The sequence below is a fragment of the Ziziphus jujuba genome, chromosome 1 (assembly GCF_031755915.1).
Source record: "Ziziphus jujuba cultivar Dongzao chromosome 1, ASM3175591v1".
NCBI lineage: Eukaryota > Viridiplantae > Streptophyta > Magnoliopsida > Rosales > Rhamnaceae > Ziziphus > Ziziphus jujuba.
Genome location: NC_083379.1, coordinates 36,248,991 through 36,321,079, shown reverse-complemented (window position 1 = coordinate 36,321,079; position 72,089 = coordinate 36,248,991). Strand labels below are relative to the sequence as shown.

The following is a 72,089-nucleotide window of genomic DNA, read 5'->3' as shown; positions in this document are numbered from 1 at the left end:
TAATTTTTTTATAGTCAATGTTATAACTAAAAAATGGGAATTTCATTTAGATGAGGATTAAACTTTTAATCTAAAACAGTATTATGATAGTTTTTATTATTGAATCAAATCTACAAATATGATATAATTTAATTTTTTTTTTTATGAAACCATGTTTTTAATTAATGATATAATTTTATTTTTTTAATCTCTTATGTAAAAGGAATGTTATGTGTACCAAATTAGTAAATGACTAAATATCCATTGCCCCATAAATTATTAATTAAATTTGTGATGGTAAATTTAATTTATTTATTATAGATATCTGCTGGTAGGAGCACAACACCAGAATTATACCTCCATCGCAAGCATGACACCACTAATAAGGTGGAGGCACAGGCGAACATATTTGGGTTGACCGTTAAGTGGACCAGGCTGGCACAACATGGCCCACTTTTACACTTCTCGAGGCAAAGTTATAAACAGATTGGGACAGAAACGATGAAATAAATTAATACAATGGATTAAAATTCTTCATCGTATCCCAGAATACGTTTATTTAATCACTTATTTATTATTTTGCTTATAAAAACTTTAAAAAAGTTATACGTATAATGTAATTTATAACAATTAACGATACCGATAGATACATATATGTTTATTCAAGTATTAATTTGTTAAAATAATTATAATATTTTGTTATTTAGGTTAAACAAGACAATCCATTTAACATGAACATTAAACAAAGGCATAACAGGGTCGATAGATCGCGTTGACAGTTAACGGGTTGACATGGATACAAATTATTAATATGAATTGTATCCTATTGAAATGTTTAAGCATCATTTTTAAAATAATAATAATTATACAATGACAAATAAAAAAACACAAAACTAATCCTAAAAGAATTCCTACGTAGACTGACGCATACCCACTTACGGGGCGGTGGCCTCTTCAAAAATCATTTTCTTTTTTTCCTCGCATATATACTTTTTTAATGCTTTGTATATATGGGCAAATTTCATCTCGATGCTCTTTAAGTACATTTGGAATCCATATTTTCAAAAATTATTATTAATTTTTTTTTATTTTTTAGATCTATCAATATATATATATATATTAATCAATTAATTCATATTAATTTTATAGTTAAAGATTAAATAAATAGTAAAAATTAATATTTTATAATTATATAATACTAAAAATATATATAAATATATTTTTAATATTATATAAATATATATAAATTGAAAGGATATAAATAAAATGAATGATACTATATACACCATAAAACATGCTAGTTACACTGCTATCTATCTACCTCTACTTTAAAATTTATTTTTGCTAGCTAATTGTACATATTTTATTTTTAATAACTTAAAATTAAATGTACATACACTACAGCTGATAATATTTCTTAGTACCCTTAATGAAATAAAACAATAAAATAAATAAAAAACAATTTTTCTCTTCTTGCTTTTATGAATCTACAGATGAAAACCACGCCTTTTTTTTCTTCTTTTTCCTTCCTCTTATGAAACTAGAGATGAAAACACGTCTTTTTATTATTATTATTTTTTTCTTCCTTCCTCTTCTGAAACTATGTATGATCTATGATTTCTAGAAAACTTTAGAGCAGACAAAAAAGAGATCGAATAAAATTTGAAAAAAAAAAAAAAAAAATTTCCCCCATCCAATCCCAAACTGCAAACCTTAACCATATTAGTTTCAGTGGCTGCTCTTTTTAACTCGACCACTTATAGCGCCCTCCATTACATAAAAGTTTTGCTAGCTAAGCTCTTAAGAGCTTAGAAGAACATTGTTATGTACAAGGCGTAGCCCTTGAAGCATATCGCAACAGGTTGTATAATATTACTGTAATAAAAAGAATTGAAAGAGGGAGTTGATGTTGATAATTGATTGGCTCAAGCTTCTAGATTTCAATAATGAGCCAGAAATTTCCTATACAAATATACCAATTTGTCAAACTTTATATGTTGATGTTCAATTAAAGCAGCGGGTCACGACTTTCGTTTCGTATAAGAATTTCTGGTTAAGGACTCAATAGATGGGGGAAAACGGAAAAAGGATATACTGATAGAAAATTTTGTTTGGACTCATTTGCCATAAGTTTCGTTGTCTTCTTACTTAGAGCTGGTCAGTCTTCTTCCAATCGATTTTCTTGAACTTAACCAGCCTACAGAAAGGGGTTTAATAATTGATAATACACTGGCTAAATTGGTTGGGACCCGAAAAGATTTGTTATTTTAGTTTCTTTCAAGCAAGGGACCCAGTAGACAACAAAGAATATTAGACGTGTCAATTACTTGCAATTAAATATTCTACATATTGTTGAGATTTATATATATATATATACACACACACATAGTTGATAAGGTAAGGAATTTATGAAGCAAATGCGATACAGAAGTAGTTCTAAGCAGCACCTAAGAAGTAGGAGAGAGCATCAACAATTATGATTTTTATGATCATCTGATCTGAATAGCTGTCTCTCACTTACTCTGTCAATCCTTTACCGTATATATATATATATATATATATATTTATGGTAAACATTGTGTATACATATATTTTTTATTATTTTATTAATTTTTCAATTAATCATTAAACATATATTTATGATTTAGATGTTTTTGTTTGTTTGTTGTCATATTTGTGTTTATTTTTAAAAAGTTTAGGTTTTTTCACCAATATTCTCTTTATCTCTCTTGTAATTTTAACATTTCTATACTTTACTATTAATTTGCAACTATATTCTCTGAAATTTATAAATGTTGGAACACAAATCCAAGAATTTGATATTGTGACTTTTTAACTGTAAAAATGTGTATGCACATGTACGTGAAAGAGATTCTTCTCTTTTCTGAATAGATGTATAATTAAAGTGAAAATTTTGTTTGGATTATTACAATATAGCAGTTGAAAAGTTACAGTGAAGGTTTCAGATTGATGCCATATACTATTTAAAAACTTTGCATACGTAGGTGATAATACAAAACTGTAAGGGGTAAAATGCAAAAATATTAAAATTTAAGAGAGAATTGGTGCCAAAAATCCGAAACTTCTTCGTTTCTAAATTATGTAATTTAATTAAATTTTTTATAGTCAACATTATAACTAGAAAATGGGGATTAAATTTAAAATGTAAGAGAGGATTCATGCCAAAAATCCAAAACTTTTTTGTTTCTAAATTATGTACTTTAATTATTTTTTTTTTATAGTCAACGTTATAACTGGAAAATGGAGATTTCATTTAGAGGAAAGATAAAATCTTGATCATAAAGCAGTATTATGATGATATTTACTATTGAATCAAATTTATAAATATTATATAAAAGAATTAATTGTATTACCGTTTGAATTTTATACAATCTCATTATTGATTTACATTTTTATTCTCATTTAGAATTACTATTAAAAATATTTATTAACTAAATTTACTTAAATAATTTCTTTATACAATCTTATTCTTCTTCTTAAATAATATGTTACATATATCCATCTAACTTATACTTTATTAAAAATTAGAATTGCAGATATAATAATTATTAACAAATTATGAAAGTCCAAAAATATGAAACAGTAAAATATATTTAGCTTTTTTTTCTTCTTCTTTTTTTCATCTTGTGATGATATATTTAGCTTTTTCTTCTTCTTCTTTTTTTCATCTTATGATGATTACTTTATTTTGGATTATTTTTTCTATCATGTACCAATAGCAAGGTCAGCTTATATTTGATTCTGGTATGTCAAAATTCATCTTTTATTTGAAAGTTTAAAACTGAATATTTTTTTAATTGTTCAGAAGCATCCATCCAAACTTTATCAAGATGCTCAGCTTTTATTTGTCAAGCATTATATATATATATATATATATATATACACATAGATATTAAATACCTTACGTTATGAAACATGCCAAGTTTTTTTTTTTCATCATTGATAGTTTATATCTAATTGAATATAAAAAAATGTGCAGGATGAAAAAGATATAGATAATGGAAGTGTTGGATTATATTAATATTTACATTGACAATATTTTTGTTACCTTTATTGTTGCTATAGTTGTTCATGGTACCATAATGTCCAATGCTACTAGTTGTTGATAAATAGTTTAAACATCGTCAAATGCGCACCTAAGGATGGGAACTACCATATGCTTTCCAAATAAAAGCTTTTAAGGACTTAATTTCAGATTATGTAGCCACTCATAAAACAATAGATTTAGACAGTCTATAGTCTTGAATAAATTAATTTGCAATTATGATAAGAAACAAAATCTCAAAATGATTTTTTGTACTTTTATTTTTGGTGATTGATATAAAGCTGGTCCCTTATAGTTTTGCATTTTTATTTCTAAATAAAATTAGGATATTTAATATCTTTAAATTTCATTTGAACATTTACAATTGAGCAGTTTTAACATGTTCAAAAGTATATAAACAAATTTTTTAATAATGTACGAAAGTTTATGATTTGAAAATCGAAAAATATACCCATGTAAAATTGCATGTTCAGAAGTGTACGGCTAAACAAAAGGATAATGTTCAAAAGTTCACAACCAAACATCTGAAATGCGTACAGAAGTTTATGATCAAACGGTCCAATATAATAAGTTATAATTTTGAAGATGTTCAAATGTATGTATACAAACGAATATTTTAATGCAGTACAAAAGTTTATGACCGAACATCTAAAAATGTATCCATATGGAATTGCATGCTCAAAAGTATACAACTAAACAAAATGATAACGTTCAAAAGTTCACAATCGAACATCTACAAATTTATTACTAAACGCTTCAAAATAACAAATTATAATTTTAAAAATATTCAAAAATGAAAATAAACCCTAATTCAAACCAGAAAGAAGAAAAAAAATTATTTTATTGAAATTAATTTTAAAGGGATTGTATATATATTTATTTTAGAATTGTAAAAATAATTTTTATTTAAAAAAAAATATATAATTTTGAAATTGTATGAATTAGAAATATTTTATAAATAAATAATATTGTATTAAATAATTTTATAATTTTTTATACATTTAAGTACTAGTATATAAAGAATATAAAAAATAAAAGTGTAAGAAATCATTTTGAAATTGTAAAAAGAATATTCCTTATATAATTTAATAATATTTTTTATGAAACTATGTGCTTGATTAAAAATGGTACAATTTTTTTTTTGTTTTTGGGTCTTTTTATGTAAATGTAATGCACTATATTAGTAAATAATTAAATACCCACTGCCTCTAAATTTGTGATAGTGAATTTAATTTATTTGTTAATTAAACATGCCATCACAGGCCTGACACCATTAATAACGGACAGGTGGAGCCACAGGCGAACATAAATGGGTTGACCATTAAATGGACCAGGCTGGCGCAACATGACCCACTTTTACTTCCCTAAGTAAAGTTATAAACGGATTGGCAAAGAAACGATGGAATAAATTAATACAATAATTAAAATTTTTCATCGAATCCTAAAACTTGCATATTTAATCAATTATTTATTATTTTGCTTATAAAATTCTTAACAAAGTTATCCGTATAATGTACTTAATAAAAATTAGACTAGTATAAAAATTAAAGATAATGATAGATACATACGTTTTTTCAAGTATTAAATTGTTAACATAATTATAATATTGTATCATTTAGGTTAAACAAGAATATCCATGAACATTAAACAAATGGCATACTAGATTCGATGGTAACGGGTGGACATGAATACAATTTATTAACATGAATTGCATCCTAACAAAATGTTTAAGCATCGTTTTTAAAATAATAATAATAAAAAAAAACAATAATATAACGATGAAATAAAAAAACACAAAACAAATCCTACGTACAGTTCACCAAAAAAAAAAAAAAAAACAAATCTTACGTAGACTGACGCAGACCCAAGTAAGGGGCGGCGGCCTGCTCCAAAAGCTTCGTTTTTGTTACATATTTATTTGTTTAACGCTTAGTATATATGGGCAAACTTCATCTACATTCTTTAACTTTATTATAAATGCGTTTAGAATATATATTTTTTAAAAATTATTATTAATTTTTAATATCTATCAAAATATATTTATTTTTCAATTAGCTTATATTAATTTTGTAGTTAAAAATCAAAAGAATATTACAATTTAAAATTTTATAATTGGAAAATATTATAAAAATATAAATATAGCCTTTAACGATTAAAATTAATTAATACAACTGATAAATAGAATTTTTTAAAAACAATGATTTTCAAAAATAGTAATTATTATAAAACTGAAAAAATTTAAATAAAATGAATGACTCTATACATATTACATAATATGCTAATAGCATTTCAATTTATACATATCCATTTTAAAATTTATTTTTGTTAAATACATTAATAATTTGTATCTATCTTATTTTTAGTGACTTAAAATTAAATATTAAACGCACATATACTACAACTCATTTATTTCTTAATGCCTTAATGAAATAAGACAATAAAATAAAAATAAAAAAGAAATTTTTTTCTTCTCACTCTTATGAAACTGCATATGGAAACCATGCCCTTTTTTTTTTTTTTTTTCTCTCCTTTTCTGAAGCTATATTTGATCTATAGTTTCCAAAAAAATTTAAAAGGGATAAATAAATATTGAATAAAATAAAAAAAGAGGTTTTGTTTTCCTTTTTTTTTTTTTTTTGGTCCCATCCCAAATTGCCAACCTAGACATGGTCTATGTCAGTTTCACTCTTTTAACTTCACCACTTGTGGAGGCCCTTCATTCCATAAAATTTTGCAAAATAAGAAACCACTTTCTCTCTTTGATGAAAGTAAGAACCTCCCTTCTCTTTGTCCTTTTCTCCATCCATCTCTTTTCTTTAATTTATTTTTCCTTATTATTTTCTTCTTTCATTCTACATATCCTCTACATGTTGCTTTTTTTTTTTCAACGAATTAGAACCCTATCCACATTAGCTTTTTCTGTATATAGGAGTTTGTAAAGTGGAAGTAAAGAAGGTTAAAAAGGAGAACCCATTGAAAAAATAAATAAGCAAATAAAATTTACCTAAAAAATTATACATAATCATCAGTTAATTCTATTGTGAACAAAATTTATTGGAAAGCAATTTTTAATAGATATTATTTATTAAGTAGATAGTTTCATATCCCATACTACAAAGACTGCATTTCAATTTTGATAGAATTATTGGAAATCTTCTTGTCATAATCACTTAATTTATATTTTTTTAAATCATTATTATAATTAAGATTTATTTTTTCTTATATTTTATAAAAGACAATATAGATCTAATTGTAACCAGTATGTTGTTGTAGTATATCTAATAAATTTTTTTTTTGAATATTTAAAACTATTTAAAACATTTTCTTCATAAACATTGTTGAAACACTAATAAAATTATTAAAATTGTAGTACAACTATCATAAATAGAACTGCCCAAGTGAAATTCTCCCCCTTTATATATTAACAGTTTTGCCATTGAAATGAAAGATGTTCAATCTCATCTTTTATAGGGAAATTTGGCTGCTTCAATTATCATTACTTTGCCCCACAATAGAAAAACATCACTTTTCCCAAATAATTGAAACTATGTCCATATGAAAACTTGAAGTACCCTTTGCCTTCTTTAAAACCTGTTCAGATTCAAACTCCCTCTTTTAAACCTGTACAGAGTGAGAATCTCTCTTTTCCTTCTCCCACTCTCTCCAAATCAATCTCTATCAATTTCTCCTCTTTTCTTTTTTTTGGGTAATATATTAATTTCTCCTCCTGAGAGAAGAAAAACTGTCTGAAAAATGGTTCTACCAGATTAGTTGGTATGTGATATGTTAAAAAATTATCACATCAGCTCACTTTTCGAATCCCTTTTCATTTATTTTTTCTCTTGAAAACATGAACTTTTTGCACACCATTTTTTCTTCCACCTTTTTGACTTTTATTCCCTTCCATGGCGTAAATTACCAACCGCTTTGACCCCCGCAGCTATAGATCAGTAAAGTTCCAGCCTTTTCAAATTGAACCATCTATGGACTTGCCGTCCTTCAATTTTGGATATATCATTTCCATTCTTCTAGGTTTTAGATAGGTGCACAGAGGATGTATATGCGTCCACTACCATCATATCTTTATATCTCCATTCTTCCATGTTTAAAATATTCCATGGTGGTTTTAACCCATAAAAAATGTTGGAGCTCTCTTTCTAAGAGGCTCATTTTCTCTCTCTAATACCTTTTTCAATGGAGTTTGGTAATATTTTTACAATTTTATATAGAGCATGATCTTATTTATTCATTTTAATCATTACGGTTTTATTCTCAAGCCCTTTTCATAAAGAAGATGGAAAGGAAAGGGGAGGAATTGTAACCCATGCAGAAGGCTCCTTGGAAAAGGTTTTACACTTTCAAAAAATATTAATAATAAAATAAAATGGTGAAATCAAGAGGTAATTCAAAACCCCCACCCCCCTCTTTTTCCACTAAATATATATATATTTTAAAGTAAAACACTTAAAATATTTACTTATAATTATAATTCTAGTAACTTCTAATCAAATAAATAAAATGAACTTAATTCCTTCTGATAATATATTTTTCTTATAATCGTGCCATTGATCATATATTTTTCAATTTGATATTTGATTAAATTTTTTAGATAGTTGGTACTAGTGATTAGTGAAAAAACTATAATTAACTTATATAAATAATTTTTTGCAACTATAATATTAACATTTATTAAATACTGGAATTGTGAAAGTAGGGAATACTAGTTTAAATAATATGTTGCAAATTAGTTTAAATAATATGTTCTATGTATTTTTTTTTCATCTATTTTTTTATATAGTATTTTTACTCCACATTTATATTTTTTTCTTTTTTATATCATAATAAAATATGATATATATGTTATAATTATTCATATTAAATACCATATGTGAACAATAAAATGTCTATATTATAAAAATATATATATTTTCTCCTACTTTTTAGGCCCCCTATTGGTTGAAATCCCAAATAACAATGGTGAAACCTTGATGAGCCCTATTGGTGGAATCCACAAACACTTTTTGTGGGATGGGGCTACGTGATGAAAGGGGGACTGTCTGTCGTGGGAGTCCAGTGGGCACGTTGGGAGCTAAAATTGCACGGTCCTGGTTTTGTGCCTACACACTCAACTTTCACATCACGTAGGTCCTGTATAAGTTTTATGTCTAGGAAATTGATAAGTTTTGGTTGATAGGATTTTTTAAGCCACGTTGGATTAATCATTTTCATTAAATGTCTATTTAGTATAACTTATAAAATTAAATTTTTTTTACATAAATTTTTTTTAATAAAAATTTAATTAAAAAATTAATATATATTTAAAGTAAATAAAAACTGTATTAAATATTTATTGGAATTTTTTTATATAAACTAAAAAAAAAAATTTTTTTAGAGAAGTTTAAATAGAACCAGAATCAACCACAATTGTAGGTTGAAATTCTTTTTTAGGTTAAAAAATTTTGAAAAATCTTAAAAAAGCCAAAATTTTAGTTAAACTTTTTTTAGGTTGGAGCGTCCTCTTTAGGTTGTGTTTGGCATGCAATGTATAGAACCAGAGGGGATAAAATCATCTTTCTCCTTTGTTTGGTGCTACCTATCCGTCCTCTTAAAATATTCGGACCCACCAACGTCTCCCTTCCAGAATCAGATTTCAAATCCTCAACAAGAGCATGGGTTGGTTAATATTATCTTGGAAGGAGATGATAAAGGTTCGTTCATCTACAAAGGTCAGTTCCATACCAAGATCATTTTTTACCATCATACCAACGCGTACTGCTTATTAAGAGCCGCAGTCTACATGCACACCATTTTGCCCTCACTTTTGTTGCCGCCAAGTTTGTACAACAATTGCAACAAAGCAAATAATTTCATTTATTTCTTGGATTTGGATTCTTAAACTTATAAAATATATTTTCACTTTTTACCCATTTTGGTTGATGGTCTTTTTACCCATTTTGGTTGATGATCGTGAATGGGACGCAAAAAGGTAAAGATATTTTTTTATATGCTTGTTGAATTTGAAATATGGGTGTTGAAAAAGCAACATTTTATAGAAGGTCAAATGTGGGTGTTGTCATGGTAATGATTGAAGAAGAAACCCAATAATTTTTCTTATTTCGTTTTCTTTGATTTATTTTTATCGATTATTTTAAGTTTTTTATATGGTCAATTCAGTCTCTTTCAACAATTAATTTTTAAAGAATATTATTCTATTCAATACCTTCTAGTTTTGAAATGTGCCAAACATGTGATAGTATGTATTAATTTTATTCAATTCAATTTAATATTCTGTGTGCTTTTGAAATTTACACTATTTGTAAAATTTTAATCTCACACTTAAAGTATGGGTAAGCATTCCTTTGATTCGATCTGTTTTTGATCACTTCTTTACAACCAAACCAAACTTTAACCATTTCGAAAAGCTAAATCAAAACAAATTGACAAATTTGATTTGGTTTAAGTTTTAGCCCATTATAGGCTCATTTTCGGTCCAAAACTTTTTTTTTTAAATAAAAATATAAAAGCGTCTTTAAGAATTTCTATTTAAAATGATATATAATTTAAATTAAAAAAGTACAAATTTTGTCAAATATAATACAAATATTTAAAAATTATATATAAGTGTAGGTTCAATTTTGTTTAGATAAAGATCAACCAACCTAAACTAAATTAATTATAGGACAAAAGTCAAATCAATCCAAATTGAACTAGTTGCGTTTGATTGTTTCAATTAATTGCCAAATAAGGTGGATTTAGTTGACAAGCTATTCATTTCTACACATGAAAATTCATGAATTTGAAATATGAGAATGTAGGAATTATTATAAATGTAAGATATATATATATATATATATATATTATAAATGACTAAAAAAAAAATTGATTTGGTTTGATTTATCCCAAGCCCTGCTTTAAAATTTACTTTCAAAAAGTGTAAAGGTGGAGGAGACGGAGAAAGGGCATGAGTATTGTGCAAATATAGGTGTTGATGTTCCATTTTTTTCTTTTTTCCTCTCTTCAACTAGTTCCCACTTTCTTCCATACGATTTTGTTTCTCTTGCCTGTATCCCTAAAATTAAGCATAATATTTAATATGGGCTCCCCTAAAATTTATCACTTCTTTTTAAACTTACCACTTTAAATCTAATTATTAATTACCAATCATTTTCTTTTGACTTATTGCAGTTTATAGAGTTTTTGCCTTGATAGAATTTATAAATTCTTGAATATATAAGTTATTATTAAAGCTAATTAGTTATTAACTTATCAAATCAATTTTTTTGGGCTTTGATCAAGTTTATGAATCAATTTTATTTTATTTTTCCTTGATTAAGTTTATAAATTCTTAGATGTCTTATATGAGTTATTATTAGTTATTTTTATTTGGGAATTTCTAGTTGCATTACCATTTGGACTCTATACAGTTCTATTATTAATTTATATTTTTATCTCCATTTAAAATTACTATTAAAGATATTTGTTAACTAGATCTATTTAAATATTTTTTTTGTACAATCTTATTCTTCCTCTCAAATAATACATTACGTGTATCCATCTAACTTATATTCCATTAAAAATTAGAATTGTAAATACAATAGTTATTCACAAATTATGGAAGCTCAAAAATATGAAACAGTAAGATATATTTAGTTTTTTTTTTGTTTTTTTTTTTAATTTTGTGATGATTACTTTAGTTTGGATTTTTTTTTTCTATTGTTTATCAATGACTAGGTCGGAACAACACTCTTATATTTGATCTGGTATATTAAAATTCGTTTTTTATTTGGAAGTTTGAAACTGAACATTTTTTAATTGTTTAGAAGCATTCATCCAAACATTATTAAGATGTTGAGCTTTTATCTCTCAAACATTGTATGTATATATAGATATTAAATACCGTACATTATATAAAGATATTTAATATTTTCAAAAGCTTACAACCAAATATTTTCAGTTGTACAAAAGTTTACAACCAAATAACTTGAAAAGCTTACAATTGAACAACATCAAAGTTTAACAAAAATTTATAGTTGAACCATCTAAAAAATATACTTTACAAAATTGCTGGGTTGAACAAATTCAAATAATTCTAAATATGTTCATAAATTCATAATCGAACATATTGAATATGTGCATAAATTTAGGATGGAACATTCCAAAATAATAAATTACAACTATCAAGATATCCAGAAATATAACTCAACAATTTTAAAGAAGTTCAAAAGTACAAAATTGAGAATCTTAAAGATGTTTAAAAGTTTATGACCAAATATTATACAAAAAAAAAAAAAAGTATAGACAATAGTTAGAATTGAATGACTTTAAAATGTTCAGTAATATACGACTAAACATTTTTAAAATTATTTAGAAGTATATTACCAAGCACCCAATCACCATTACCCTCTATTATTCGTTGGTTTTCTCTTTTCAAATAAATAACATTTTATGTCATTAAAAAAGTAAGGAAAAAAAAAAAAAAAGAGATCAACCCTAATTCATAACGAGAAAGAAAAAAAAGAATAGTATTTTAGTGAGAGACTATATATAGTTATTTTAGAATTGTAAAAAGAATTTTTATTTATAAGAGATATGTAATTTTGGGATGGTATGAATTATGGATATTTCATGAATAAATAATATTATATTAAATAATTTTATATTTTTTTATATATTTATATAGTAGTGTATAAATAATAGAACTGTAAAAAATTATTTTAGAATTGTAAAAATAACCACTCTTTTTATTTATGAGTTTTGCCTTATCAATAATAAATTTCTATATATCACATATTTTCTCTTCAACTAACATAATCAATTTAAAGTTTTTATAATGCTGGAAGAAAAATTGAATGCTTTTCTCCCTCCATAATACTATTTTACAATGTGCGAGAACAATAAACAAAAACAAATTATAGTCCATTTTACAATGAAATTTCTCTTTTCAATTGTTTATAAATAAAGAGACTTAGTATTTTTTTGCTTATTATTTATAATTCATTAACTTAATTATGATATATTTTGTTTACTTTATTACAGTTCGTATAATATAATGCTTAAATCAATTTAATTACTTATATATGACAAATAGAAAAAAAAAAGTTAAAATTAATTCAATTATATAGATATTTAACCTATTAAAATAATAGAAAGCTAGAGATATAAAACGTTAGAGAATGTAAAATTTGGCCCCACCACCTATGTAATCCTGGTTACGTCCTTGATCCCATGTGTGTCGTCTGATATTCGTCTTGCTGTTTCCTTGCTTTGATCTTCTTTCTTTATCTTAACTACTATCATCTCTGTTTTCAAGGGTTTCAATTTCTGGTTCAGAGTGGTAGTAGTTAGAACCTAACCGTGGTCCACTTGCCACTGGTTTAAACGGGTAGTTAGGACCTAGCCATTGATGTAAGCTGGCTGTTACGTGGAGGACTCCTCTTGAGCTTGCCATGCGATTTATTTGCTTTCTTTGACAGATGACAATTATATGGACAACTTACGTATTCAACCCTAACAATAGGAAGCGTGTTGGGTGGGGAAGCCGAAAAGGATCAGGGAGAGAGACTGTTGAAAGTTTTTATAGAAAACAATATATAAAATGATATTATTATAAAATCCCTACAAAGTTTTATTGATTGAAAAAAAATAATAATTAAAGGTAATATAGACATTTTAAATAAAAGCAATTATTTTCATTTATAACAATTTCCCTCGTTTTAATACCTGAATTTAGAAATGTAAATGGCTTATGAAGTAATTATTTGATAGAAATGGTATGTTTCAATCGTTTCGGTTAATGATGGTGGACCAAATTTTGCTTTTCTATATTCTCAGCCCATTCTCAATTTATTTATTTATTTTTTTTTTTTTTTTTCCAATCTACGTCTTCTAAGTTTTTCTTTGGTTTTCTTTTCGTATTTGTTTTTGGTAATGCTTCTTGTCCAAATTCCAATCCAGGTTCTTAATTGTTTTAAAAAATAAATTCAATGGCCCACTGTAGCAAAAATAATAGTTATTAGAATTGCCTTTAGTACATGTTTTTGTTTTATTTTACAATGTTTCATTATTTTAGTACAATTTTATTTTTTTAATTTTTAATTTGACAAAAAAAAATATAGCTAACAAATCCTAATTAATTAAACTTTAAATTATAAATTTATTTTTATTGCATAATAATAAATCCATTTATTCTTCCTTTTTTATTTTTTATTTTTAACAATCATTTGCTAATTCTCTTTTTCCAATTTTAATTCCATGAGCTAAATTTATTTCTAACAAAATTAGAAAGTTTCATTTCTGTTGCCCTGCGATATATGATCATTTTCATATAAATTTTTAGTGAATTTATTAAAAATTAAAAATTAATAATGTTAAAAATTTTAATTTCTGTTAATAAGTATACAAATTAAATAATAAAATAAATTAAAGGAAAATCTTATTATATATTATTTTGGTTATCTTTTAGGATTTTTTAAATTAATTAATTAACAATTATAATTTCGTTTGTCATATTTGATTTCTTTATTTTATTTTATTTTTAATTATTAGGTGAATCAAATTCAATATCTCACACATGCGAAGAGTGTTTGATATTGTTATTAGGCTGTTCCTCATACTTGATTTTTTTTTTCCAAATATTTTAAGCTATAAATTAAAATTAATATTAATTGTTACAGTGATAAAGTTGTTTCCAATTTAGTGATGACACAAACCAAATCCTTGCATCAAATTTTTTTGATATGACACAATTTTATTAACGTAATTTGAAATCCTTCATTTCTTGAAAATGAGAGGATCCTTTGCCATAACACCTACCCCCGCACCCCCAAAAAAAAAAAAATTAATTAGTCGTATAGATACCATTATTAAAAAGAATCAATTAGTAATGTGACAAAAACAAATCAATTAGTAATTTGGTTAAAATAACTTGTAAGTTTGTGTATGCGAGTGTGCCAATGGGATAATAATCTAAATAATAGTAATTAAACCAAATAATTATTGTTAGAGTATCTTCAATAATGAATGTGGATTACCCTTTATATGATATATAAATTAACATTATCAAATTTATGTGGCATAAATGTATAGTCAATTTTAAAATTATTTTTCAAAATAATGCGCATAAATGCATATATAACTATTAATTAATTAAATGTTTTCATTTTTAATTTTTTTTATAAAAAAATTGACTTAAAAAATTTCAGAATGTTTGATAAACTTTATAAAAGTAACATTATTATTATTTTTTTTCACTATATCAGTTTGATATGGTATTTAAACATAACTATTGGTGATTTTTTTTTTTAATAACTATCTATTTTATTAATGTTGCAAAACAAATTTAACAATAGATAAATCCATTGAAAATACTCTTAAAAACATAAAACATTAATAATTCTAGAAGATTGTTTTTATCGCCTAAAAAAAAAGAATTTGATAACTTAGAATAAAATGTAGCGATGAAAAAAGACTAAATTAAATAGTACAGAAATAAAAAATTAACAGAATAATTGAAGCAAAGCTGAAAAAAAAAAAAAAAAAAACAAAGACAATGAAATTCCCCCCCCCCCCCCCCCAAAAAAAAAAAAAAAAAAAGATAATTCCATAAAGAAAAAGGTTGTTTGTTGAAGGTAAAGTAGTGACTTTTTCCTTCTGATGAAGCTTGTCTTTGTGCCTATGGTAGAACTCTTTTATTAGGCATATTAGAGAATTCAATTCAGCTTAACTTTTATCTTTTTAATTGTTAACTTACTTTATTATATCTCTTTTCTAATATTATGTTTTTTTATAGGATAAAATGCATTTTAGTATACTCTATTTTTATCATTTTTAAGTCAGGAGATAAATTTTTTTTTTATAGATAGATAACATCCTTTACTATTTAAACTCACGTGACAAATAAAATAATTATTTTTTTAAAATTTCATGTTTAAGCATCACCCGTTCAATAAGATTAGCCTATAACTAATGATTTGAAGCCATGTGGATTATTTTTCCACATCACATAGTAGGCCATTATCTTCAATTACAACCTATTTATCTTCCAAACACAGTTTCCACATATTTCTCTCTCTCTCTCCTCCCCCTCCCCCCCCTCTTCTCTTTTGCAAACAAACCCTCTCTCTTCTACAACCAATCATATTTTCTTTTAAACTGAAAATCCATAGAAGCCTATTTCTTTTATGTCCAAAATTAAAAATGCACAACCAGGATGATCTCGATGTGCTCTTTTCTCTTCCCCCCCCCCCCCCCCCCCCCCCCAAAAAAAAAAGTGTAAGATACAAAACCTCCTTTAATAATAGTAAGATAAAAGTCTCATTGAACAAACAAATCTTCTTTGTTTCTTTTTTCTTTTTCATTGAAGGTCAACCCAAAATGTAAAAATAATGGAAGTGGAAAAATCTCAAAAACTAATCGGTATTAGATCTTTGTTTAAATAATTCAAAAATTGAATTTTCTTTTAAGAAAATACAGTAAACTTCTTTAGAGGACACATATGGCAAACAGGTGTTGATGAATGGATCGGTAACCCCTTTTGTAAATTATGAAATGTGGTGGTTCCTGATCTATTTGTGGAAGAGAGAGAGCAAGTCTTAGCCCCTTTTGCAAATTATGAGAGGTGGTGGTTTTAGATCTGGTTTTGGGCACATTTTTTATAGTTTTTTGGTGTAGAAGAAAAAAGATTTGTGTGAGGATTCTGACTTTTTATTGTAGAAGAGAGAAAGCGATGGCTGTGATTGAGCAGTGTTTGGGAAAGAAAGATGCTGATAGTGAAGAAGGCGACCTGTTATTCGACATGGAAAAATAATCTGATTTGAAGGAGTATCCAGTTGTACAGTGTTATAGGAGTACTAGAAAATTTTCCTTGTTTAATCTTGCTTCACTGGATCCATTTTTTTTAAAAAACATGAAATTATAAAAAAAAATAATTATTTTATTTATTACATGACTATCATGTGATCAATTTTTAACAGAGATCGTTTTGTTTTATCGGTTTGTATAGTAAAGAATATTATCTGTATCGGTTTGTATAGTAAAGAATATTATCTGTAAATTTTTTTTTTACAAACCCCTAACTAAAAAAAGACTAAAAGTAGAAGTTAATAAAACACATGTTGTTTCTTTTTTATAAAACAATTCTAATAAAGTTCAACCACAACTTTCAACTAGGATTTGGTTTGACAAGTCAGACAATTAAAACAATCAATCACCATTTTAAGAAAATCCATCAACTAAGATGAAAATATCGACTACTTAAACAAAAAACCATTAGCCGGCCCATTTTTTTTTTGGCAAGCCTACTGGCCAAGCATATTTCAATCCTTTCTAGTCAAGAATATTTCAAGCTATTCAACTTCCTTCCAAAACCTATCCCTCAACTAAAACTCACTGGTTAATGTCCGTTAGCCAATGTCAACTAGCCAAGAGAAAACTTTTAGCCAAAGAAGCAACATGGCTAATTGAGTAAAAAAAAAAAAAAAAAAAAAAACTTGGCCGATTGAAGTGCTCCTTTTCACATTGAGTTTAACCATTACTCCATCGGCAAAGCTTTTTCTCTTCTACTAACAAACCCGTCGACCAACCCTTTCCTCTAACCAGTCAATTTCTAAAACTCACTAGCCACATACTTTTAAAACCATTGGCCACCAGTTCTTTTTCCTTCCATTAACCAACATTATCAAAAAGCATCATCTAAGACATTCTTCTTTTTTTTTTTTTTTTCCAAAGAACCATCACCAACTTTAATTTCACAAAGCCATCAGCCCTTAGCCAAGGTATTTAATATTAGAAAAAATTTTTATGATCCAAACAGTAATCAATTAGTATTTAGAGAATCAATTATAATTTGAAAAACTAATGAATCACTGAAAGAAATTATAGATGCAATACTAAAAGGACTCTGTACAGACTTCAACTTTTGAATTCTTTTTCCATCATTTTCAACTTTATTTTCAAATTTAAAATTATTTGCTAATGGAGAAGGATAAGACAATCAAATCCCAAAAGAGCCGGCTATACCTGGCAATTCGGGTTGGCGGGTCGTGTTCGTGTCAACCCGTTTAATAATCGTGTCAAAAATGCCTAACCCGAACACGACCCATTTATTAATCGTGTCAGGTACCTAAAACACTAACCCGACCTGTTTATAAACAGGTCAACACGACACGACCCGTTTAACACGATTATTTTAACGGGTCGTGTTGACCTATTAACCCGTTAATCTGAAATTGACCTATTAACCCGAAAACTAACCTATTAATCCGTTAACCCGAAAATTAACCTATTAACCCGAAATTTTTTTTATTTTATTTTTTTATTTTTATGTTTTTGTTTTATTAAAGATGTATTTTTTGTTTTTAAAAAATTAGTAATAGAAAATTATTTTTATAAAATTTTTAATTTATAATATTTTTTAGTTATTAAATATTATATTAGTGATAAAATATTAATTTAAAATTAAATTTAAATGGGTTGTAATAGGTATATAATCGTGTCGGGTTGAAACTGACATGTTTAATAAATGGGTCGTAATGGGTCAATTTCGAGTTAAACAGGTCAACCCGAAAATGACACGATTAATAATCGTGTTAAACAGGTTGACCCGATTATGATCCGAATCCATTTATAATAAACTCAAATCTATTTATTCCGTGTCATTTTCGAATCGTGTTGCCGTGTCATGATCTAAATTGCCAGGTCTAGAGCCGGCTGTCTTTGATAGCTGTCAGTGGTATTCTAAGTGTCGTGCTTGCTGCGTTCTCCTTTCAAAAAATAAAATTTAAAGCTATTTAAAAAAGAACCAAAAAAAAAAAAAAACAACGAAGAAAAAAAGAAATACAAATTTGGATGGTGAAATACAACTTTGTGGTCCAAGTATTCACCAAAAAAAGAAAAAAAGTGGTCCGAGTTTCTTTTTTTGTTTTTATTTTTTTATTTTCTTTGCTTCATGATCTGGAGTCTGTAAACTCCGCTCTCTTTCTCTCTGTACAGGGTTTCATGCGGAGAGGGAGAATGGTGAAGCAGATAGTTCGGCGATGGCTTCGATCTCTCTCATGAGTTTCTGGCAATTCACCTTTCGCTGGTCGCAGCCGAGCTTTTCGAGCATTTAAGTGTCAGTTATGGTCGCAGAGCTCTGATCATTGATGGCTTAACGCCGCTTGCTCAACTCTGCTCGTATCCACTACCCTCGCGCCACTTTGGAGGTACTTATTTTGATTTCCACTCTCTGTTCGTGTTTCGAATTTTTATGAGGAAATGAAATTTCATTTTGGACCCTTTTTTTTTTGTCCTTTTTAATTTTTGTGTTGTTTGGGATTCTTCCATCGTTTTAGCGGTAGTTGCAATTGTTTTTTTTTTTTTTTTTTTTTTCTTTTTTAAATAATTTTTGAAGAAACTGTATTGTCAGTGAAATCAAAGTTTGGTATTATTTTTGAATACATGCATGTGAGTGTGCATTTCCAAATTTGGTCAGTTTTTGAAGTTTTGATCAATTGTTGCATTTGGGATTTTGCTGAAACTGTGGAATATGTTGTTTAATATTTTGCCTGAGGAGTTCAATTGTACCTAGTTAAATAGAAGCTAACATGCTGCACAACATAGAGACTATGACATAGTCTTGGATTCATCATGTTGGTTTCTAACACTTCCATCTATTTTGATAACCATGAACGTTGCATTTGGTTCTGCAGTATTTAATTTAATCTAATTGACATTTGTGTAGTGATATAAAATTATAAATGTTAATTTGGTTCTTTTGTAAGTTCACCTTGAATAGAAGGGTTATAAAGGTGTGCAGAGCAAGCACTGGGCTGCATTGCATTTCTTATAATAGAAGGGTTCCATTAAACTGAATACCATATGAAGTTCACAACACCTTTGCGCCAAAACTCTCTTAAGATAGACGGAAAGAATATATTTTTTTCCCCCTCCTAGGCCTTTTGACTTTATGGTCTCTTGTTTTTGCTTTCTTTCTCGGTTTACATTTTGGTTCACATTAATTAACTTTCTGTGGTAATAAAAGGTTGGTACTCTAGGTTTTTGTTCCTCTAAAACTTAACATGGTTCTGGCTAAGCTGTCATATTAATTGGTTCCATTGGCCTACCTTCATTTATCTAATTTCTAGACTGAGTTTGCTCTGCTACAGTTATCCTTTCCTTTTGGTTTGATTCCAAGCTCCCATTTTGAAATCTTTGCTTGGTAGGCTATCATACTTCTAAAATGCAAAAAATATTTTTATATGATCATCCTTGAAACTCTTCTGAGCATGTTTTTTTTCCAAGACTTATTGACTGGCTTTCTCTTGTAATCCTTTCCTGTAATTTTTCTTCAATCCTTTTCTTAAGCATGTACCTAAGGACTTTTACATGGTGTCAGATGTGGCCTGATTTAATTTCAAGGATTAAGGGAGGTGGTATAGATGTGATCCAAACTTATGATAAACAGCCATGGTCAGTGAGCATTTTACCTGACTTCAGGAACACCGTGCTCAACACTGCCCAGGTTTGTTTCATTCCTTTGCATTTGGTGGTGTTGATAGCTCAAATACTGAAACTATCGGTGGAAGTGATAGTTCAAAATTATTGACAAAATGAGATACATGAGCTTTGTTGGAAATGTAGATATACTTAACTGTGACTGTACCAGACATTAGCTTTTCTGTTAGTGGTCCACTTACAGAAGTGCTAAAAGTGGTTCACTGGGAAACGGTATTTAGAATTATCATAAATATAAAGGCCACAGTTGATATGACTCTGACTTATAAAAAGATTAACTAGCTGTGATTAATCTTATATGTCCCTATAATGCTGATTGGGAAAGCTTTACTGATAGAAGATCTATTAGTTGCTGTATGTTTGTTTTTGGAAATTTAGCCACTTGTAGATAGATTCGGAATGTTGTGGCAAGATCTTATAAAGAGGCTGAATACGATGCACTAAGTCATATAATTTGGATTTTCACTTGATGTGGATAAGGCTACTATTTATATTTCATGTTTTCTTTTAATCAATGTTTCATGAGAGAACAAAGTATATTGAATTCTACTGTGAAAACAAGATTATTGTACTATTAACATTGTTCTTTTGTTTGAAATTTTGTTGAAAGTACTCTGAAATTTTTGCTAAACAACATTGCCACAATTCTAGAAATTGATGCTAAGGACGACAATGTTGCTTACCTATTCTAGTCGGTTAACATTGTAAAATTCTTGATTAGAATTGTTACATAACTAGAAATACTACATAACAATATCATATTAGTCTGGAAGCTGTTTAAAACATGCTTCAAGCTTATAACATCATTACAGAGCCAGTTACGTCTGACTTTTCCATATCACATTATTTGGAGAATGTTTAGTTTCTTTTCATCCCACACAATTTTGTGATCGATTTACTTGGTTTTTATCATTTCTGCAAAGGAAGAACATAGCGATTCTTTTACTTCTTTTACTGCTCCTTCTTCCTTTCTTCTCTTTGGATTTATTTTGGGAAATGTGTACAATTAGTGCATATCCCTGTTGTCTGTTCCTTGGTAATGATTAAGCAGGTTGCAGCGCGAATTTCTTTCAAATACTGACTTTGATTTGCCTCTTTCATCAGATAATTCTATGCAAGAAATGATGACCGAGAATAATGGTTTCAAATTTCAATGTCAGGAAGTCCTGGTTGACGTTTTTATTTTTTAAAGTTTTTGGGTTTCAAATTTCAATGTCGGGAAGTCCTGGTTGATGTTTTTATTTTTTAAAGTTTTTGGTAAATGTGAAGTCCTGCTTGACTGTTAAAGAGCCTGTTGGTATTTGGGGAGAGAAACACTTTTATTGTCCAGTACATGGTGCATTTGAATATGATGGACTTATCTGACCATCTCTGACCAGGTACATATTATTCTTAAATGTGACGATAACCTGATGAGATAATCTACAGGAATAGTAGCATTCCTATGTTTCATTAATCTCTCTTTCAGTAATCAATTTTCCAGTATCCTAAATAATAGTATTATGACAATTTCAGAAATCGGATATACTTATCAATGTGATTGGCATATTGAAGATGTACATTTTTCTTATGAAGCACCCCTTTTTTATTCGCAGTCCTTGTTCTCTTCTTTTGTGACTTCCACATGTTATTGCTTTCATTTATTTATTTATTTTTTAATTTTCTTTTTATATAATTTATTTGAGTAGAAATAAATACTGAGCTTTTGTTGAATAGACATATCAACTTTTTCTGCAACATGGCCATTTGGGAAATTAACGTATTTTTCTTTTCCCTAAGCAACTCGTTTTGGTGGAGTTGACACTTGACAGTTCTTACATTGGTTTCCTGCATCTTATGCGTCAATCCCCTTTACATTGTCCCCATCAAGGATGTGATTTTTACCATAAACAGCCTTGGCAAAGCAGGTTTGGTGAAGGTAGGTCTTTGTCCCCCTTAACTCAACTGCCATGGCTGAATTTCCTATGTAGGAATATTGTTGGTCTTGCCTTCATGATCTGTCTAATGGGTTCATTCACTATGCTTCATTTTGTATCTATCTGCTTGTATCTATCTATCTATATACTTGGTGTAATTTTAAGAGATATTCTTTATCCGTGCATAGAACCATGTCATCCCAATGGAGTAATTGATTTTATTCTTCATACTGGCACCAAAACATTTCAACTCTTAAGATTCTAACTGATGATGTCTGTTAAATAACTGCTTCATTCTCTTAGGGAATGTAGAATATTTTTTCCCAATGATCACAGTAATGGCATTTGGGAAGGAACATGATATATATTATCCAGCAGTTGTAATTGATAGTTTGATGTGCGTGTATTTGTTAATTGGCAACTTTAAGGTAAATTTGCTTTACACTGGAAGCACTGAAATTATGGAAGAAATTTGTTGAATATTAGCATGTCATCTCAACTTGGTAGGTTTTAGTAATAGTTGGATTAATATATTTCTGTGTGCGTCCAAGGGGTCCGACCACTGAGGACTTGTGTGTGTTCAATAAAAGGTTATTCTGATCACTGGTTCTCATGAACAAAACCACTGGGAGAAAAATGGATTAAACGCAAAGAAGTGGAACAAACCTGAAGGTTGTTCATAAATCCATTCTTAATCTCTTTCAAACTTCTGCATGAAGTTCTGTATTGAACAGTAAATAAAATGAATTTGACTTTTTATATGTTTTATGCCTTCATTACCTTCTGTTATATTTTCATTGAATATAAGTATAAATTTCAGGTTTTCCAAAGGGCGGGCAGACACATTGGTTGTTGTATAAAGGTTTTGCAGCCTGTTTGTTTTTCGCCAGGGATCCAATGAACTACTTTTGTCATCTGAGGCAGTGTGTTGCAGGTAAATTTTTAGTATGTTCAAGGCTACGTACAGTGTGTCTTCTTTTCGAAAGTTTCTGGTGGCTAGTGTTAATTTATTTAGGAGACTCATTTTCTTTGGGGGCAGAAACTTTTTAGCTTTGTTTGAAAGACAATACAAGTAATCCTACGTTTTGGTGGAAAAATTTACACTATAAGAAGGAAGTCAAACTATGAACATGGGAAAAAATAAAAAATAAAAAAATAAAATATTATTAAACATTTTGGTTCGAATAAGTGACTTAGGCATATGTTTTATGGAAAGAGAAAGCTAGAGAAAGTAAACCTCGTGGAGAAACTAAATTGTTGGATAAAGGGATGGAATCTACCATAAGTTTTTGTTTTTCTTCGTTGTAGAACCCAAAACAAATTCGTGGTTAAATGTAATAACTATTGCTTCCCTCTATGGACCACGCAAGACAACAAAATTCTCCCTCTCTCATCCCAAGCGGTTCTGTGAAATTGGAATAGAACTGATTTTAATCACTAGACGTTTTGAACTTATTACATTAAGTAAATTCTGTATAAATGATATGTTAAGTTATCATGTTACCATTAGTCCTAAAAGCTAAGCTCATAGAAAGGCCGCTTATGCTTGTGCGGATCATACTTTATTTGTCAATGTCAATTACTGTTGCATTTCCAATTCAAGTAAGTGAAGGATTAGCACATTTTTAGACCTTAATTGAAATGAAAAGTTGATGCAAATTACCTAAATCTTAGATGTTCGTCCATATTCTATCTTAATTGATTGGATTTGCTAGATTATCAAAATTCTTGTATTATACTGTTTCCTAAAGGATATATATACATATATATATATATATATTTGTATGAAATGGGACCCAAAAAAAAAAAAAGAATTATGGTGCTTTGATGGAGAAAGATGGGGCAAGGTCTAGAGGACAAATTAAACTTTCTGGACTTAGAAACGTGGACATAGTGGACAACGGATATAGATAGACCTGTCAAAGTTGTTATGGACCTACCTGGTACGCACACATTCACTTCCTATATTTATTTAAATACTTTTTTGCTTTTGTGTTTTTATTTTTGTAGGAAATTTTAATAATCCCTGAACTTATTTTACGTTTATTACAAATTTTCTTGTATGAAAGTTTAGTTTACGAATCAAAAGCTGAGACTCTAACAAAGACACGTGTAGAATACACATGGACATGATACATGTCATTCTTGACAACTGGTTTGACACGTACGTATGCCATGTGCTTATATGACTAACAATCAATCTGACACATTTGCCATGTGGCCACCTTGGCATGTTGGCCAATACCAGTTTGACTCATTTGTCTGACACATGCTTTGACATATTTTATGCCACGTGGTTTGACTATTAGGTATGCCATGTGTTTATCTTGTCCACTGTCCATCTGACACCTGGATTACGTGGACATGTGGCATCTTAACCACGTCGGCATGGCACGTTTTTGATCTTGACAACTGGATAATTGGAAGCCTGAAACAGGGCAAGAATTGACACGATGGTAAGCCATATGTCTTGACACATATATGCTGCAAGTTTATTTGCCCAATGCAAATTGGACACCTATCATACATGGACATCTGAATTTATGACGTGGATATGATGCATGTGTTGTCTTGATGACTGGACCATTTAACCCGACACGTGGCTTGGCTACTATGCCACGCGTTTATTCCGATTAGAATTTTACACTTTTCTCCCATGGAGACGTGTGTCTATACACGTTTCTAGTCCGGCTGACAACTTTATTAGCATTTAGAAATCTGAGTCCTCCATTATCCATAAACAGAATGTAGAAACTGCGTCTTTTAACTCCTAATTACTTTTTTACCAAAAAAAAAAAAACTCCTAATTACTTAATTTCTGTTGACATATTTTGTCAAATTTCCTTTCACACTAGTATCAAAGGACGAGTTTTGATTTCACACATTGAAATGTTAAAAGTAACAAAAGTAGAACTGTGATAACAAATTTCTATCGTGGTTCTAAAAGAGTTACAGTAATTTCATTGGTGGAAACGGATTCTTGCTTGCTGGATGAAGAATCTGTCGCAACAGTGTTTTTACTGACTGAGAAAGCAGGTTGTTTGGGCTGAGACAAGGTACTTTCACCACCCAACATCAAAACCACATGAGACATGCTTGGCCTGTCTTCAGGGTGCTCTTGCACACACAAGAGACTGATATGAATGCTGCGCAGCACCTCAGAAAGATCGCTCGAGTCCTTGAGGCATGGATCGACAAGTTCCAGGGATCTCCCTTCTTTAAACAATCTCCATGCCTATAGCATTTGAAATCCCATTTCTCAATTAGGGTGCTTCTTTTAATATTATGTTCAAACACCATTAACCGTAACATCTCAAACATATATATATATATATATATATATATATACACAAAAGAGATGGCTTGAGAATGATTTGTATACCATGACAAGGCTTTATTATGCAAACATAAGTATAAACAACAAAGTGGCACTTACATGTCCAATAAGGTTAATAGTGTGGTGTAGATGATAAAACCCCCTATTTCTTTTCCCGCTTATGATCTCTAATAGCAAAATACCAAAGCTAAAGACATCAGATTTCACTGAGAATAGTCCATCTACAGCATATTCAGGTGCCATGTAACCGCTGCAAAACAAAATTGTCAACAAAACTTTGATATATTTTAGATGAAAAGTTGAGAGCATTCAAATGAAACATTTACCATGTTCCAACCACTCTGCTTGTATTTCCTTCACTTTGATCTCCACCAAAAGCTCTAGCCAAACCAAAATCTGAAATTTTTGGATTCATTTCAGTGTCAAGTAAAATGTTACTGGTTTTGAGATCTCTATGTATAATCCTTAATCTCGAATCTTGATGGAGATATAGAAGTCCCCTTGCAACTCCGCTGATTATGTGGAAGCGCTTGGACCAATCTATAAGTTTACTTTTTGTTTCGTCTGTAAAGAACTTCATTCAAGTTAATTCATTGTCCCATTTGACTTCTCGTACAAACAATAACATAGACATGTTTTAACAGAAATTAGAGTATTATTCTAATAAATCTTGTGAGTTTTGTGAGATAAACAAACCAAAAATGAAGTGGTCCAGGCTATTATTGGGCATGTATTCATAAACTAGCATTTTTTCTTCCCCTTGTAAGCAACAACCAAGAAGCTTGACTAGATTTCGGTGCTGAAGTTTGGCAATAAGAGCAACTTCATTTTTGAATTCGTTCACTCCTTGTGATGAATTTCTTGAAAGCCTTTTCACAGCTAATTCTTTCCCATCTTCTAATGTACCCTGAACATCATAATTTGAAGGATTATGATATATAATAAGATTAGTGTTTATTTCGACAATTTTGTCTGCATGTTTGTGGAGTTAGTTACCTTATAAACTGGTCCAAAACCGCCTTGCCCTAGTTTATTGTTGCTTGAGAAGTTGCAAGTGGCCGTAATAATCTTATCTAGGTCGAAGAATATCACATCCATGTTTTCTGCTTGGTTTTCATTGTTCACATTCTTTATTATTGCACTGGTCTCTGCATTGTCTAATGAAGAAAGAAAGCTAAATGTCAAATTCAAATTTCACAATTACTAAACCAATGCATCTAATTCCTCTTTTATGTTTTTGGCTTTTGGTTTTCAATTATTTTTTATTCTTAGTAGGGGGTTGTTGTGGCTAGATCAATTTTTTTGACAATTTGATTATTGTTTTGTAAATTATTATTTTAAAAGTGCTAAAAGTTACAAAATTAGTATTTAAACGGATAATAAAAAAGATACTTGATTGATTTAATTGTATATAATTACCAGAATAAATATGAATGATTGATTATATATTTATATATATATATATATATAAATGGGTAAAATTGAATTTTACTATTAGTTGAAGGATATAATTGTAATTTAATTTTCAAATTTTGATTATGTGAGAAGAAGAATTTGAGAAGCTATCTTTTATAACTTTTTTGATTTTAGTTTTTGGAAATGGTAGATTGTTAAATAATATAAAACTTATAGATTTACTAAATACTATACTTAATAAAAATTCTCCGCTAAAATTGGGAATTTAATAGAAAGCAGAAATGTACACTATAGTTTTTGTTGTCTAATTGACTTGTGCTTTGAATGATAGTTAAACTTTTCACCTAGCTATAAGCTTTAAAGAAATTAGCTACATGATTGAAGAAACACTGAAAACTATTTCAAATGGTTTAAAACATGACCCTCATTTTAATAATTGTTATTGTAAATGACTGGTATATAAAAGTCATGATTTATTATTTATATATTTGATCTTTCAAGTTAAAAAGAAAACAAGAATACTAAGATTATAAATAAGCATAGTAATGGTTAAAAAAAAAAAAAAAAAAGCATAATACGGTATGTTCAGGGACCTAACTCCTTTTTGTGGCTAGGAGTCTAACTGCTCATTATAATTAGGTTCTTCTATTTCGTTTTTCCTGTATTGTTTAACTTTTTAAGAAACTTCTTTTGTTTCTTTTTTAACTCGTATCTTCTTTTTTTTCTTTTTCTTTTTTTTTTTTAATTATCTATCTTTAATTTTGTTTTTTGTGTCTCACTCTGTGTGTGTGGATTTTTTTATTTATTTTAACACTTCTGTCTTATTTTTATAACTCAAAGTCCCTTTTCAAATGATAATTGGGTACATTAATGATTAAGAATATTGTAATTTAACAATTATCATTATCATTATTATTATTTTAATGAAATAGTAGCTTTTTGCTACTTCCTAACCGCAAGTATTGTATTACTCACACATAGTTTACAGATATATTGACATAGTATTGCAAAAGTGTTGCAAAGGTGATGAGATTAGTACTTTTACCTTTTAGATATTTCCTAGTCCTGATTTGGCGGATGTAACGAGCAAGCAAGACCACCCCACAGACCACAACAAAGACAGCCACAATTACCACGCCTATTATCACCGCGTGCTCACCATCTCCACCTTCACATTTAATTTTGGCACACCAATATGAGCAATTACTCAAGCATCAATACATGTGCAAATTAAAATACATGGAAATGAAACAGACAAGGTAGGGATCCCATATATACCTAACTCTGAAGCGTCCAATCGAACATATAGATCTTGCCCACTAACTTGAAGCTCTCTAATATCAATCAGGTTCCCAAACCACATAGCACAGCCACTTCCTTTTCCACTGATATCGGAATTTGTGTAAGCCGTACAAGAACAATTGCTCATGCATTTGGCTTTGCATTCCTTAAGATTCAAACTTGCATTTACCCAAGTATATGTAGTATCAGGCAATTTCAAGCCACTAATTTTGACAAACCCAGATGAATGCTTGTCGTGGCAGCTTAATGGTTTATTCCTTACGCATCCTTGCGACCAGTCCATGAAGTTTCCTTTTGGCTTGAAACCCTTCAAACATTGGCAAACAGGGGCCTCCCAAATGACACAGTTTCCGTAGGCACCACACAGACCATACCCGTCACAATTGTCTCTTGGCATTGATGAGAACACATCCCAACTTTGAGTCCCTGGATTCCAAGCATAGCGTGTCCGGATATAACCATAGGTCTGGTTCACAACCATCCTTGTTTTTACAGATTCATTTCTTAGGTGAAAGATGTAGTAAACTTCATCTTTATGGTTAACAAATTCGAAAGTGAATAAAGAGTTGGGTTTTAACTCTGGATCACCACTGAATCGAAGGCCATTCCAGGGGCCATCACGATAGTACTTATTGGAGGCTTTCCACGTTTGACCCTCGGGATAGTTATAACGTGCAATCATCCAAGAAAAGTCTCCCGGAGAAGGGTCATCAGGGCTCTTCCATGATACTATACGCCGATCAAGACCAGTTTTCAAGTCCCATCCGAGCTTCATACCTGGTAATAAAGTATCAGTAGGATAATCAAAACTCTGCCACAGATAGTTGTGTGAATTCTCATCTTTCTCATCTCTTAGTACTAGATTTCCTGTATCCAAAAGCTGCAATATTGGAGCCTGGACAGATTGAGTTGGACTTGCTGACCAAACAACACTACTCATCTGTCCATGAAGGACAACATGGCCTGTGCTGTTTATCATCAAAATCCCCGAAGAGTCGTTGATTGGGTTCTGTCGGTTAGCCACCCAAACAACAATTTGACCTGGAATATCCTTGTACCAAATTCCGACATACCTGTTTGTGGATCTACCTGGACTGAAGAAACCCAGTTCGAATTCTCCAGATTTGGAAACCAAGGTGCTGTTCTCAGTGATGGTCTGGGTTTCAGAAATGGTGTCAAGAGCTATGGAATACTCGGAGAAGGAAGATAGAATAATGGTTGAGACAAAAAATGTTGTGAAAGAAAGAATACCCATTTCTTCTTCCTGTCGTTGTGTCATAGCTAGAGTTCTCTGCAGCTTGGAAATATATGCGGGCATTGACCTTGGCACATGTAAACATAGAATCAAGTCAGTTGAATTTACGGCGATATTTTATTGGTTGGCTGAAAATTCTACGTTTCAATTTCTATACCAAGCCAAAAATAGTTGTCATGCAAAGAAAAATGTTATGCTAAACGGCTCAATTGTCAATGCCGCGTAAAACGATCTATCATAGAAGAGCATCAGTAAATCTGACGTACTGAAAAACTTGTATGGTGGTGTTGGTGGTCAGAAAAGGGCTGAGAGAATTGGTTGTACACCCAAGAGATCGACACAGAATTTTAGACTGGTCGATTACTTTAAAGAGGGAAAATTAAACGGTGCAGGTGGAGAATATATATATATATATATATATATATTCAAGCCTTAAAATCTTGATGTGATCTACCTCGATAGGGAAATAATGACGATTTCAACAATAAGTCTAACAACTTTTCTAGGACCAGACACAAATAAATACCCGACCAAAATCGCAAACAAGGATTTGTTAAAAGACTTTGGATTGCATTTCATTCTTGGCAAGCATGAGAAAGTAAAGGATTTGTTAAAAAATTTTGGGTTGCATTTCATTCTATGCAAGCATGAGAAAGTGGAAATTTCTCAACTTTTCTATCCTTGGAACTCCATATGCTGGTGTTGTTAAGTCCTTGCATCCATCAGACCACCGTAATTGAATCTTCCAATTTGTTTAGTTTAATCAAAACTGACAATTTTTCTAACATTTAGAAAACTGAGTCCTCCATTGTCCATAGACAGAATGCTAGAAACTGCAACTTTAACTCCTAATGGTTAATTTCTGTAGATCTATTTCATCTAAATTTCCTTTGACACTAATTTCAAAGGACGAGTTTTAATCTCACATATTGAAACGCTAAAAGTGACAAAAGTAGAACTGTGATACAAATCTCTATTGAGGCGCTGAGGGAGATACAGTAATTTCATTGGTGGAAGAGGATTCCTGCTTTTCAGAAGTCTAATTACTCAATTCAATGAGCACTTCAATGAGGCCTTTTATTTCGTTTTTTACTGTATTTTTTTTTAACTTTAATTTTTTAGAAACTTTTTTTTTTTTTTTTTACTCGTATCTTCATTTTTCTGACATGTCTTTTTTCTTTTTCTTTTTTTAATAGTCTGCCTTTAATTTTGTTATTTATTTATTATTATTATTATTATTTTGGTTATGTCTTTTGTTTTTATGACACAAGTCCTTTTTTTTTTTTTTTTTTTTTTTCGTTTTTTGGTTTAAAATATTACTATTGTCTTCCCTTCCCCCCCCCCCCTCTCTCTCTCTCTCTCTCTCTCTCTCTCTCTCTCTCTCTCTCTCTCTCTCTTAAACTTTGTATATGTTTTTTGAGTTAAAAAAAAGAAAAAAAAATATAAGCAACTGAAAGGGAAAGTAAAAAAGATTAAAGGGGAAGATATTTTCCCATTTAAGAAATTAAAAAAAAGTTTTCTAAATGAAAAAAAATATCAGATGTTTAAAAAAATTTAAAAACTCAAAAAAAATATTAAGTGTTAAAAAAATTTCCAAATTACAATAAAAATACAGATGTTCAAAAAAAATCTGATATAACAAAAAGAAATACCAAATTGTTAGAAAGAATTTTGAGTGCCTAAAATAAGAATAGATGTTCAAAAAAAATTCTAAAGACCAAAAAAATACTAGGTGTTAAAAAAATCTAACAGCCTAAAAAATCAGATGGTAAGAAAGTTATGAAAGAATAGTAAAAATGCCATATGGTAAAAAAAAAAAATTCTAAGAACTCCAAAAAATTATCAGATATTCAAAAAAAATCTCAAAGCCAAAAAAAAAAAAAAAAAAAATACCAGTAAAAAAAATCCAAAAACATGATAAAAATACAAATGTTCAAAAAAATTCAAAAGCACAATAAAAGTAATAGATGTTCAAATAATTCCAAAAACACGAAAAAAATACTAAATGGCTAAAGAAATTCTGATTGTCCAAAAAAATACCAAATATTTAGAAAAATTTTTGAGAGCTCAAGAAAAGAAAAAAATCAGATACTCTAAAAAAATTTAGATGGTAAAAAATATTTTGAGAGTACGGTAAAATGGTAAAAAAAATTCGAAGAGTCTAAAATAAAATACTAGATGGTTAAAAAAATTTCGAGGGTTAATAAAAATAACCGATAGTAAAAGAAATTTCTAGAGCTTGAAAAAAATATAAAATTTTTTTTGGGCTCTCAGAATATTTTTTTAAACATCTGATTTTTTTTTTTTTTTTTAAGCTATTGGATTTTTTTTTTTTATTATCATTTTCCCTTTTTTTTGGCACTCAATTTTTTTAATCATCTCATAAATTTTTGAGCTCTCAGAATGTTTTTTCAATATGATATTTTTTTCGAGCTTCCAAAATTATGTTTTACCATATGATATTTTTTTTAGCCCTTGTAATTTTTCTAGCCATCTAGTATTTTTTGGGCTTTCAAAATTTTTTTGAACATATAATATTTTTTTTGGGTCTTGGATTTTTTTTATTGAATATCTAGCATTTTTGTGGGCTCTCAGAATATTTTGTAAACATTTAGTATTTTTTTAGGATGTCAAAATTTTTTTAATTTTCTGGTATTTTTTTCGAGTTCTTAATTTTCTTTTTTTAAACCATTGGTATATTTTTGGGCTAGATTTTTTTCGAATATCCGAAATTTTTTGATCTCTTGGATTTTTTTAAATTTTTTTTTTAAAAATGGTAAATCTAAAAAAAATAAAATTAAAAAATCATATTTGGGAGTTACATGCATCACCCATGATTTCTATTTGATGAATTTTGTCAATCTTAACTGAATTGGACTAATTTGTAAAAATTTTGAAAACATGATATATCAATGTGACAAAATTAATTTTAGAGCCCCAAAATGAAATTAGGTGATTTTAAAGACACAAAGTACAATTATCCCAAAAAAAAAAAAAAAAAAGAAAAAGAAAAAAAACCTTAAATAAAATTAAGATGACTCAAGTAGACCTGGAAATGGTGGTATCATGTCGTGTTAAATTTTCCAAAAACACCATGCTAAAATTCAAATCGTTTGTTACAGTAACTTGTAATCTGTTAACAACTCATTTAAATTGTTATGAAAAAAAATTAAAAGAAAATACTTATAATAAATCTATTTAACAAGTTTATAATTATGCAAAACTAAATAAAACAAAAAAAAAAGAAAAGAAAGAAAAACTAGTCTGATACACATATTCATTTCTTGTAATGAAAAAAAAAATGCTATATTTAGAAAACTAAAAACATAACTGAAGTCATAAAAAAATAATATAAAATAACCTAACAAATAATATATATATATATATATATATATTTTTTTTTGTTTCACCCTAAAACTCTCGAAACTCTAATAATTTTTTAGTAAAAACTAGTTATAGACCCATGCTTTTTAACTAATGAAAAGAATTTTAATGGGTGTCCTCATTAATAACCTGCTAAAACGATGGATTTTAACAGGTTAACCCATTATGGATATAATTTGTTAGATTAACAGGTTGTGCAAAAATTTGCCACACCTAGGCAAGCGTAAAAAATATTATTAAAATGTTTAGCAAAAAGTTAGTAAATTAAAAAAAAAAAAAAGATATCTTTTTAAATGATAGTTGAGTAGAGTAATGCTTAAGAATATTGTAATTAAGAATAAATTTTAAATTTTAAATTATAAATTTATATTTATTTATTTATTTTCATGAAATAGTAGCCTTTCGCTACTTGCTATTCGCAAGGATTGCATTATTTAGACATAGTTTATAGATAAATTCACATAGTATTGCAAAGGTGATGAGGTTTATACTTTTACCTCTTAGCCCATTCCTAGTCATGACTTGGCGGATGTAACGACCAAGACCACCCGGAATTACCACACCTATTTTCACCATGCATCCGCTTTCCATCTCCACCTTCACATTTAATTTTGGCATACCATAATACAAAAGTGGCATTAACGTGGACAATAAGCATTAATATATGCAAAATAAAACACATGAAAATGAAAAGATGAGGTAATGATGCCATATATACTTAATTCTAAAGCGTGCATTCGAACATATGTAGTATTAGGCAATTTCAAGCCACGGATTTTGACAAAGCCAGATGAATGTCGTTCCTGGCAGTCAAAAGGTTAGACATCCTTGAGACCAGTCCATGAAGTTTCCTTTTGGCTTGAAACCCTTGAAACATTGGCAAATAGGGGCTTCCCAAATGACATTGTTTCGATAGGTGCCACACACGCCATACCCGTCACAATTGTCTCTTGGCACTGATGAGAACACATCCCAATTTTGAGCCCCTATATTCCAAGCATAGCAGACCTGTATATAACCATTGGTTTGGTTCACAACCATTCTTGTCTTTGCAGATTCATTATTTAGGTGAAACATGTTGTAAACTTGATCTTTATGGGTAACAAATTTGAAATTGAACAAAAAGTTGGGTTTTAACTCTGGCATACCAGTGTATTGAAGGCCATTCCAGGGGCCATCCCCTCAGTACTTATTGGAGCCACTACAAGAAATTGCCTTTTACCTACAAAACAATATTGTCAGCAAAAATGTAAAATTGTTTTACAGACGAAAATAAATTCATTGGCAGTTTCGTCGTCTATGCCTCCTTTGCAATTGTATTTACCGAGAAATATTTAATATTTCCCCGAAAAAATCTTTTGCTAACAAAAATTTAATTTTCTTGCTAAAGACTATTTCCAACAAATTCAAACTTGTTGGTAAAAAATTTTGGCGACAAAATATGGCATCAGGAAAACTATTTTTCGTATTGGTAAAAATTTAATTAGCAACGAAATTATTTTGTCGGCAATAAATAATTTGCCATCAAATGTAGAATTTGTCGGCAATACATCTTTTAGCGACAAAAATAGTTTGGTCGGCAATAGGATTTTTATGGAGCAAATTATAGATTGGAAATGTCTAATTAGTATTTTAATGCCAAATGTATTTTTGGCGACGAAATTTAGTTCATTGAAGCTTTTAGCGGCAAAATTATTTGTCAGTAAATATTTTTACCTAGGAAATTTTTTTACCATAGTTTTGTTGGCAAAGGTTTTTCCAAATTTTTTTTAAAAAAATTTTGTAAATAATTTATTTTCTATAATTAAGCACCAAGAGAAAAAAAATTACTTTCCTTGGAATCCTATGAATTATCTTCACCATAATAAGATTTAGTAGACCTTCATCTTTTTCTTAGACTATTGAGAAAAGGAAAGTAAACAATAAAATTTATCATTTTTTGATACCTATTGACATTACATTAACCTCTAAGTTATAAAAATAGACAACCTCTAGTAAACTACCTTCAATCCATCCTGATGGGAAGCCATTACCTGACAGAAACATAAAATAGATATTCAAAGTTAGAAAATGTAAAGGCAATGTGAACAGTTAAAGAATTGGAGACCTATAATCCTACTTATTCTGATTTTAATATTTTAAATAAGTTATTCCAAGATAGAGCTATGACTTAGCTAGGAAACATTCAGGTCTTCTTTTCAGGATTTTAATGTTTGCTATCTTTAAAAAGCAGGAAAGCTAACCCTGATATGCTCCGCAAAACCAAATTCCTTTCTTTCCTTGAATATGATGAAGTTCAAGTGAAGCTTTTGATGCAGCAACAGATGGAACGGGGTGGCCATTAGACCACTTAAGCAAGGTTTGTTTTGGTTTGTCTTTTGGATTGAGAGTCACAAGAAAAGGAAGATTTGTTCTTTCATGACCAACGCCATAACTTTCAAGACCACATTATTAAATTTCACAAGTGCTTAATAAGCAATTTCTATACCAAAAATATCTTCATGTTACTCTCTTTATATAAACCATAGTGAAATCTATCACATTTTCTTCATAACCCAAATCAAAAAGTTATTTAAAAAAAAAAAACACTACATAAAATGGCTCACCATTTGTTCCTCCTCTCCTGCATCCTAGCAGCTGTAACCACCCATGATCTCACAATGTTAGCAGGGTCTGGGATGAATATGCATAAAAAGAAAAGGCTAGAAAGGGTCTTAACGAGTTGTAGGTTGTGAGTGGTCCTATTAGGCACCAAGCTAAGAGCATCGTAGGCATGGAGGTCAAATATTGGTGTGGCCATGTTATTTCAACCAAAATTGTAGTTTTGATGCGACCTCAGCAAGCTGGCATTCTTAATAAACAAACCTCTACAGCATGCTTCAACCTCTTCAGTTTCTCAGATGAATAATCCAACAAAATATAGTTCAGCTTAGTAAGTCTAATACTATCACTCTCCATCTAATCCGAGCCAAACTACTAAGACTAACATTCACATCGTAATTTCAACGAACTGTATATGGTCATTAAAATATAACATCATCAACACCAAGAAAAATCATAGCACAGGCAACGTGTACATGAAGAACATATCAAAGCAGCACCAAGTTTCCAAAATTCTCACATTTTGACAAAACAATGCAACATTTCTTTCCAACCACAATGACCAAAACAGAATGGAAAAAAAAAAGGAAAAAAAGCAAAACCACAAAAATTCAAATATAGACAGAGAGAGGATAATAGAAGGGCCAAAAAAAAAAAAAAAAAACAACCTGATTGGTGACAACTTGAATGGCACAAACATCGAGAAGATTGGCTACCTGCAGAAAAAACGAAAGAAAATCCAAGAGAAATGCAAAGAAGAAATTCAAAGAGAGCAATGATTTGCTTCAACCTTTGAAGATGCAGAGAGCTGCCGTTTTGACTTGCGTGGAAATAAAGAGATCCTTCTATTTTTATAATGGTAGAAAAATGATTTTGCCTGTTAAATTAAATGTGAAAAAATTATTCTTCATGGAAATTTCAATTTTGGATGTTTGTGAAAGGAAAGAATTTGTGGGGACACTTAGATGGATTTTCTGCAAAGCTTAAGGCTTATTCTAATATTGGTAAAGTTGCTTAAAGGAATTCTAAAGATGCTAAAGTAATTAGTTGGATTTTAAGTTCTATAGAAACTCACATTGTTTTTAGCTTGAGATCTTTTTATTTTGCTAAAGATAGGTGGGATTTTTTGAAGAAAATTTAGCTAGATGTTTTCAACTGGAATTAGAGTTATTTGAGTATTGTCAAGGTAATTTATGAATACAATACTATTTTCTCGCTTTCTAAATTGGTGAGTTGAATACAAGGAATTAGTTTATGCTTCTATACCTGTGGAGGGTTTACCAACTTTATAACAGGTACATGAAGTGTAACACCCCGTCCCAAATCGCACCGGAATCCGTGCACGTTGACCGAGGTTGACCATTGAACGAGCGGGTCAAAAGTTGACTTTTTGCTCTAGTGGGAATTTCGAGTTGACCAGGGTACCGTGGCGAAGTGCATGACGCCCTGAGTTCGTAGACTAGTAGCACGTCGAAAACGGAGCTACGGTTTGAAAGTTATGGGCGAAACAAGTTGAAGTGCAAACTGTCCAAAAGGTGCCGGGAGTTGACTTTTTCTTGTGATGTAATTTTGAGTTGACTCTTGTATGGTTGTAAAGTACTCGTCGATACGAGTTCATAGACTAGCGGCACGCTTAAATCGGACATTTGGTTAAAAAGTTACGGACGTTTGAAATTCGCCGGGTACCGTATTATTTTAATATATCTGGCTTAAGTGCACAGTAACGCCACGTGTCAGCTTCTGATTGGTCCACATGGAATGAACAGTGTCACACAGGGTTTTTATTTGTTAAAACTCTTGGGGAAGAGAGAGAAAGAGAGAGAGGAGAGAGAAAGAGAGAGAGGAGAGAGAGAGAGAGAGAGAGAGTCACCGGCCGCCGGTAATTTTCAAACTTTCCGGCCGAGTTACTGTACACGCACCGGCCAGCCAGGTTGCCCACCTTATTTCCAGCAAAACCTCCAAGTTTCACGGTGAACGGCCGCCGGACGCGCCGGGATCGGACCTTCGAAGTTTGGCGGCAACTTTTACCCCTCCACCTCCGGCCACCGCGAATCGACCCTGTTCCGGCTGATCTACAGTACACGCGTCAGCTAGCCTTGATCCTCTCCTCAAGTCCGGCCTACCCACCAAAAATCACGGCCATCGGACCACCGACGCGCCGGGATCGGAGCGTTTTCCGGCGAGGGGCCGGAAATCTTCAAACGGTGATTTCTCTGCCGTCCGACCTCCATTTTGCTCACCGTCGGTCCCGTTGGATTGCTCTCCTCAAGATCTACAAGTCTGCAAAATTTCACAGCCAACAGCCACCGCATGCGCCGCCGCCGGCGACGGTTGCCGGTGACCGTGGCGGCCCGCCGGAAATTACTGTTCCGGCGAGTACCCGAAATTCCGGCCAGCTCCAGTCCGCAGTGTTCGACCTCCTGAACCCGAATCCTGCATCCGTTGCCTCCAATTCGCGACGGTTTGGGAGAATTGTGGAGCCGAAACCCGAAAAGCTTCCCGGCGAAATTCCGACCCTGTCGGGTACGATCATCGGAAATTAAGACCGGATCTGTGATTAGCATCACTCGAGCTTCGATTCGGTATATGATTCGTAAATTTTAGTTATCGTTTGTGTTTGACCCCCGGGTACCGGGTATTATTTACCCGAATAAAATATTAATTTATTTGATTGTCTGTGAATTGTGTTCTAGGAGCACCGGTGAGTCGTAGAATTGATCCCGTAGTGGATCATGGGTTAATTGCGTGCTCCAGGTGAGTGACCCACCTTCAAATTAAATTTGGGAATTTAATTGGTGAATATATTATGTGTGATTTAAATATTTGGAAATTAATTTCTATGTGCCAAATATTTATCGGATTTATTGTGGAATTATTTATGAATTTATTGGATTTAAGAAAATGTGCATTTTATAAATTTATGCCATGTGAAATTATTTTATGGTTTTGAGGATTTTGGAATTGGTGGGGTTTTAATGGTAAATTGGGCACGATTTGATTTTCAAATATTTCAAGGAAAATATTTGGTTATGTTGGTGATTTCAATTTTTATAAAATATGCCCATGGAATATTATGAGATTTGATTATGATATTTCGAGAAATTACTTATGCTTGGAAAAATGTGGATATTTGAATTGATGGATTTGGGAGTTGGTGGATTTGAAAATCATGGAATTTATGGCATTGATTATAAAGAAATTGTGGAGAATTTCCCGGTTCAAGCGGATGGATTATGCCCGCTATGCTTATGAAAAATGTGAAATTTGTTTTATAATTTAAATTTGCGGATTTTATAATTTTTAGATGCACCGTGCACGTACTGGTGTTCTGATTATGTGATATGGTATATGTGATATGGATATTGTGCACACGGATATGATTAGCGCGCAGGTGGGTGTGAGTAGCGCGCAGGTGATATTATGAGGGTGTCCTGTGGATGCCATCGGAGAGGGTGGCCACCCCCCTTTGGCCGGGACACCAGGTTAGCAGCGGCACAGTGGGACGCCACGCGACCGTATGCCGGTTTCTCTCTATAACCTTCTGTCTGGCAGTACCTCGGGACGCTGGGTACTCTGGCGCCACTGGTATATAGTGGGTGCATCAAATGATTTTCAAAACTGTGTTTTAAAAATAAAATGTTTGGAAACTGTATTGGAAATTTAAAGTACAATTGTTACTGTTCTGGTATTTATTTGATGTCTTGGTTTTCAGGGATTACGAACAAGGGTCTTGTGAAAATGTTTTAAAAGGGGAACTTTTTCAACTGAGAGAATTGTAAGGGTTTTGAGAGAAATTATTATTTCCAATTTATTATTATCTATCTACTGTATTACCGTGGTATTATATTGTATAGTAGATAGGGTCGCTCACTGAGATGATTAGCATCTCACACTCTTAAATTCCGTTCCTCTAGGTTCCAGGTTGTCGGTGTTCATTCGGAGCGGACTTGATCTTCCTCGCTGTTTTAGTTCGGCAGTACCCGTTTATTCTTTTATTGCAGTTGTAATATTTCTTTCACTCTTGTTGTATTTAAATTGCACTGGATTACTGTATTTATATTGAAGTGCTGAAATTTGTGGAACCATTTGTAGTTTGTGGGAGGAATAAGGGGATGTTTTTTTTTTGAAGTGTGTTTTCAGTGCAGGTAAATTTGTGGTAAGTAAATCCCTTAGGGGAGGCTCTGCCGGATTTTCCGTTGGAGGGTCCGATAGGGTTTCCCTGGGATCAGGGCTTGTCTAGGGTTCCGGAGGAGGAATTCTGGACGGGTCCTGACATGAAGTGTTTCCATGAGATCAATTTCTTATGAAGTTGTGATGTGAATATGAACCAATTCACATTGATTTGATGTCCAGAATTCCTTCTCCATTGCTAGAAATGTACCGTCAAGGTAATTTATGAATACGTTGAATACAAGGAACTAGTTTATGCTTCTACACCTGTGGAGGGTTTACCAACTTTATAACAGGTACATGAAGTGTTTCCATGAGATAAATTTCTAATGAAGTTGTGATGTGAATATGAACCAATTCACATCAATTTGATGTCCAGAATTCCTTCTCCATTGCTAGAAATGTACCGTCAAGGTAATTTATGAATACAATACTATTTTCTCACTTTCTAAATTGGTTAGTTGAATACAAGGAACTGGTGTATACTTCCATACCCACTGAGGGTTTACCAACTTTGTAACAAGTACATGAAGTGTCTCCATGGGAACAATTTCTTATGAAGTTGTGATGTGAATATGAACCAATTCACATCAATTTGATGTCTAGAATTCCTTCTCCATTGCTAGAAATGTGTTTTGCTAAACTTTTTCATGAAGAGCAAAGGTGTGCAACTCCAAGTATGCTTGAAAGGAAGAATCATCAAACAACTAATCTAGTTAAGGTTGCTTATGCAACTCAAGCCAAGGTACTAGAAATGAGCAAACTACAATATTATACCTACAAAGAATATTGGCATATAGCTAATCAATTAAGAAAAAAATTTGCAACTATTGTAAATAGCCTAGTCACTGGATTGCTGATCGTCGTCGCCGACCTCAAAATTGGACGTTCCAAGCTTTGCATGCTTCGTACTTCTCTTCTACCCTTGGAAATGATTCTAGTTTTGTATTTGGACCTGATTCTAGCTCTGGAACTTCCAATCTAACTCTTGAAGTTGGCTGACAACATATTTATTTAGCTCTCTCAACTCTTAGTATTTTAGGTACTTCTACTTATTCTAATGTTTGCTACATTGACTTTGGTGCCTCTAATCATATCTTTTCTTCTTCAAAACACTCTTGTTAATGTGAAACCATCTTTTGGTAATATGGAAATCCAAACAGCAAATGGAGACAAACTTCCAATTAAAGTAATTGGTGATATTCCATATACTCTGCCAATAAATAATGTGTTTCTTGTACCACATTTAACTTCCAACCACTTATTTATGGGACAATTAGTTGATGACAATTGCAAGGTTTCTTTCTCACCATCTAGTTGTGTTGTGCAATATTAGGAAACAAGGAAGTGATTGGCATGGGACCTAAATGTGGAAGACTATTTTGTTTAAGCTTATCATTCTATCCTAAGAATAAATCTTTGTTTTCCTTGTTTGTTTAAGTCAGGCATGGCATAAATGCTTGGGCTATCCTAATTTTAGAACCTTATTAACCTTGTTAAAGAGTTCTTTGTTTTTGAATAAGAACTTTGTTTCCTTCAGATTTATCATTTAATTGTGAAAGTTATAAACTTGGCAAAAGTAAGATTCTTCCTTTTCTTATTCGTAGAAATTCTTTTTACAAAATCCTTTGATTTAATTCATATTGATGTTTGGGGTAAGTATCTATTTCCTTCTCATTCTCATCATAAATATTTTATATCATTTATTGATGACCATAGTCATCATACGTGGCTTTATTTTTTGCATTCTAAATCAGAGGTGTTTAAAGTCTTTAAGAGTTTTTTGGCATATATTAAAAATCAAATTTCCACTTCTATTGAAATCTCACATTTTGATTCTAGTGGTGAATATATGTTTGATGTTTTTAAAGATTTTCTTCAAAGTGAAGGTATTCTTTTTTAAAAATCTTGCCCAGATACTCCTCGACAAAATAGAATAGATAAGTGGAAAAATTGTCATCTTTTGGATGTTACTCGAACTTTACTTTTTGATGCATCAATTTTATCTTATTTTTGGGTTGAAGCTTTGTCTACATTTATACATTTAATTAATTGTTTGCCTTCTCTTGTTCTTGATAATGAAACCCATATTTTCATTTGTATAGTAAAAATCCTTATTACACTTAACTGCGCATGTTTGGATGTATTTGTTATGTTCATCTTCCTTCATTTGATAGAATCGAATTGACTACCTAATCTATGAGATGTCCATTTCTTGGTATGCCTCTGATCAAAAGGGTTATCCTTGTTATGATCCTCTTGCTTGTCTTACTTGTATATCTCGAATATAGTATTTGTTGAGAATATATACATATATATAAATATATATATTTAAAAAAATGTTTGATTTTCACTTCTACTTCTTCATATTCTTATCTTCCTAACTTTGATCAACTTGAGGATGTAATGTTTGATATTGGAATAGATGATCATCATAAAGAAAATAGTCAAGAAATTGAAGGTTCTTCTTAAGATACTATTCTTACTCTCGATCCACCTATTGAACAATATGAGACTCCTAATATGCCTATTCTTGGTCCTGATTCATCTATAAGACAAAGTGAGTTCCTAATGTGCTAGGTGCACCTCCTCTTCGAAGGTATAGTGTACATATTAAACCTCCTAATCACTTATCTCTTATGGCTACTTATATCCCTTGCCGATGTTCCTAAATCTTATTTACAAGCTAAAAATTATGAGCACTGGCAAGATGCCATGGATGAAGAATTAGAAACACAAGCAAAAAATCATACTTGGGATGTTGTTCTTTGTCTAAAGGGGTGTAAGCCTATAGGATGTCAATGGATGTATTTTATCCAACAAAAATTGATGGGTCTTTAGATCACTATAAAGCATGTTTAGTTACTCTTAGAAATTGGCAAGAATATTGGATAAATTGTTATGAGACATTTGCACCTGTAGCCAACACGACTTCTGATTGCACTTTATTAGCTATTACAGGTTCGCAACCATAGCTAATCAAGCCCCATGTTATGACCAGTGTGGGTGGGTGCAGATCACTAGTAGGCTACTTAGTATTTAATCCCACATCATCTGGATATAGATCAGGGGATGACTCAAATGTAATAATTGTTACTTTCATAATGCTAAAGCTTTTTCAGAGCAGTTAGCTTAAGGATTTGAATAAAATCCAAAGTTAAGCATACTCAAGTGAGAGTAATGTAAGGATGGGTGACTTCCTAGGAATATCTGAATAAAAAAATTGAATAGCAAATCTAATGTCTAAATTGGAGACAATATTGATAGAGAGTGATAGGTCCACCAGTGGAGGTGGGGTGTTGATAATGACTAGTGGGCGGGTGCAGAGTACTAGTAGGTTACATGGTGTCTAATCCCACATTGCTCAGATATAGATCTGGGATGATTCAAATGTAATAATAGTAACTCTCAAAATGCCGAGACCTTTTCAGAGCAATTGACTTTAGGGTTTGAAAGAACATGCGGTGTTGGTGACGACTAGTGTGGCTAGGTGTAAAGCACTGGTAAACTACTTAGTGTCTAATCCCACATCATCTGGATATAGATTTGGGCATGATTCAAATGTAATAACAATCACTCTCATAATATTGAGGCATTTTTAGAGGGTTGGCTTCTGGGTTTGAAAGAATTATGAAGTTAAGTGTACTCAAGCAAGAGTAATCCTAGGATGGGTGACCTCTTGGGAATTATGAACAAAAAAACTCATACCAAGTGTGGTGGCTAAATTGGAAACAATATCTTCAGAAAGTGATAGGTCTATAAGTGGATGTGGTGTATTACAATTGGTATTAGAGCTTGTACCTAATCAGAAGTGTGCCAGCAAGCGTGCTGGGCCCTAATGTGTGGAACGTGACTACTAATGTGGGCAGGTGTAAAATACTAGCAGGCTACCTAATATCTAATCCCATATCGTATGGGTATAGATTAGTGGAATTGATGCTAGGCCCTAAGGAGGGTGGAATGTGATGCCTAATGTGGGCGGGTGTAGAATACTAGTAGGCTACCTGTGTCTGATCCCACATTGTCCGGGTATAGATCAGAGAATGATTCAAATGTAATAATAGTCACTCTCATAATATCAAAGCCTTTTCAGAGCGGTTGGTTTCAGACTTCGAAAGAATTCCGAAGTTAAGCAGGCTTAAGCGAGAGCAATCCTCGAATGGTTGATCTCTTAGGAGATCTAAACAAAAAAAAATCTCATTTTGAATGCTGTGGCTAAATTAGGAACAATATTGTCGAAAGTGGTAGATTCGTTAGCGGAGGAGAGGTGTTATACTCCATGTGCATGGTTCCAAAAATTCAGAAACTTCCTTTGCACATTGAATTTTAAGTAAAATTATAATGAGAAAACAGAAATTATGAGATTTAAGTGTGTTTTTTAGATTAACCTTTTTTATTTCTTTTGTGATCAGGTGTACCCACATACAAATCTATCATGTAGAGAATAGTTTGGAAAGTCCTATAATTCAAGAAGATATATTCCACATTGCTATAAGCTAGTAATGGCGAATGAAAATACATGTATCATATACTTCATTCAACTGCGCAATTCTTGACTTTCGCTGTATGATCACTACAATTGGTATCAGAGCACCGGTTGAATTGGTATGTGGTAAATTGAATCCATATTTTATTTTCATATATATATATATATATGATTTTTATTAGATTTATGACACCTAGGGTTTTCATATTCATGTTATTTATAATTTTAGTATTATGGATGGATGATTGGTTTTTAGCATTAATCAATTGTAAATCTTTGCATGTATTTTTTCTAGAATATGGCAAGGAAGCTAATCATAAAATTAGGTTTCCTCTTTGATTTATTTATTTATTTTTTCAGCCATTTTATTTATTTATTTTGTAATAAAATTATATTTTTGAAAAAGTATATGTAAAATATCAAAAGGAGTAAGGTTTCAATGTGTTTTTTAGATTAACTTTTTTGTTTCTTTAGTGATCAGGTGCACCCACATGCAGATCTATTAAGTAGAGAATATTTCGGAAATTCCTGTGATTCAAGAAGATATTTTCTCCACCACTATAAGTTAGTAATGGATAATGAAAATATATTTATCACATACTTCACTAAACTATATCATTTCTGGCTTCCACTATATGATTCCTACAATTGGTATCAAAGCATCAGTTGAACCGATGTATGATGGATTGAATCCATATTATATATATATATATATATATGATGTTTAGTAGATATATGACACCTAGTGTTTTAATATTCATGTTATTTATAATTTTAGTATTATATATGAATGATTGGTTTTTGGCTTTAATCCATGGCAAATCTTTGCTTGTTTTTTTGCTAGAATGTAACAATGAGGCTAACCATAAGAATAGGTTTTCTCATTAAGTTATTTAGCTATTTTTCAGCAGTTTTATTTATTTATTTTGTAATAAAATTGTATTTTTGAAAAAACATATGTAAAATACCCAAAGAAGTGAGATTTCAATGTGTTTTCCAGATTAACCTTCTTATTTATTTTGTGACTAGGTGGGCCCACATACAAATTTGTGAGTCCTGTGATTCAAGAAGATATTTTTTTCACTGTTATAAGTTAGTAATGGGGAATGAAAATATATGTATTACATACATCTTTCAACTGTGCGATTCCTAACTTTTGCTGTATGATTCCTACATTTGGTATCAGAGCACCGGTTAAATTGGTGTGTGGTAGATTGAATCCACATTTTATTTTCATATATATATATATATATATGATATTTATTGGATATATGACATCTAGGGTTTTAATATTCATGTTATTTATAATTTTAGTATTATGGATGAATGACTAGTTTTTTGTGTTAATCAATTGTAAGTCTTTGCTTGTATTTTTCTAGAATATAACAAGGAAGCTAACAATAAGATTAGATTTCCTCCTTGATTTATTTATTTATTTATTTTTCCAGCAAGTTTATTTATTTATTTTGTAATAGAATTAGATTTTTGAAAAAGTATATGTAAAATATCCAATGGAGTGAGGTTTTAGCATGTTTTTTAGATTAACAATTCTTGTTTCTTTTGTCATTAGGTGCGGTCACACGCAGATTTGTCATGTAGAGAATAGTTTGAAAGTTTCTGTGATTTAAGAAGATATTTTCTCCACTAGTATAAGTTAGTAATGAGTAATGAAAGTATATTTATCACATACTTCATTCAACTATATGATTTCTGTCTTCTGCTGTATGATTCCTACAATTGGTATCAGAGCACCAGTTGAATCGGTGTATAATAGATTGAATCCATATTTTATTTTCATATATATATATATATATATATATATATAAATATATAATGTTTATTAGATACATGATACCTAGGGTTTTAATATTCATGTTATTTATAATTTTAGTATTATAGATGAGTGATTGGTTTTTGGCTTTAATCTATGGTAAATCTTTGCTTATATTTTTCCTAGAATGTAACAATGAAGCTAGATATACAAATAGGTTTTCTCCTTGAGTTATTTATTTATTTTTCAGCAATTTTATTTATTTATTTTTAATGAAATTGTACGTTTGGAAAAATATATGTAAAATACCCAAAAGAGTGAGGCTTCAGTGTGTTTTCCCAATTAACCTTCTTGTTTCTTTTGTAATCAGGTGTGCCCACATGTAGATCTGTAATGTAGAGAATAGTTTTGTACTAGGTAATGAAAATATATCTATCACATACTTTATTCAACTGTGCAATTCCTGAATTTCGCTGTATAATTCCTACAATTAGTATCAAAGCACCAGTTGAATCAGTGTGTGACACATTGAATCCTCAATTCGTTTTCATATATATATATATGATGTTTATTAGATATATGACACCTAGGTTTTTAATATTCATTTTATTTGTAATTTTAGTATTATGGAAGAATGATTAGCTTTTAGCCTTAATCCATGGTAAATCTTTTTTTGTATTTTTTTCTAGAATGTAACAAGAAGGCTAATTATAAGATTAGGTTTCCTCCTTGATTTATTTATTTATTTATTTTTCTAGCTATTTTATTTATTTATTTTGTAATAAAATCAAATTTTTGAAAAAATGTATGTAAAATACCCAAAGGAAAATGCGCAGTCATTATTGTTTATCAATTTTCGAGACATTTTAGATATCGGTTTGAGACACAACCATCATGCACAAGTAGTACATAGAGAGACGAAGCCAATGAGCAACGAACATCACTGAAAGTTGTCGGACGTGCCTGCACATGCCAATTGAAGCTCTTGAGTGGATCTCAATGACCCATCTTCTTTGGGTGCATGGATAGTCTGATTCAGCTAGTTTTTGGTGGGTAGCCTCATCTAGTGATGGAATACCTACCTATAAAATTTCACTGTGATCGACTTTTTCTATGGTTGCCATTAATGTTTTTAGTATTTGGGTTCAATAGGGGACAAACTAGGTTTTATGGTTATGGGCCTAAAACCTTGAAAAACTAGCTCTAACTCGGCTCACATCCCATGTACTTGCAAATTTGAAGAAAGGAAGAGGAATAGGCCAATAAATCAAGTTTGGGCTTTGTGGCCTTAATTGGACTTGTAATTTGTCTTTCTAGGAAACCATGGATTAAGGTCTTCTTTATTCATTTTTTTATAATTGTTTAAATTATATGGATATAACATGTTTATATGTGTTAGTATGCCATATAAAATAAGTGATACTATATTATTGCATCATATGGTATATACATGTGATAAAAAATATGTTTTATATCTAAATTATATTATTATAGAAATTCCCTAAATTAATTTAATTATAAGATATTGAATGGGTGAATGTTAAAATTAATTTAACATGTAATGACTCCATTAAGGGTCCAATAATAAAATAGTTATGTGATTTCCCAGTAGATAAGGGTAACTATATTTGATTGGATTAGAACTAAATTAAATTTAAAATCTTAATTAGGTTGTATGGCCCAACATAGACAATTCTAAGATATTAAAAGATTTTGTAATTAAACTAATGATTAATACATTTAATTTTAATAATATTAATAATCCTTCCAACGAGGCTCTGTTAATATTATTCAATGCCCAAAGAATACTGGAACAATGATTGATTTTTCTAAAATCAAATTTAAGTGGTAGGTGTTAGTGTTACCTAAGAAGATTCTGTCTAAGAAGATCTATTTTTAAAGAGACTAAGATCCACCTTATCTTTCCTTGTAGCTGATTTGGTAGGATATTATATATATCATGTTTAAAATGATAGATTTTACTAACATCAATTTTGAGTGGTAGGTGTTAGTGTTATCTAAGAACACTCTGTTTAAGAAGGTAGGCTTTTAAGAAGTCTGAGATCCACCTCATCTTTTCTGGGAGCTGACTTAGTAGGATACTACACATACCATGTTCAAAATTTAATTTATTACAAATATCTAGCCCAACATAAGTGTTTGTAATGGAAATTAAATTATTGTTACAACAAATATAAGAAATAAGTAGTTAAGGGATTTGCATACTTATATATTTGGTGTGAATATTACATATTAATATATACGCATTTTTTTTTTCTTCATAAAATGTCAAACCTAAATCCCTTAGCTATGGTTTTTATTTAGAAGCCTATGGATGGAAATGATTATGAGTAATGGAAAACTAACCTTTTTATTATCCTTGCATTTGAAAGAATCAAGTTTGTCTTAACAACCTCAAAGCCCTAAGAATCTGCTGCTAATGTGTTCGAGGAAACTAAGATAAGATATGCAGAATGGCAATGGGCTAATATTATAGTTCATTGTTATATTTTTGCTAGATTTGCCAATTCTTGATAGACGTCAATATCCAATCTAGAAGATGCATTAGAAATGACAAAATTCTAAATAGGATGTTTACTAAAAGTTGTATTATTGCTAGATGAGTAGCAATAAGGACACTAATGTATTCTGATCTGACTAGAGAAAGTGTCGAGGAACATTATCTTATGATGATGGGGCAATTCAGTCCTGCAGAAATGATGAGGGCTAAGCTAGATGAAGAAATGCAAATCGATATGATCTTGGAATCTTTTTTTGATAGTTCTGTAACAGTTCAGTCCATCCGCATGTGATATTGTCCGCTTTGGACCCCGTTCGCACGGTTTTAAAATGTCTCACACGAGTTAGGAGTCCCACCCATTCAACAACTCGGGATATTATCCTTTTTGGCTTCGCTCACCACAACCTCAAGGTTTTGCGTTCCCATATGGGAAATTTTTGCAGTGGTTAGGGGTCCCACCCCTTCACCTGCCAGTTCCACTGGCCCAGGCCTCAGGCCCAACTACGATATTGTCCGCTTTGTGTCTGGCCCGCACGACTTTGTTTCACTTGAAAGGTCTCACAAGGGAAAGGTATCCACACCCTCTTATAAGGCATGTGATATTATCCGCTTTGGAAAGGGGAACGAAGCATGCCTTATAAGAGGGTGTGGATACCTTTCCCTTGTGAGGCCTTTTAAGGGAAACAAAGTCATACAGACCAGGCCTAAAGCTGACAGCATCGTAGTTGGGCTTGAGGTTTGGGCCAGTGGGACTGGCAGGTGAAGGGGTGAGACCCCTAACCACTGCAAGGCCTTCCCATATGGGAACGTAAAACCTTAAGGTTGTGGTGAGCCAAGCCAAAGAGGACAATATTCTGAGTTGTTGAATGGGTGGGACCCCTAACTCGTGTGAGGCTTTTTAAAACCTTATGGGTGGGATCCAAAGTGAACAATATCACATATGGGTGGACTGGGCTGTTACAGTTCAATCAGTTCAAACTAAACTAGAATATGTAAAATATGAAGCTTTCTACGATTAATCTCATGCACTAACTTGAAAGTGATGAAAAAACATGAAGCCAGTAAATGTATATCATGCTGAAAGTTTTTCTAAACCTAAGTGGCAGCCTAAAGGTGAAAAAAAGCACAAAAAGCCAAAAGGAGTAGTTTAAGTTGCAAAACCAGCTGCAGTGAAGAATTTAAAAGGCAAGTGCTTCAAGTGTAGTTAAAAGTCATTGGAAAAAGGATTGTGCTAAATTAGTTATGGGTAATTTATGTGTAGTTGAGGCTTGTTTAGTAGAAAATTACAAGGATAAATGGATAATTGAGCTAGGAGCTACTAACCATGTTTGTTACTCTTTATAGTGGTTCAAATAAAATAGCCCACTCAGTAACAAACAAAAAAGCTTGAAGTTGAAAAATGGGGAACATGTCTCTGTGATGGAAAGAAGATTAGTGGAGTTAGTTATTTATTTAAAGATGGTTTGATAGTACATTTTGATTCCTCAGTTTCAATTAAGAGTAATGATACTTTTATTGGTTCCAGAGAATTGATGAATGTTCTTCATTTCTTAACTCCTTTATCTTATGATTTAATGCCATTGAAAATATAGATGATGAACAACTTCCCTTGTCTAAGAAAAGAAAAATGTTGAATGAAACCTATCTTTGGCACTTGCCATTATGTCATATTAACTCTAATATTTTCATTGTTTGGTTAAAAATGAAATGCTAAAATATTTAATCTTTGAATCTATACCAATATGTGACTTTTGTTTGGAAGGTAAGATGATAAAAAGGCCTTTTGAGGCTAAAGGAAATCATATAAATTGATGCATATTGATGTATGCGACTAATGAGTGTTCAAGCTAGAGGCAGGTTTGAGTATTTGATCATGTTCACTGATGAATACTAAGATATGGTCATGTTTACTTAATGCGCCATAAGTTTGAAGCTTTTGATAAATTTCAAGAGTATAAGGTTGACGTAGAAAGCAATTAGGTGTCCATATTAAATAATTGCGGTTCGACTGAGGTGGTGAATACCTATCTAGTAAGTTTAAGTTTATTTTGGCTTAAAAGGGGAAAATTTCTCAATTGTCATCCCTTGGACACTTCAACAAAATGGAGTTTCTAAAAGAAAAACTAGGACTCTTTTGGATATGGTAAGATCGATGCTTAATTATTCATCTTTACCTTAATCGTTTTGGAAACATGTCTTTGAAACAATTATATTCCTACTGAACTTGGTTTCATCTAAATTTGTTTCAAAGACACTAATAGAATTATGGAAAAGTGTAAAAATCTAGTTTAAATCATATTCACATTTGGGGTGCCCCAGCACATGTTTTAGTAAACAAACTTTAAAAATTGGAATCTCGTATGAAAATATATGAGGGAACGATAGGGGGAATCTTTTATAATCCATAGGAAAGAAAGTGATTGTGAGTACTTATGTTACTTTGTTAGAAGAGGATTTTATGATGAATTTTAAACCTAAGAGTAAGGTTATTTTTGAAAAGCTTGACTTAGTTCAAAACCCACCTAAAACTCCTGGGCCTCCATCCCTGTTTCATATGCATGTTCAAAGAAGAGAAAATATATTAGAAATACTCGAAGGTGAACAGGCACAGGAATAAGTTTAGGATCAAATTTAAGAACAAGAAGAGGATAATGAAAATACTAGTTATCCAACACAACCACTGAACTTAAATCCTCCAATACATGTACAATAGCTAATGCAGTAAACTCATAATGGGAGAGTGATACATAAACCTATAAGGTATATCTTGATGGGTGAGATCTATCATATGTCTTGATAGGTGAGATGTATCAGGCCATTAAGGATAATTCGGATGATGACCTTGCCACTTACAAGGAAACATTAGAAGATGTTCATGTGCCATTAAGGATAATTCGGATGATGACCTTGCCACTTACAAGGAAACATTAGAAGATGTTCATGTGCAAGAGTGGAAAAAGGCCATGGATCATGAGATGAAATCTATAGATTCAAACTCAGTCTAGTCTCTTATAGAGACACCTAAAGGGGTAAAACTGATTGGATGCAAGTGGATCTACAAGAAAAATATAGGACTGGATAGGAAGGTAGAAACCTTCAAAGCTAAATTATTGGCAAAAGTGGCAAAGGCCATTATGGATAAATTATATGTCTTGATGGATGAGATGTATGAGGTCAATATAATTTAGATGATGACCCTACCACTTACAAGGAAGCGTTAGAAGATGTTCATGTGCAAGAGTGGAAAAAGGACATGAACCATGATATGTAATCTTTATATTAAAACTTAGTATAGTCTTTTATAGAAGCAACAAAAAGGGTAAAACCGATCGGGTATAAGTGGATCTACAAAAAGAAAAAAAGGACTAGATGGGAAGGTAAAAACCTTCAAAGCTAGATTGTTAGCAAAAGATTATACCTAGAAAGAGGATATAGATTATGATGAAATCTTTTCATTAATAGCCATGTTTAAATCTGTCTAGATTCTCTTAGCTATATTAGTAACTCTTGATTATGAGATTTGGCAAATGGATGTCAAGACCACTTTCCTAATGCTGAGTTGAAAGAGGACATCTATATGTAGCAGTTAAAAGTGTTTATAGAAAAAGGCCAAAAACACATGGTATACAAGTTGTATATGTCAATTCATGAACTTAAGTAAGCATCCAGATTATGAAACATCAGGTTTGATTAGGCCATACAAATGTTTAGTTTTGAGAAAAGTCTTGATGAACCATGTTCATATAAAAAGATTCAGGTTTAAGAGTAGTTTTTTTGGTCCTTTATGTATATGATATTTTTCTAATTGAAAACGATGTGAAGGTGTTATGAGGTTTAAAAACTTACTTGAAAGAATGTTGAAAGATGGTGTAGATTGGTTCCCCTTTCACTTCTATGCTAATAAAAAAAATACTGCTGCTACAAGATCATTGATAAAACATTTATTTGTTACACGAGAAGTATCGCATAGCAATTGAGAGGCATGGCATAATGGAAAATTTAACAGCTTCTCATCATCTCTCTACTATCTTCAACAACAACTCAACAACTTTTCTAGGACCATACACAACTAAATGCCTAACCAAAATTTCAGACAAGGATTTGTTAAACAATTTGGGATTGCATTTCATTCTTTGTAAGCATGAGAAAGTAGAAATTTCTCAACTTTCTATCCTGGAATCCATATGCGGATGTAGAATGTTAACTCCTTACATCCATCAGACCATCGTAATTGAATCTTCCAATGAGTTTAGTTTGCTCAAACTGACAATTTTATTAACATTTAGAAATCTAAGTCCCCCATTTTCTATAAACAGAATACTAGAAATTGCATCTTTAACTCCTAAATAGTTAATTTCTACATATATATTTCTTTTAAATTTCCTTTGACACTAATTTCAAAGGACAAGTTTTGATCTCACACATTGAAATGTTAAAAGTGACAACATTAGAACTGTGATCACAAATTTCAATCGAGGTGCTAAAGTAGTTATAGTAATTTCATTGGTGGAAAAGGATTCCTGCTTGCTTGATGGAGAATCTGCTACAATAATGTCTTTACTGAATGAATAAGCAGGTTGTTTTGGTTGAGGCAAGGTGCTTTCACTGCCTAACATCAAAACCATGTAAGACATGTTTGGCCTATCCTCAGGGTGCTCTTGCACACATAAGAGACCAATGTGAGTGCTGCGAAGCACTTCAGAAAGATCGCTTGAGTCCTTGAGCCATGGATCAATAAGTTCCAAAGATCTTCCTTCTTTCCACAATCTCCATGCCTATAACATGTGATATCCAATTTCTTAATCAAGGTGCTTTACTTTTAATATTTTGTTGAAACACCATTGATCGTAAGATCTCAAACACACACATATACATTATATTATATTAAAATAAATATATAGGGGCAAGTTCCCTGTACAAAGGGATTTGAACAAAGCTTTTTGACGAATCATTGTAGTCATTGAATGAGGTTGATCTAAGAGTTGAAAATTATTTTATTTTAAATGGATTATAACTTCTAAAAACTAACCATTTTAATAGTTGTTTTATTAAGGTTGATTATTTATTCACCATTAGACAATGAAAAGCAAATGGTAAAGATGATTTGTCAAAAAGCTTTATCAAATCCATTTGTGTAAAGAACTTTCCTCGCATATATATATATATATATATACATATATATAAATATATATATATATATATATATATAAGGGACTTGACTTTTCTCCTGCAACATGTTGCAAGATGTTAATCCAAATGAAGTTCTAAACTTAAAGACTTGACCAAAGTCAAACTATTTATATGAGAGATGGGCTAACAATGATTGATTTACCATGACAAATATTTATTATGCAAAGATAAGAATCAATAAGAAATTAGCACTTACATGTACAACAAGGTTACATGTGTGGTTTGGATAATAGAGCCCTCTATTTCTCTTTCCACATATAATCTCCAACAACAAAATTCCATAGCTAAAGACATCTGACTTCACTGAGAATAGCCCATCTATAGCATACTCAGGTGCCATGTAACCACTATAAAAAAAATTGTTAACAAAACATAAATATATTTAAGATGAAAAGTTAGAGAATTAAAATAAAATACTCACTATGTTCCAACAACTCTATTTGTATTCCCTTCGCTTTGATTCCCACCAAAAGCTCTAGCCATACCAAAATCTGAAATTTTTGGATTCATTTCAATATCAAGTAAAATGTTACTGGTTTTGAGATCTCTATGTATAATTCGTAATCTTGAATCTTGATGGAGATATAGGAGCCCTCTTGCAATTCCACCAATTATGTGAAAGCGCTTGGACCAGTCTAAAAGTTTACTTTTTGTTTTGTCTGAAAAGAATGATAGTCAAATTAATCCAATTTCTCATTTGACATCTCATATATACAACAATATAGACAAGTACCATATTTTAATGGAAATTATATTGTTATTCTAATTAAACTTCTGAGTTTTGTGAGATAAACAAACCAAAAATGAAGGAGTTCAGGCTACTATTGGGCATGTATTCGTAAACCAGCATTTTTTCTTCCCCTTTTAAGCAACAACCAAGAAGCTTTACTAGATTTCTGTGCTGAAGTTTGGCAATCAAAGCAACTTCATTTTTGAATTCGTTCACTCCTTGTAATGAACTCTTTGAAAGCCTTTTCACAGCAATTTCTCGCCCATCTTCTAGTGTACCCTAAACATTTGAAGAAGAAATATGAGATATATTAAATAAATTTAGGCTTTTGACAGTTCTTGTCAGCATGTTTGTGGAGTTAGTTACCTTGTAAACCGGTCCAAAGCCGCCTTCCCCAAGCTTATTATCGCTTGAGAAGTTGCAAGTGGCCTTAACAATCTTATCAAGGTCGAAGAAGATCACATCCAAGTTTTCTGCTTGGCTTTCATTGTTCAAATTCTCTATCATTTCAATGGTCGCTGCATTGTGTAATGAAGAAAGGAAGCTAAATATCAAATTTAAATGTCATATTCAATAAAGCAATGAATGTAATTCCTCCTTTACGTTTTGGTGTTTGGTTTTCAATTTGTTTTTCTTTTTTGATTTTAAGTTCTTAATGTATAACTGACTTGTGCTAAATGATAGTTAAGCTTCTCACTTAACTTTAAGTTTTAAAGAAATTAACAACAAGATTAAAGGAAACAAATCTAAAAAATACAAAATTGAAAACTATTTCAAATGGCTGAAAACATGAACCTCATTTTAATAAATGTTTTTCTTTTTGTTATTGTAAATGACTAATATGTATTTATAGTAGTCATGATTATTATTTATATATACTTGATCTCTCAATTAAAAAAGAAAACTAGAAATAGAAGAATATAAACGCTATCGAATTGAGGGTAAGTAATTTTATTAATCAAAATTCACAAGTTCGTATAGAACTAAGCATGGTAATTCAAAATAAAAAATAAAAAAAAATTATATGAGCATAATATGGCATGTTCAGGGACCTAACTCCTTTGTGGCTAGAAGTCTAATTACTCATTTCAATTAGGTCTTCTATTCTTTTTTTTACTGTATTTTTTAACTTTTACTTTTTTAGATACTTTTATTTTATTTTTTTCATTTTTTACTCGTATCTTATTCTTTTCTTCTTCTTTTTTTTTTTTTGGGGCTTTCTCTCTTCTGACATGTGTAAATTTTTTTGAATAATCTGTCTTTACTTTTGTATTTTTGTTTTAGTTTTTTTTTCTTTTATTTTTATAACCAAGTCCCTTTTTTGCTTTTAATATTATTCATGCCTTTTTTTTTTCCCTCTTAAACTCTGTATATATATTTTGAGTAACAAAAAAAAAAACGTAAGTGACAAAAAGGGAAAGACATGAATAAAAAAGATTAAGGAGAGGATATGAATCTTCAAATAAAAAAAAAAAAAAACTTGTTTAAAATTAATCAGACTTGAGTAGATTAGGAAATGAATGGTATTAAGTTCGTATTAAATTTTCCAAACTCAAATACCACCTATTAAGCTAAAATCCATTTATTAAAAGAACTTGAAATCTGTTAACGACTCATTTAACCCATGATGAAAAAAATGAAAAAGAAATCCTATGATAAAGTACATTTAATAAATCTCTTTAACAACTTTTCAATTATACAAAATTAAAGAAAACAAAAAGAAAGGAAAAAAGAAAAAAAAAAGTCTAACGCACATATTCATTTTGTTATTAAAAAAAAATCACTGTATTTAAAAATTATTGTGTGTTTTTTTTTTTTTTTTTTTTGACTAAAAAGGATTGTATTACTCACACATAGTTTACAGAAAAATTGACATAGTATTGCAAAGGTGATGAGATTAGTAGTTTTACCTTTTAGGCATTTCCTAGTCCTGACTTGGCGGATGTAACAAGCAAGCAAGACCAGCCCACAAGCCACAACAAAGACGGCCACAATTACCACACCAATTTTCACCATCCGCTCACCATCTCCACCTTCACATGATTTTGGCACACCATACATACAAAAATAGCATTAGCACGATCAATTACTCAAGCATCAATACGTGAAAAGTAAAACACATGAAAATGAAACAGAGAAGATAGGTGATGCCATATATACCTAAGTCTGAAGCGTGTAATCGAACATACAGATCTTGCCCACCAGCTTGAAACTCTCTTATATCAATCGAGTCTCCAAACCACATGGCACACCCACTTTTTTTTCCACTGATATTATAATCTGTATAAGCCGTACAAGAACACTTGCTCAAGCATTTGGCTTTGCATTCCTTGAGATTCAAACTTGCATTTGCCCAAGCATGTGTAGTATCAGGCAATTTCAAGCCACTGATTTTGACAAACCCGGATAAATGTTTGTCCAGGCAGTCCAAAGGTTTATTCCGTGCACATCCTTGAGACCAGTCCAAGAAGTTTCCTTTTCGCGTGAAACCCTTCAAACATTGGCAAACAGGGGCTTCCCAAATGACACAGTTTCCATTGGCACCACACAGGCCATACCCGTCACAAACGTCTTTTGGCATTGATGAGAACCCATCCCAACTTTGAGTCCCTGAATTCCAAGCATAGCGTGTCCGGATATAACCATTGGTCTGGTTTACAACTAACCTTGTCTTTACAGATTCATTTTTTAGGTGAAACATGTAGTACACTTCATCTTTATGGTGAACATATTCGTAACTGAATAAAAGGTTGGGTTTTAACTCAGGCGTACCAGTGCACCGAAGGCCATTCCAGGGTCCATCCCGATAGTACTTATTGGAGCCTTTCCACGTTTGAGACTCGGGATATTCACAAAGTGTAACCCCCCAAGCAAAGTCTCCCGGAGCAGGGTCATCAGGGCTCTTCCATGGTATTATATGCCGACCAATACCAGTTCTCAAGTCCCATCCAAACTTCATACCTGGTAATAAGGTATCACTAGGATAATCAAAACTCTGCCACAAATAATTATTGTCTGAATTCTCATCATCTTTCTTATCTATCAATACTAGATTTCCAGTATCAAAAAGCTGTAATATCGGAGCCTGGAGAGATTTAGTTGGCCTTGCTGACCAAACAACAATACTCCTCTTTCCGAGAAGGACAAGATGTCCTGTTCTGTTAATCATCAAAATCCCAGAAGAGTCGATGATTGGGTTCTGACGGTTAGCCACCCAAACAACAGTTTTACATGGAATATCCTTGTACCAGATTCCCACATACCTGTTTGAGGAACTACCTGGACTGAAGAAACCCAGTTCAAATTTTCCATATTTGGAAACCAAGGTGCTGTTTTCAGTGTCAGTGATGGCTTGGGTTCCGAAAATGGTGTCGAGGGCTATGGAAGAGTCAGAAAAAGAAAGTAGAATGATGGTAGTGATAAAAAATGTGGTAGAAGAAAGAATCCCCATTTCTTCTACCTGGCATGCATGGCTCTGGAGCTATCGGCTTAGAAATCAAATATGTTAAGGATACAATCCCATTAATTTCTACGTAACTAAAATCACGGCAGTTGAATTTACGACTGATATTTGATTGGTTGGCAGAAATTTCTAGATTTCAGTGCTAAACCAAAAAATGTCTTGTTAAAAACAAGAAATTGTTATTCTTCACAGACATATGTAGGATGTTGAATTCAAAAAAAAAAAAAAAAAAAAAAAACAAAAAAATTCTATTTGTAATAATTACCAATTTATATGGTAATTTTTAATTGAATATTAAATTTATTATTTATATATTAAAAATTTGAAAATATATTTTTTAATTATAATAATTTAAATTCTTATTTAATATATATATTCCACCGATAATAAACAGTGATAAATAGTTTTTCTTTTGTTTTAAATTTATCTTATCAATAAGTTGAAAAAAAAAAAAAAAAAAGGGATACATCAGATATAAATATTTTTGGAGACATTTACTGAAATTTTCCACCTTTGGCTTTATTAGTTGCCTGTCTAGTGGATTGACTTAGTAGACTCCATGAACAAAGTCTGCGTGCGCCGATAGAGATGTAGCTTAGAATCTCGATAATCAAAGAGAGGTAATCCACCTATTTCTGATTATTTTTTATCAGTCAGCTTTCAGCTAGGCCTGGCCAACTTGGTGCGACCTTGAAAGGAGAACACAGTGACAGAATTGGTTGCACTTCCAATAGATAACAAAGAATAAAAAAAAAAATATTGGACTGAGTCAATTACTTTTAAGAAGGACAATAAAATTTTGGAATATGTGCACAAATCTCATCATCTAAGGAGGATTTCAATATATGCAAAAATACCATGTAAATATGTACAAAATAACAAATAAATTATGAAAAATTTATAATCCAAAAATTTTAATTTTTTTTTAAACATTATATTATGCTTATTTGATTAATTATTTATTCTTTTTATAATTTTCTTTTTTAAAAAATTAAATTTATCATCGGAACAAAAGGAGAAATATACCATTTATTAAAAATATCAGAAAGAGAAATTCCCTTAAAATTAATTTCTTAATTAGGCGGAGTAATTGTGGGATATAGTGAAACCCTGAACTGAGAAGGGTCCTAACAAATAATATTCATCTAAAAAAAAAGTTAATCTCTTTCATCGAGGTCTTAATTTATATGTAATTACAAACTGAAACCACTGTGGATTGATCGTCTGATCATGGGTAACAGATCCTTTATATCAATTTAGTCCAGTTTTAAATCGGAACCAATGCTCAATTATTGATAGTTTACGGTTTCCTCGGTTTCCATGATGTTCAAAGAGGTTTAAGACCAAAACAAAGGCATAAACATATTCCATTCCACTCAAAATACACTATTTAATACTATCTAGATTACGATTTTTTGTAAAAACAATTTTTTCATCATAAGCTCAAAGCGGGTCTAATAAGAAATTGGTTTCACATAACAAACAGAACAAACGATGGTCTCCTAACAATTCCAAACCACACGAAAAATTAATTTGAAATCAATCCCAATATTTATCAAAATAAATTACACAAAAGAATCGTAAATAATCAATTCATGCAATTAAAGGACAGATCATATCATCGACCAAAAATCATAAATCAAAAAAATACATATATATATATATATATATATATATATATATATATATATATATATTGTTATTTATAAAACATGGCTCTAATGTAGCACGACAGATAAATTACAAGCCGATATAAAAATATAGTAAAATAAAAATATGTGGCTTTGATACCAATTGTTAGTGTCACGTTAAATAATCTAACATGTTCACCACTATGGATACAATGATCCATAGACCATACATATAATATATTTTACTTTATTAAATAAATAAAATAGATTAGAATTTAGAATCACTAAACTCTAAAAGCAGCCATTGAGGTTAAAAATGTAAAGGTTAACTTCAAGGTTCGGAACAGCATTGAGATTAAAAATGCTCCAATGGAAGCAATTCTATGATAGATGACCTTTTGGGAACACTGAACAAAAAACTTTATACCATCTATAGTGCAATGATTAAATTGGAAAAAATATTGATGGAGTAAGAGAGTAGGATGCCAGTGAAGGTAGAACGTTACAGTCAAGCTCAAATTAGATTCTTAATATTAGAATTAATGTTAATATTATGATATTTAATGCCTAACCCACGAGACAAATGAAAACACTTATCTAAATCATCCATTGATTTGCCAATTGCAGCCAAATTATCACAAATTAAAGTAAACTTATGGATATGATTGATTGACTTCCTTTCTTCAATTCCATGAGGCTATCACTAAGAAAAATTTCCTTTTCCTTGGTAGCTAGTAGAAGATGTTCTTTGATAGCTTTCCAAATAAGAAATGTTGTGACAAGACCAAAGGTGAAGCTGATAACATCAACAGACATAGTATCAAGCAGCTAAGTGATTAGAAGGCCATCATTGTTAACCCATAAAAGAAAAGTTTGGATTTTCATCCTTGCTGCCGTGCTCCTTTTCTAGTTTCTTTAACAGTTTGGCACTGCTTGAAATATGATGATAAATTCCGAGACTTCGAATGAGAGGAACAACTTGAGAACGCAATAGCAGAAAATTTGATGAGTCTAACTGGATTGATATGAGGCTCGAGCATTGATGGAATGATTGAATTGAAAGCCTTGGTTCAACTTCTATGCCAACATTAAGATCCATGACTACAACTTGCTCTGATACCATGATGCAAAACAGATTTCTAAGAAATTATTTTGTGAAAGAAAACTTCCTCTATTTTTATGATGCAAAATAGAGGTGAGAAACTATTTATATAATATTTGCAAAAAGCTATTTTTGGTCTTAGTCACTCACACTACGTAAACATCCACTCTTTCTCTCTCACTTTTTACAAGCTGTTATATACACATATATATACACATTGACAACATTTCTAATAAAAAAAAATAACAAGTATAAAACAAATCCTTATCTAGCTACAAGTTTATCAGGATATAATCCTTTGGAGATAGCTTTACAAGTGAGCAGTCCTTGTAGAACAGCATATCTCTTATACTCATCTGTCACTAACAAATTTGACTTGTTCCATAAGATGACAACTTGGCCAATTGTGTTTGCTAAGTTGGCTATCCATGTGTTTGCCGAGTTGATTGTCCAGGTGGCTATCCACATATATTATCAGGCCCCCTCAAATTGGAGAGTGAAATGAGATGAACTCCTAGCTTGAACCGAAAGGAACAAAAGAGCTAATGAGACAGAGCTTTGGTAAATATATCTGCTATCTGATGTGAAGAAGGAATAAACCATGTAACCAAAATTTCATCAGCTACTGTTTCTCTCACAAAATGATAGTCAACTGCAATATGTTTTGTTCTCTTGTGAAAAACTGGATTGATAGTCATGTGAAGGGCACTAATATTGTCACAGAGAAGCTAAATGGGTTTTGTATATGAAAAACTCATATCATGTAAGATATAAGACAACCATGTTAACTTTGCAATTGCTGCAGCCATAGCACAATACTCAGACTCAACACTTGATCAAGCTACTGTGGTCTGTTTCTTTGAAGCCCACGAGATGCAATTTGCTCCCAAGTAAACACAGTACGCTGATGTGCTCTTTCGGGTAACAATACATCCAGCCTAATTTGCATATGAAAAACCAATTAGAGTAGATAAGCTTTGTCCTAGGAGATGAAGTCCATAATCTATTGTTCCAAGAAGATATCGCAGTGTATGCTTGACAGCTTGAAGGTGGAGCTTAGTTGGACTTTGAAAGTGTTGGTAGACTTCATTTATAGCAAATTGAATATCAGGCCTTGTAAAGGTTAGATATTGAAAAGCTCCCACAATACTTCGATAATCTATAGCATTGACTAGTTCCTTAGCATCATGAGGTATTGGTGGCTTGACAGAGACTGGTGCAGTCATAGAAGTTGCTTTTAAGCATGTGAGCACGACTTAGAAGATCCTCAATGTATTTAGCTTGACAAAAAAAAAAAAGTCCTCCCTTAAAGAATTTTACGTTAGTACCCAAAAAATGATGAAGAAGTCTAAGATCCTTTAATGCAAATTGGTTTATTAACTAATCAATAAATGTTTGCATAACTCTTGTATCTGATTTAGTAATAATTACATCATCAACATAGACTAGGATAACGATTAAGTGCTTACCATTATTATAACAAACATAGAAGAATTAGCTTGGCTGCAAAGAAATTCAATTTGCATTAAAAAATGGGAAAGTTTATTAAACCATGCTCGTGGGGCTTGCTTTAAGCCATATAAGGATTTTTTGAGAAGAAAAAATGATTAGGATTGTTTGCATTTTGAAAAGCCGATGGCTGCTCCCTAAGTCACCATGAAGAAAGACATTCTTTACATGCAATTGCTTAATTTCCCAATTTGACACTAGAGCAATAGATAAAACAAGACGTATAGTTGCTGGTTTAACCACAGGGCTAAAAGTCTCATCATAATTAAGACTTTCAATTTGTGTGAAGCCTTTGGCAACTAATCTTGCTTTGTAACGATCCAAGCTTCCATCCTTTTTGAATTTTGTACGGTAAACCCACTTTGAACCAACCACGTTCGCATTTGCTGGTCATTAAACCAACACCCATGTATTATTTTTATGCAAAGCCTAGAGTTTTTCCTTCATTACCGTGATCCATTCACTTGATTTCAATGCTGATTTCAAGGATTTTGATTCAAATATTGCAAGTGCTGGGTTGACAGACAAGGATGGGTCCAATTCATTTGCACGATCTGGATGCAAACGTAATTAATGTCTAGTTAACATGGGGTGTATGTGGGTTTGAGTTGTGGAGGTTGCTTGGTTGTCTTATATAGGTAGATATATAAATAGATAAGATGAGATGTCAGGTGGGTTTGGTAAGCTTGAGTGGACTCTATTTCATGAGGTTGTGGTGAGGTTGAAGCAGACTTTTCAGGTAAGCTTATGGACAAGGTTGAGATCATCTCTTATGGTGTTAGTGGCATTGGAGAATGGGATTTTGTTGGGGATGTGGCTTTTTCAATTGATATTATGCAACAATCAACTTTAATACTTTGAGACATTGCTTACTTATTGGATTGATAATTCGACATTCTCTCATTATTTGACATGGGTTCTTATATCCACTCATCAGCATTTGGAAACTTAGTTAGAGAAAGTGAGTCTTGCACGTTATTGCAAAGAAGTTCTTTAGTTGATGCAAAAGGAAAAACATTTTCATTAAAAACTACATGCCGAGGTATATAGATTTTATGTGTAGTGGGATCAAGACATCTGTAGCCTTTATGTAGAAGACTATAACTAATAAATACACATGGATAGGTTTTCTTAGTGGATTTATGATCACTTTGTCTTCTCAAATGAGTATAACATAAGCAGCCAAAAACTCTAATGCCACTATAATCTGGAAGCCTTCCATATAATTTGAAATATGGTGTTTTCATTTTTAAAATACTTGATGGCAGCCTATTTATTAGATAGACAACAATAAAAAAATATTCAACCCAATATTTTAATGGTAGATTTGCATGAAACATCATTGATAGAACAGTCTCAACAATATGATGATGTTTCCTTTCTACAACTACATTTTGTTGAGGAGTACCAGGGCAAGAAAGTTGTTGTTGTATGCCACATAATCTGAAATGTGTTAAAAAAGCATTTGAAGTAAATGCTCCACCACTATTACAATGGAAATTTTTGATTCTCCATTCAAGCCTTTTTTTCTACTCCTTTTTACCGCTATCTCCTGACTTTTATTCTTTATTAAAAAATCAAGAGAGTTAAACTTAACAATATATGCACCATCAAAAGTTATGCTTATTGACAACAAATTTTTTTTCAATTGAGGAACAGCTAAAACATTATTTAAATGTAGCTTAGATGGTTTTGTATAAGTAATGGTTTCTCTCATATGAGTAATTGGCAAAAGTCTCCATTACCAACAAAAATTCTATCATGTACCTTATTCTATTATCATATGTGCATTAGCTTCTGAATCTTCATATGTGGTGTTGTCCTCTGTATTATCTTGGAAAGTAGTGAAGGCTTGTTATGGTTCTCTAGATTCATCAAAGATATCATACTGATTCCAACATTTGCTTGTTGTATGGTATGGCCTGGTACATATTTGACAATAAACAATATTGTTAGAACCTATTATCAAATCAGAATGATTACCTCTTGGTTCACGATTTTGAGGACTAGTTTAAGGCTTCCAAGTATTTGAAGAAGACGTTGCAGCGAAACATCCAGTAGGGGTAAATTCTCTACCTCAAGAAGTGAACCTTCATCCTGAATAATGACCTAGACCTCTTCCAAGGCTGCTTACAAAAGCTTGTGTATGATGTACAAGCTATTTTTCCTTCGATTGACTATCAATAAGAGCCTAATCATGTGCTTTCAATGCTAACACAAACTAAGTAAAAGATGAATATGGGGGTTTTGTCAACATTGCTAAATCAAAAGGTTGATATTGAACACTTAACCCATGAAACAAATGAAAACATTTATGTAAATCATCCACTGGTTTGCCAATGCAGCCAAATTATCACATATTAAAGTAAACTTACAGATATACTCATCGAGTGATTGACTTCCTTTCTTCCATCCCATGAACATAACACTGAGAAAAATTTCCTTCTCTTTGGTAGCTAGTAGAAGATGTTCTTCAACAACTTTCCACACAAGAAACACTATGTTAAGACCAAAGGTGAAGCTGATAACATTAACAGACATAGTACCAAACAGCCAAGTGATCAGAAGGCCATCATTGTTAACCCACAAAGCAATGTTTGGATTAACATTCTTGCTGTCGTGCTTCTTTTCTAGTTCCTTTAACGGCTTAGCATTAATTGAAATATGATGACAAATGCCAAGACTTTTAATGAGAGGAACAACTTGAGAATGCCATAGCAGAAAATTTGATGAGTCTAAATTGATTGATCTAAGGCTTGAGCATTGATGGAATGATTGAATTGAGAGCCTTGGTTTAACTTCTATGCCAACATTAAGATCCATGATTGCAACCTGGTCTGATACCATGATGAAAAACAGAGTTCTAGGAAATTCCTTTATGAAAGAAAACTTCCTTTGTTTTTATGATGCAAAACAAATGTGAAAAAACTATTTATATAATATTTGCAAAAAACTTTCTTTGGTCTTATTCACTCACACTACGTAAACATGCACTCTTCCTTTCTCACATTTTACAAGATGTTATATACACATATATATACACATCCACAATGTTACTGATAAAAGAAAAATAAAAATAGATATAAAACAAATCCTTATTTAACTACAAGTCTATCAGGAGACAATCCCTTAGACATAGCTTTACAAGTGACCAGTCCTTTTAGAACAACATATCTTTTATGCTCATCTATTACTAACAAATTTGACTTGTTTCCAGAAGATTATAGCTTGGTCAATTGTGTTTGCTGAGTTGGTTGTCCAGGTGGCTATGCACATATTCTATCAAATATATTTAAAGATGTATATATTATTAAATTCATAACTAAGATTAATATTGCTTACCATAGTTCTTTCAGTATGTTGTGGAATTACCTTGTAAACAGGATCAAAACCACCTTTCCCAAGCTTATTACTTTTAAAAAGTTGTCAATGACGTTAATAATCTTATCTAGGTCAAAGAATATCACCTCCATGTGTTCTGTTTAGCCTTCATTTTTCTTATTCGTTGTTCTTGCATTCCTTCCTTGTCTAATTAAAACAAAGAAATAAAAAAAAAAGTTTAAGATTAAGAAATGAAATAGGGAACTTAAATTGATCCGTTTGGATTAGATACAAAAATATGACTGAAGATGGAAAATAAATAGCAAATTCCAATTTCATAATCATGGAAGCAATGAATCTAAGCTTTTTTATAGGCACAATATGAAATTGAACTTTAGTTCTTCTAATAAGACTAAAGTTTATGTCTACATAAAGTGTTTATACATATTGACCAAATATTGTACTTTTGTCAAGCTTTCCTGATTATAGATGCCCAATTAATAGCAAGATAAGTTTGGCAAGCATGGCAGTTAAGTATTCCTAAGAAATTCTACTGATAAGAATAACCTCAATCGTTTTTCATTATGGTTTTTCCAAGTTACCTAAAACAAAAATGGAGCAGGGTATATTGATACAGCATATTGGTGCAAAAAAGTAACTTTTTTGATGTTGAACCTGAAGAATGTCACACAACAATGTTGAATGTGCTGCAGTTACTTGTAACTCAAGTAACGAATAAAAGTGAGATGTTATGGAACTCTATAATTGAGCATGGTTTGGTATATATATGTTTTAAAAAGCTGATAAAACTTACCTTTTAAGCCTTTCTTTGCCTTTACTTTGTGGATATAATGAGCAAGCAAGAACATCCATGACAGGACCCACCCCAGGAAGGATCTTCCCGATGGTCCCGCCTAATGAAGTCCCAGTCCTTAAAGGATATTTAATGGAACCTCACTTAAAACATGGATGAACGAACACATGAATTATTAATAATACCTCAATATATATATATATATATATAAAACCACAACAACATAAAAGTCCGCAACTATGGTTTACAACCAGCCTATCGTACTACAGGCCTTGTATATAATATAATTTTTACTGTGTCCAATATTTAGATCAGAGCATTCTAAGAGTATTTGCAAAGTTTAAAAGAACAAATGAATAATAAATAAGTCAAAAAAGATAAGGATAAATAAAAAAAGATAGATACTACTACTATTGTGGAAAGAACGAAGTGACAAGCGGTGCACGAGGTAAACTACTACTAACTACTTGGACCTAAGAGAACAAATTTAAAACAAATAAACGTGAGATAAAGAAATATCAGGAAATGACATAGTATAATAGGAAAGTAAAAAAATTATTTCTGTTAAACTTTCTCTCAAGACATCTCGTTCCACTCTTTTGAAAGGTTCCCCTTTTTACAATCATTTCACAAAACCCAAACTTATTCCCAATTTAATATCATAAAACCGATACTCATAGAAGTATAAAGTGAATGATCATTATATCATTGTAAAATGTCTCAACATATAAATATTGAACATAAAATATTATAAACAAAATTTTACAAAAGAATTATGAAAGTGCAGTAATAACCACAATATAAGAAAACCAACAATATACTTTGAATATATACAATATACCATACGATATACCAAACAGTAAATTGTGGGATACACCTACCTCATGACCCTTAATGTACAAAAGGTATCGTGGAAATAATAAACCGCTAGGGTATACCCAACCTCACGGTCCGTGGTAATAATAAACCTGTGGGATGAACCCAATCTCACGGCACTGTATCATAAATCATAATTTAATATTCAAACTCAATTGCTTATTTGATATTTTAAAATTTTCAAATCATCATTTCATGCTGAAACTAGAAATACCACAGTGAAATATATATCATCATAAGCCAATTTCAAGCACATAAAATTGTAAGATACTTGAATATGCTTAAAATCATATAATTTTCAATATGCTTTCTCAAATCAATTAATTTTCAAAATGATTTAAAACCTCAATTCGAATACTAGGATATTTAAATAACATGATCCACAAGTTCACTATCAACTCATTAGAGTTAGAAACCATTTAAAATCTTATCAAAATCCACATAAAATAATAACACATATATGTAAACGTTGATATTCATATATGCATAAAGTAATCATTTAAACCAAATGATATATAAGTAAAATAACCAAACCATATATATTATACTACCTGCCCAAATCATTTTAAAAATATAACCACTTATTGTACTGCAGATGTCACTCTTACTCCCTTGCAGGATCGTCTACAGGCTTAAGTCGAGTACCTGTAACATAATAAAATATTTCTCAGACTCCAATAAGTAAACCAAAGACATTTGTAAACATCAAATGTCTTAAATTAATTTGTACAGCTATAAAATTAGGCAAATTGGACATTGACCGATCCAATTATATAGCGTACCCTTAGGACCCGATATCCAAAATTGGAGCTTTTGACCCAAAAGATAATCTTTCAAAATTGAACCATCCAATGCATCCTAATAATATCTAATTTGACTAATCCAACTTCGGTTTTGTCCAATTTGACCAAATTTTATCCAAATACAATCCGAATTTATTTGGTATTTAACTAATTGACCCAAAAATGGAAAAATTATCAAACGACCTCCAAAATTCACAAACTTTGTACCAATGGAAAGCCCAAGAGATAAGGAATGCAATGGTATACTCACCTCGGTCCAAAAGTGTCATCGGTGGTCAAAAAACTTGTTGTAATACTCAGCCAAACTCCACATTGATGTATTTCTCAAACATGAAGAATCTTGGCAAATGGACCATGGAAACGAGTTCAGAGGGTCTAAAAATAGTGGGATAGGTGTGTGGGTTGGCTTGAAACAACCGAAAAATGGCCAAAAGGCCAGCGCCAGTTTCAAACGATTGATCCCGGTGCATTGGCTGGTGGTTTGGCCTGAAATTTAGCCTACGAGGTCGTATCGAGGTGGATAATAAGGGTGGCTGGCACGTGCATCAAGATGGTGGCTGGATTTGGACAAAATGGCAATGACCCATTTGGACGTAAAATGGGTTCGAAACGACCCTATTTGAATCCGTGGGTCTGGAGAGAAATTTCGCAGGTTTTGGGGCAAAATGGGTATTGGAACTTGTTTCCTGTTAGCATGCTTTCCAACATTTATATAGAGCCTTGGGTCATTAATAGACGAAAATCTAGGACTAGTTTGGACACTGATATAAAACTAATATTTGAAACTTTATAGAACCATAACTTTTCATCCATAACTCAGAATTTGGCGTGCTGCCAGTCTACGAACTCATATCGATGAACTCCACACAATGATACATTGGTTAAACCAAAGATCTTAACCATAGAAAAAGTCAATCTTGGATCCACATATTGTCCACTTGGTCAAACCTTGTCAAACCTGTACAACAGGGATATTTTGGTATAGTTTGTTGCAACCCACCCCCCTGAAAGAAATTTCATCCATGAAATTCATACCTTGGTTTTGAAAGAGGTAATGATACTGACTTTGCATTTGATCCTGTCATTCCCAAATTGCCTCCTCAACTAAGTGATTTTTTCAAATAACCTTCACTAAGAGTATGGTCCTCTTGAGAAGCTTTTTCTCTTCCCTACTCAGAATTAGTACTGGCTGCTTCTCATAATATAAGTCATCCTTCAACTTAATCTCTATGTCTCCAACATATGCGATGGGTCTGAGATATACTTGCAGAGCATGGAGATATGGAATACATCGTGTACTCGAGAAAGCTCCTTCGGCAAGTCTAACTTGTAAGCCACTGGACTTATCCTCTCAATTATCTCATAAGGTCTAATGTAATGAGGACTTAGCTTCCTTTATTTTCCAAAGCATACTACGCTCTTCCAAGGAGAGAGTTTCAAGAATACTCGATCACCAACCTCGAACTCAAGATCTTTCTTATGTATGTCCACATAGCTCTTTTGCTTGTCCTGTGCTGCTTTCAACCTGGCCCGTATAATATTGACCTTGTCTACTATCGCTAGATCAATCTAAGGGCCTAAAAGTTTTCTTTCACATGTCTCATTCCAACATAATGGAGTCTGACATTGTCTCCCATACAATGCCTTATAAGGTGACATCTGAATGCTTGAGTGATAACTATTGTTGTAGATGAACTTTGCCAAAGGTAGATACTCATTCCAATTTCCCTTGAACTGTAGTACACATGACCTCAACATGTCCGTTAGGGCCTGAATAGTCCTCTTAGATTGTCCATCGGTCTGAGGGTGAAAAGCGATAATCAAATTCAACTTGACACCTAGTTCATTCATTAATCTTCTCCAAAACCACAAAGTGAAATGTGGATCTCTATTAGATATAATCAATATTGGCACCCGATTCAGACTCACTATATGGTTCATAAAGAGTTCTGCTAACTTCTGAGGAGAAAACCTCTCACGAATGGGTAGAAATGTGCGGATTTGGTGAATTGATCCACTATCACCAAAATACCATCATGTCTTTGAACTGTGGGAGGAAGTTTGAATATAAAATCGATTATAATACGCTCCCATTTCCATTCTGGGCAGGGTAAGGGCTGTAGAAGTCCATATCGCTTTTGTCTCTCTGCCTTCATTTGCTAGCAAATGAAACACTTGGATACACATTCAGCAACTTCTCTCTTCATCCTTGCCCACCAATAATGCTCTTTTAGGGTACGATACATCTTGGTACTACCAAGGTACATAGCATGGGTAGAATTATGGAATTCTTTCAGTATTTACCTTTTTAGCTCTTCATTAGCTGGAAAATAGTGCCTAGAACCAATCACGAAGGCTTCATCGCCTCTAATAGCAAAGTTTACTTTCCCTCATGTTTAACTTTCCTTCTCATGCTCATTAAGTAAAGGTCTTCAAATTGAGCCTCAAGAACACAATCCATAAGTATTGGTCATAATCAAAAGCTAGCAAAAAGTGCTCTTGAAATATGCATCCATAAATTAGCACCCAACTGTTACAACTCAACCATCAAAGGAGGTTGTATTGTTTGCACATAAGCCAATGAGCCTATAGACTTCTTATTTAATGCATCAACCACCACATTTGCCTTGCTTGAATCATAATCAATAATGTAATCAATATCTTTGAGCTACTTCATCCATCTATTTTTTCGTAAGTTCAACTCATTCTAAGTAAATAAATACTTAAAGCTTTTGTGATCAGTAGAGATCCGACAAGTAGCTCCATACAAGTAGTGCCTCCGAGTTTTCAATACAAAGATCACTGTAGCAAGCCCTAAATTATGAGTCGGAGAATTGAGCTCGTGCTTCTTCAACTGTCTAGAAGCATAAGTAACAACTCATAACTTTCTAAAAGAAAATCCATCCATCAATTCAAAAAAAAAAAGGTTTAGAACTTAAATCTAATTTCCTCAAACCAAATACCAGTGTCACAAAATTAAAGCTGAGATTGTTCTATTTGCCTCCGATTAAACTCCATATACTTGCAATTATAAGATCCATGTTGCTCATTGATTATCCAATTTTCTTAACCTCAACAAACATCTTTATTTAACCAAATTCATCTAGGTTATAAAATAAAATTTCTCAAACTTATGCTAATGGGGGGCTTTAGATTGCTTATAGTGCCTAACATAATTCTCAAGATTTTTAGCACCAAAGAATATGAAACCAAATGATAAAGTCTGAGTCTTCTCGTCCTCTTAAATATCATTCTTGAGAAAACCTTAAATTCTTCCAATTTTAAACAACCCTAAAAATTCATACCTTAAGTAATAAAGAAATTTAAATCTTAATTCTAATGTCACAACCAAGTACCAAGAACTAATTACTAGATCCTCAAACCATAAGGAAACATTCATCACTTTCTTATGTTCTAGTTACACCCCCAAAAATCATATTCCTTAGAAGGTCATGTTATCATCAAGCATATCAACCACCTTAGGTCCGTAAAACATCATTAACATAAAACTCTCAATCCCCAAGGGAAAAAAATATCAAAATCAAGATCTAAAATCATCACCCAAAAGTAGATGCCACAAAACCAACTTATGAAATCTATAGTTTAGTTCTTAACAAGTTGTCCCACATCAGATCACCAAAATGCATCAAGCAAACTTGGTGCACAACAAATTCTAATATAAGATCTTAATTTCCATGCAACGAAGATAACTACTTTTAAACATCTGGCGATGTCAAAAGAATCCTCCTGTGGATGTGGAACTTTTCATGTAACACCTCAAGGAATTGGAGTCATCCTGACTTGTGTAACATATTCATGTAAAATAATAGAGCGTGTGGTCTTTGAGCCAATAAAATTTGTCCATCACTACCAAGCATAGATAATGTATCTGTCACAAAATTGGGGTGACATGTATCTCCTAACTCATCATAACATATACCTTGTCTCTGGTAAG

The 72,089-nt window shown here is 31.5% G+C and overlaps 2 protein-coding genes, 1 long non-coding RNA gene and 1 other non-coding gene across 8 annotated transcripts; 1 reads left to right on the top strand and 3 right to left on the bottom strand.

Moving 5' to 3' along the window:
* Positions 1-18,797: 18,797 nt before the first annotated feature.
* On the top strand, positions 18,798-23,625 carry LOC112492954 (uncharacterized). Of its 3 annotated transcripts, none has more exons than XR_007241849.2 (3): positions 18,798-18,943; positions 19,034-19,245; positions 20,418-21,167. It is a non-coding gene; the product is annotated as an uncharacterized LOC112492954 (long non-coding RNA). The 3 variants fall into 3 exon arrangements; XR_003057365.3 differs by lacking the exons at positions 18,798-18,943; positions 20,418-21,167 and adding exons at positions 22,316-22,454; positions 23,273-23,625 and having other exon boundaries at positions 18,950-19,245; XR_003057364.3 differs by lacking the exon at positions 18,798-18,943 and having other exon boundaries at positions 18,950-19,245.
* A 1,526-nt stretch (positions 23,626-25,151) lies between these two features.
* Positions 25,152-31,040, bottom strand: LOC107431162 (G-type lectin S-receptor-like serine/threonine-protein kinase At4g27290). 2 transcript variants are annotated; one of them, XM_060819129.1, is made up of 7 exons: positions 28,484-31,040; positions 28,251-28,373; positions 26,786-26,937; positions 26,486-26,696; positions 26,116-26,353; positions 25,889-26,039; positions 25,152-25,687 (listed from the first exon to the last, which is right to left on the bottom strand). In XM_060819129.1, the coding sequence occupies exons 1-7, from the start codon at positions 29,823-29,825 to the stop codon at positions 25,382-25,384; spliced, it is 2,523 nt and encodes an 840-aa protein (XP_060675112.1). In that variant the 5' UTR covers positions 29,826-31,040; the 3' UTR covers positions 25,152-25,381. The 2 variants fall into 2 exon arrangements, with proteins under 2 accessions (XP_060675112.1, XP_015897530.3); XM_016042044.4 differs by having other exon boundaries at positions 26,786-26,946; positions 28,484-31,036.
* A 100-nt stretch (positions 31,041-31,140) lies between these two features.
* LOC125423299 (uncharacterized) lies at positions 31,141-38,396 on the bottom strand. 2 transcript variants are annotated; one of them, XR_007241848.2, is made up of 5 exons: positions 36,538-38,396; positions 36,416-36,463; positions 35,150-35,179; positions 34,295-34,368; positions 31,141-34,154 (listed from the first exon to the last, which is right to left on the bottom strand). It is a non-coding gene; the product is annotated as an uncharacterized LOC125423299 (transcript). The 2 variants fall into 2 exon arrangements; XR_009639748.1 differs by having other exon boundaries at positions 35,150-38,396.
* A 14,696-nt stretch (positions 38,397-53,092) lies between these two features.
* On the bottom strand, positions 53,093-58,066 carry LOC107431104 (G-type lectin S-receptor-like serine/threonine-protein kinase At4g27290). The gene is made up of 7 exons (XM_060813966.1): positions 56,776-58,066; positions 56,526-56,648; positions 54,982-55,133; positions 54,684-54,894; positions 54,307-54,544; positions 54,082-54,232; positions 53,093-53,470 (listed from the first exon to the last, which is right to left on the bottom strand). Exons 1-7 carry the CDS (start codon positions 58,064-58,066, stop codon positions 53,093-53,095), a joined length of 2,544 nt encoding a protein of 847 aa, XP_060669949.1.
* Between the last annotated feature and the right edge of the window lie 14,023 nt (positions 58,067-72,089).

Bases quoted from the DNA above. Each gene is read 5' to 3' on its own strand.
- LOC107431162 (XM_016042044.4), bottom strand. From the start codon at position 29,825: ATGCCCGCATATATTTCCAAGCTGCAGAGAACTCTAGCTATGACACAA. The intron at 26,697-26,785 runs GTAACTAACTCC...TATGATGTTCAG, and splicing joins GTTTTGGACCAGTTTATAAG to GGTACATTAGAAGATGGGAA. The intron at 26,354-26,485 runs GTTTGTTTATCT...AGTTCTTTACAG, and splicing joins CCTGGACCACTTCATTTTTG to ACGAAACAAAAAGTAAACTT.
- LOC107431104 (XM_060813966.1), bottom strand. From the start codon at position 58,066: ATGGGGATTCTTTCTTCTACCACATTTTTTATCACTACCATCATTCTA. The intron at 55,134-56,525 runs GTAAAACTACTA...TACACAATGCAG, and splicing joins GACTAGGAAATGCCTAAAAG to CGACCATTGAAATGATAGAG. The intron at 54,233-54,306 runs GTGAGTATTTTA...TTTTTTTTATAG, and splicing joins AATAGAGTTGTTGGAACATA to TGGTTACATGGCACCTGAGT.